We start from the raw sequence: 70,258 nt of genomic DNA, 5'->3' as shown, positions 1-70,258 counted from the left end.
TAAAGTCACGTAGAAGGGAAGTATAAAATAATAAAAATAAAACATAATAAAATAATTCTCACGACGTTTCGGCCACAACGCAAGCACCTGAGAACGGCTGCTTGCGTTGTGGCCGAAACGTCGTGAGAATTATTTTATTATGTTTTATTTTTATTATTTTATTACTTCCCTTCTACGTGACTTTACCGAAAGAACCAAGAAGATGAATCCCTGCAGTCACGAAAGCTTTTAATCGAAAAATCCCTCGATCTTGTTCAATTCCGAGCAAGCTTCTTCAGAGCACTATGCGGATCCGATTCCTGCACATTGTTAAGCAGCAAGTTGTCAAATTGTCATTGCCTCTTTCCCAACATCATTTCCTGTAACTCTGAGAATGTGCTCAATCTTTATATTTTACCTTCTGGATATCTCATTAAGGCTCTCGCTTCCTCAATACGTCTTAGAACGTAATCATTATTTCACTGCATCGAATCCGATTTTTTCCATTCGACGCCATACTCATTTCACGAGACTTTCCAGCCTTCTTACGTCTTGACTTTTTCGGGAACTTGATTCTACAACAGTGATATTAATGACAATATTAAGCAACACTCAAGGGACATATCGTGTCAGTTGGTTGACATGTACCAGTGGCTACTCGCAGCTCTATGAAGAGAGTTCCAATTGCGGTGGCGGGCACCGGAGGTGGGTACGTGTTGACTTGGACACCTAGAAACGCTCGTTCGTCCGTCCGAAGCAATCTGCACTCCAGCAGCAGCCTAACAGACAAACAAAAAACGTTGCTTATACTTTTGTTGCAGACGCAAATGTTTATTGGCGACAAGCGTAATTTATAACAAACTCACATTCATTGGATAAAGTGTTGCCATGCTGCCCCCCCCACCCGCTGCCCCACTTAGGGGGTTAATCATGGACACTCAGAGCATGCATGGCAGGGCTGCCAAAATATTTTTTAGAGGCCCCCCCAAGGCAAAATGCCAGATGAGACCCTCCTCTGACCCTTTCTCGGATCCGAGACTCAGAGAAGCCTACCCCCCCACCCCCTCCAGACCCCCTCTACAGCTCTGCATGGTGTGTGTGTGTGCATGCAGCGTGGCAATGGCAGTGTAGGCTACTTGAAGGTTGAAGATTTGGTGATCGCGACGTCCCCGTCGACGCAGAGTTCATGCTCCGCGGTCACCAGAGCTCCGTACACAAGCTCCACCTCGTTCCACTGCGCACACACACACGCACACACACACGCACGCACGCACACACACGGGCAGTGACGTGCGCTTCACAGACAGCGTGGCCAGACAATTACAATAATTCCGCTCGTAGCAAACAGAGGGGACGTGCCCGGGAGGATGTTCGCTGCACAGATGCAACGGATGGTTTTGTAGCATCAACGTACATTTGGGTTATACCGGCGGACATCTCGGGCAATCTGAAGAGCCAACTGGCTGAAACGTCACTCCAAATTGTTTTTTTTTTGCTCATGGAGCACCTGCTCCCTCATTTAGTTTTGACTTTTCTTTACCCCTTCGTGTTCGTGTTGTTCTTATGAAGCCATCAACCTGCTGCTGCTATCCCCCCCCCCCCCCCCTCGGTGTATTTACACGCGTTGGTGCACATCAAGAGTGGACCCTGTAACGAAGTTTTTAAATAATTTTTTTACCGTGCATTTTGTCGTCATTGCCTTTAGACGTCCCCGTCTCTCTATCGAAATCGGCTCTAGCTTCGCGTAAATCACGTTACGTCGTGCGTGTGGCCACCCAAACGCAAAATTCCTCCGATCTCCCCGCCGCCCCCCTCTGGGAAACAGACGCTGCGCTTTCGCCGTGCGCCAGCGCCGAGAATCCCCAACACGCAGCGCCTCTTCCTTCCCATCCTCGTCTTTCCTGATCCTCTTGCTCCTATGTTTCCCATTCCTATCCATCCTTTCCCTCCAATTTCCCTTGCTTTGTCTCTTCTCTATTCTCTTCCCTTCCACATTTCCCGTGCATTGACAGCCTTGATTCTAGACAGATCTCACTTGTTTAGAGCTGCTTTTTGTGTTTAGTTGTTTTTCCTCCCCCCGCACCTCCAATTATTACGGTTGGCTACATAAGGCGCGCGAAAGACGTTCAACATCCATTGCCCTGCCCGTGATGTGCCACGAGTAAAAACAATTGCCAATAAATGTATATTTTTGGTATACATATATGTTGGCAGTATACAACCGAATTAGGCGAGGAGCTTGCAAACCACTGGCATGTGGAGTTGCGAAAAACGTGGTGGTTCCGTACCCTCGTCGTCACGCCACAGGAGTTCACGGAGAAGTCAAAGACCACGTGGTCTGGAGACAGCACCACGGGTCCACAGCCCAGCAGATCGCCGCTCAGGTGCACGGTGCTCAGGTTTAGTGGCGGCCAAGTAAGATTGCGGGAAACGGTGATGACAAATCGGCCATCCGTGGTGCACGCTGACGGTGAAGAGCAAAATACAAAAAGTTATAAACGCTCGAAAAGTTACTTTTTTTCACATGGGAAGATAATCACAGCCGTGCCCCCAATCTCGCAAGCTAATCGGTGTCAAGCTTGAATAGTGCCCGGCTGGGTGACCACCATGTGTGGTGTATCGTGATTTACGGTCAAATATTTGCCACAATCCACAGTGTGGGGGAAGCCCTAATCCAGCAATGAATTGGCAAAAAGGCTGTGCGTGTACACATTGTACACGTGCATGACACCAAATGTGCCATTGAGAAAACTAACCATAAGCGCAACCCAACATTCCTACCAGCTCCCTCCGCAGGAATGTGTTATTAATCATGTTGTATTACTGGTATTGTAAATTAATGTTTCGTCACCAGTTTGAGAAACACTGCTCCGAGTAAAGCACGATTTCATTGTTCTGGCATCGTTAATGAGCTTCGTTACCGCGCTCTAAGACAGCGTGGGGCTTGGCCTCGTAGTCACGGCACTCACCTGCTTCTCCGTAGAGGCACACCTGTCGGATGGGGTCGTAGCAGCATCCTTTGCGCGAGCACGCGTCCCTGTCCGAGCGAGCAGAGGCATCACCGCAGCGCACGTGTGGGAGCGTGGACGCGCAGGCCGAAGACTCTGAAGCGTCCACACGTTGCGGAGAAAACCGCGAACCCCGTCGCCTTAAAACGCGACCCTTGTTCAACAGCTTAATGCGCAAACCGCAGCCCAATTGCGCGCTTTCAGTTGGCGCTTGATGTTCGGTGGACTGCGACCCTCAGAAGGAAAGGTCGCTCCCCCCTCCCCGTAATACGTGGATCAAACAATTTACTCGAGACACCGGTGAACGGCAGCAAGAGCAGTTTGCGCTAAAGCCGTCGCAAGGTGTCACACCTTTTTGGCGAAACGGTCCTTCGCCGACTATGCGTGATGAATTTAAATGAACAACCGAATGAAACTTTGAATGATCGTGCACGCCATTAATATTGGGCATTTAACAATTCAACTCCACCATTCACACCCTCCACCCCTCCACCCCTCCCCCCCCCCCAGTAATTTTCTTATTTATCGTCTCATTTTTCAGACTTCTGAAGTTCTTCCATCATTTCCTGGAGTTCATCACCGTTATTTGTGATGATGACTGTCATCAGCGTAAAGGAGATGGCAAACACTTTAAAACGCGTTAACATTTTTTGGCGTGTATGTCACCAAACCTAATTGTCACAAGCATCTTGCTGCCGCGAATATCCAGTAAATAATAGTGAAGAGCCAGTGGAAACTTTGCGCAGTCATTCAAACTTTGTAGAGAAATAGAATGTTAGTTTTTTTGATGAACGTGAAATAGATGCACCGAGATGGCTTACATGGAGCAACAAGATATCGATCAGAAGAGGAGATGGGTTATAAGACACCCTCACAAAGGCTACTTGCATACACATTGACATAATTCGTAAAGAATCAATAACCGCATGCACAAGTTTAGTTGTGTAGTGCGAATGTAACAATTGTAGCGGATGAATCGACGCATCGTTACTTGGCGAATACAGACGTGAAAGATGTTCGTCGTTAGGTACCGCCGATTCTGAGCGACCTCAGGTTGAGTGGACAGTCAAGGGTGAACCTCCACGCTTGCGTTGTCTGCCCATCCACAGCTTCCTCAAGATGAATATTCACAGTCCTCTTTCCGTTCTTAGAGGAGGAAAAACACCATCACTCACACACACACACACAGCCCGACAAGTGACCGATTAAAACGTTGTGGTTCGCTAATCGTTTGTCGAGATTGCAATTACAGACCACGCCATTCCAATGAAATTGCAAAGTAAAGCCTACCTTGGTGTGAACGCAGCAAGCGTCGTTGTTAACCTTGAACTCCACCCCACGAGCGTCATCTTCGATCTTGTAGCCGCATTCGTTTGGCAGAGTCTCAATATTTGTGGCTATGTTGCTATTCTCTGTTGGACGAAGGCCAAAACGTCACTACAATGCCCACAAACGATATGCCAACTCATCCTAAATAAAATCGATTCTCCACTTGGCTCAAGCGCTGTGCTTTAGGACACTAAAGATGACCGCATGTAGTGTATCAAGTTGATATACTTTGCCTGGTCATCAATGGCTACGCAATAAATCTCAACTTAAAATTTGGCCAAGCACTCAAATGTGGCTAAATTCCAACGCCGATGATCAAGACGTCAGCGTGACCGCCACGTGATGAGCACCACTCTCGTTTGACGGTGGGTGGGAGAGGGCTGCGCTCGACGATGCCGACAGGATTTCACATAGAGATATCCATGTACGTTTAACTTCTTTCGCACCGTACGCAAGCCAACCGCGCTAAACGGAGGAGCTTGGCTACATCGCCACTTCTGTGAACGGCTTCTCTGCCGTGAAGGTGCGCGCTTCTCTCCGACAGAACCGAAAGGATTCTCCGTCATATCATGAGCTAACGACACCAACATCACAATCGGGTTAAATTGGGGGACGACGACAATAAGATATCATCACAAGTTGTTTTTCTCCAGATTCACCACGTTTCTTCCAATGTACCGGGTACACAATACCGCCAAGTGGCAAGTAATCGTTAACGTCGTTATGCCTGTACTCGGAAATTAAAACACGTGGTTTGCTCGCATATTACAGCAACTGCTGTAAACATCTATTTGTAACAGTGAAGCAACATAGGGCGGTGAGAAAGCCTTACCCAGGACTCTGATCGTGAACCTCTGGGCAGAGCCACTCTTCGGGATGAAGAATCCCAGTGATGTGGAAAGGCATCGCGTCTCGAGATCTGGTCACGCGAGGGCATTCGCGAGCAATATTAACGTTATACAGCGATGCCGATCTGAATTTGGGTAGCTATGCAGTAGCTGGTCAAGTTTCTCCATGATCATTCACCATTGCGATATCGGTGACATTTGAAAGATAATTTGTCATTAGTGTGCAGACTGGTGGGTAGGTATGTTGATCACGGTTAGACTTCTGAATGTGTTTGATCAGATAAGACATCAAGAGACTAGGATCGTCTAATTTGCAGAAGAGTGGCCTGCAGCATTATAGTCTGCCATTAGAGTGATGATTGCCCCTGGTATTAACCCAATTAAGCAATTTTCCCATTTGGCACATTTTTGGACCCCGATGCCAGCACACAATAGCCCACACATGTGATCTTTAACGTCGACTGCGAGGCATGTGGTGCCTTACCACGGTTATCATAGCGAATACATCCACAGTAATAATAATCATGGTGGCCAGCTGGTCTCGAACCGTGAACCTCCACAACGTGCGGCGAACGTGCAACCGCAAGGCCGTGGCACTCCGTCCACGTTACAGGAGGCGTGGATGAGCGGCGTGGATGAGCGGCGCTGATGAAAGGGTGGGGGGGGGCTCAGTGCGGCAGCAGAGGGCGGCGAGGGAAGTGTCAGACGCGGGCGAGGAGGCTGCACTCACCTCGTGGAGCGTCTTGGAAGCCCACGCGTTTCCACAGGTTCGCGACGCGTGCGTGACACGTGCACGTGCACAGCACGCTGCGCGCCAGGGGGGGAGGGGGTGGCAGCGGCACGAGGGCACAGATTGCCCATCAGCGTGGACGCGTCCTCTTGGTTACAGCTTGTCACAGTCTCCCGACGTTAACAGGCGCAACTGCGGCGTGACTCCCCCATGCGACGATTGCGCCGTACGCCAAATTTGATCGCCACTGCACCATTAAACTCTTAAGACTGATGGACCAAAATAAAGTAGAGTTTTTTTTTTTACGTTTGCAGATAGACTCTTTGTCTGCACTGTATTTACGCGGACCTGTATTGGATACCCAGGGGGAGCAAAGGTGGGCGCGTTTCGTGCACATCTGTAAATCTTCCAACCCCGCCGGGTTATGAGTTTTGCCAGGAGGATGGCGGTACAGCAAAAGCGGGTTCGTCAACATATTCGTGCGGACATTTGAGCGTTCACGTTTCCAAACATCCCATCTAGGACCCTCCTGAAAAGGTCTCAACACTAAACGAAAAGTTTTGCTTGGTAAACAAAGGGCCATTTATCTCGTATAAATTGAAAACCAAATGGTCTCTACCCGAACGAGCAATACGATAGCACTCATCTCAGTTGGATGTCCCGAGCCGGTGCGATTTCCACGGCGAGAGCAAAGCAACTCAAGACGACCACTACCGTTTACATACACGCACAGCAAGACCGTACAACATTCAGTGCTGCATACTTATACTGGTAGGAACCTCCTGGTTACACCAGCCCACAGGGGATTATTGTGTCCGTCCGTCCGTCCATCGTGCATCCAAAAATGGGAGGGGTGGAGCTGGGTGGAGAGGAGAGGGTGGGGATGGTGGGGCTGGTCACCCCGTGGTGCCCTTATAAAACTCAACGTTTAACCTACTCACGCCGGCTTGTGCCCGTCCTCACAGTCGGCCATATTTGCAGAAGACACCACGCCGCCGTTGACCCTGGCCATTGGCCGAGCAACCCAACGTTCCTACCAGCTCCCTCCCGCGGGAATGTGTTTGCATACTGAACATGTGCTCTCCATCTCTATGGACGACACGTCACGTGCTTTCTCATTAGTTAGCTTCTCTCTTCCCTTTGGCCGTTTCCCTCTTTCTGGACATCATATCCTCGAATCCATTCGACCTCCCTTCGGTGTGCCACCTTTCTTAACTGGGATCCTGTAATGGAGGCTCACGTAATCACCTGGCATGACAACTTCGTGCGACCAGATCGGGTGTGTTCGTGCTACTTTATCGGAGGCTCAGCATCACCCAGTTAGTTTTGCACACTTCATCACATTTCGGCAAATACGTGAACACCAACAACCGTACGAGGGAAAGGTCCAACGCCAACTTGGATTCTCGCTTTCCTTTGCAAGGGGTGGGGGGGGGGAGTAATTGTGTAGAGACGACACCACCCAACTTATATGGACTGCATCCTCTTTTATGGTCAATGCACGCCCAAGAGGGCTGGTGAAGTATGTGCAAACAACCTCCACGAACGCAAACTCGCGCCTACCTTAACAGCAAAATGCGAACCATCTCCCAGTACAGCACCTCCACTCCACACCACCGAATGCGCTGGGAGCATCTCGCCCATTTATAGAATTGCGTGCACTCCGAGGCGGAGTCAGGGGGGTGTAATTGGAAAGGTAACAACCGTGCAGGTGTGGGACTCCCATTATATTTCTCTGTCGTACACAGATTTGTAGCTCTGACATAATCGTGCTCTTTCCGTACCACGCGCGTGTTTATTCTTGCTGTTGAAATGGCCCTTCGAACAGAGCAAGGTTTTCTCAAAACGTCAACCCTTCTCTCTACGTTTGCCAGTCTTCTCCGTTAAAATAAAAATGTATTACTTAAAAACGCTTGCACGCGATTAAGGATTGCCAATAAGTGGCACCCCGCGACGATTTAAAGAGTTGATTTCAGTGACGATAGGGACATCCCGTGCATGCGACGTGCGTGTACGCGCGTGTCACACGTGACCTATACGGACCGATTCAAATTAACCACCTGGACCTCGTTTCGCAATCATCAGGCGCGTGTCGCCTGTAACCACTTTGCGTTTGGACGGAGGCACATTGGTACACCGTTGCTTGTTGGTCTTGCGGACATGAGTTCCCGTGCAGAGCTGGAGAAAGCTTGATCGTTGTGTGACTTTCTTGTAACCACCCTTTGCCGCATCTCGTGCTGCTATACGGTCATGTATGAATCAATTTGTCATAATCGTTTTGAAGCCCTGTGGATGAGTGCCACACGTGCTCTCAATTCGGCCTGACCGCCTCATTGAGTGCAATGGAGAAATGGCGAGGGGGGGGGGGGAATTCTAATGCCATGAATTAGATCCGTGATAATTATTCGTCTCATCCACCGATCCTCCTCCCAATTTAAATAATCGTCACGATTCAAGGTCGCGATCCGATTTCAGAATGTTCAGTTTTTTTTTAATATCGTGGTGAATGTTGCGGCATCTCGCGGCTGCAGATGGGGTGGGGGTCATATTTACCCATTATTTAGAACATGTACGGATCGATAACAAGCGTCGGTACTTAGACGCGCGATTAAAACGTCGGTCGTAAGAATCGGCGTCTAGGAATCGATGTTAACCGGCGCATAATTACACCCCTAATTGATATAAATGCGTGAACACGGAAGAAGAGATGCGCAATTTTTATTGCATTTTTTTCTATAGCGCGCGCTCGCTCTCTCTCGCTCTCTCTCCTTCCACCTCCCATGGCGGCAGAGCAGTGAGCGCTTCTTCGTCAGGAGTGAACGATGGGGAGTTTGTCCCTGGCAGGAGTCCTGCTCAGGGTGGCGGTCTGGAGGTGGGGACCCAGCAGCAGCGCGTTCTCTCCTCCCCCTCCTCCTCCTTGTCGCTCTCCGCGTGCTGGCAAAACGAGGGCAGCTAAGACGCTGGTCCACTGGCCGCAGTCGAGTAACTTGAACCGGACGTGCGACTCGGTTTTGTGTTCGTTCATTGCATGCGTCCACGCGTAAGACAATTGCGTAATTTGTGCTTAATTAAGTGTGATTAGTTAAATGTATAGAAGTAAAATGCGTGGTTCGTTTTCCTTCGGCATCTTTGTTTTATGGGTTTTGTTTACCCCGGAGGGAACGGTGGTGCAGTAGTTGGCGAACTAATTTCACTACGATCTAGGATAATTATTCAATTCGTTTTCTGGCCACCGCTTCATTTTTGGTGAGATCCCGAGCCCTCCATTGAATAATCCGCTCCGACCACCAGTGGTGAAGTATGGTCAAACAACCCCCATGACCGGCACTGCGTGGGGGAGCATGGCTTCAGCAGTGGATTGATAAAGTACTGTAAATTATTGATACTTACGTATTATCATTTTCAATTAATTGTCTGCAAACGGACTGAACACGTATCGCATCGCTTGCTGTGTATACAACTGCATTTCACATCCTAAAGAACCGATAAGAACTATAGCAAACGTTGGGAACAAAGTTAAATCGTAATTTCGCTTTTGGCTTGATCTCGACTTTCAACTTCCGTTCCCGGCGAGTTCTACAACCAAGTAAAACCAACATCTTTCACTTCTTTTCCTGAACAAAAATTCGCAGTTACAAGAACACCGGCGTGACGTCCCCCCCCCCATCATATCCCTCTTGATCTCACCGCAGCCTCGTGGGAAAATTACTCAGCCACGCAAAATCTCCAAGTTCATCCGCCAGGGCTCTGCTAACGGGGGCGCCAAAGAGTACGTATACGCTCACTTTGTTTGTTACAGTACTCCGCTTAGTTTATCGACCCCGGGAGAATGATGGGCCGAGTCGATCCCCCAACCAGGATTTAGATTTACAGCGTTAATATTTTTGGCCGGGCTGCTCGCTTAACTGCTGAGCCAACAAACTGCGCGTGTTTCTGTTTATCTGATGGTGATCAACCAGGGCGGGGAGCGGTCGTGCAGCGGTTAGCACCGCTGCGATACTAACCTGGTGACCCTCGTTCCGCTCACGGCCAAACACCACGGATAATTGTGACTCGATCCTGGGCCTCCCCTAGGTCGACTCGGCCTTATGAGTACCTGGTGCGGTGTGTAAAGATTGGCACTGGGGAAACGAAAGTGGCCGGGCGTGGTGCTGCTGGCCACCCACCCCATCGTGTGCTGTGCCGGCCGTCATAGGTGCTCGCTAACATAACTTGCCCCCAGTCTAGATTTGAAGCTTTCGTGACTGCAAGGATTCATACTCTTAGTTTTTTTCGGTAAAGTCACGTAGGTAAAAAAATGAAATAAAAATTTATAAAAATAAAATAATAATTTTTATTATTTTTTAAATTAATTTTAATAATAATTTTATTATTTTATTTGTATTTATTTTAATTTCATTTTTTTTACCTACGTGACTTTACCGAAAAAACTAAGAGTATTGCCCCCAGTCTGTTAATGCTATACGGGGGATCTTTGTCTTTGATGGACCATCTAATGCTACAATCGCAACCACAATCGATCGCTTCTATTACAGATCTGGAAGTCATGTGCCACCCGACAACGGTGGGATTTTTCTTTTGGCAGGGTGGAGGGTCCGGAACGTCTTACAGAGTTCTGCTTCTCGGTAAGTCCTCACGATTTTGACCGTCTTGATCACGTGGAAATCTGGTGTAACGCTACAAAAATAAATGCTGTTCTTTACTCCGTACAAGTATTGACCCACGTGTGTAAGATACTTTTTTTAATAATTCGTAGAATGTATGTACAGGGATCCAGTCACTAGCGGGTGCGATATTGAAAATGAAATGGAAGAATCGACACCCAGAATTGAAAAATGAATTAATAGATGTGGTGGACACAGTTGCACGTCTTGTAAACACGAGTTAAAACCGTGCTTGCGACGCGTCATCATGATACCGTCTCCTAATTGTTGTTGTTGTTGTTGCTGTTGTTTGTTTAAACAGATGCGCAGAATGCCGACGTTCCCGCCGAGTCCTTGGCGGAGGAATGTGGATATCGTCTCGAGAGACATCCAGGCTGCATGCAATTCACAGCGCCCAACAGCGCATGCAACGTGAAGACGAAGGTGATGGTCTCTGTATAAAACACAGGGTGTCTCGATCTCCATCCTGATCCACCAGCCCCTCCCTCGTCCTCCGTCCAAATACATTTTAAGTTGGTTTATATGCTGCACGCGACTGATTGAAGGCATCAACGTGCCATGTGATGCGGGCATGCGCTTCTGAAATGGTAAACTATGCTGCGTACATCAACGTGGAAATACGCATTTATGATGCGCGCACGTGTGCACAATTGCGCTCTTCAATTGACTACAAGATCTCGATACATTTCTATTGGTGTGTCTCTCACGTGGACGTTTACCAATCATCTGGTTTGCGCGGCATGTGAATTTGTGTTGTATATGAATTGAGTAAATGTTGCGACACGTGGAAATGGCGTGCTGTGGGGTTGGTTGTGTAAGGACTGTAGTTTATGAAACTTACCTTAAGAGGAAGCAGAGTAGTAGACGGGATCTGACAATCGTAATTTAATGCCTGCGATCCAGATCTTTAGGCGAAAGGATTGGTAGATCGTGTAAGAAGCAGCACGCTATCAAGCCTTTTGGGTTGAGATATGGGCAAAGAAGGTGGCAGTACAGCAAGTGGGCTCGCGATCCCATCTGCGCATACCATTTGAGTACTCTGCTGTCCGTATGTGTGTGTTTTCTCCAGTTACTCCAGTTTCCTTCATGCGTCAAACGATCATTGTAGAGGTGGAATTGTCCAAAACATTACCGATGTTGTCGGAACCTCCGAAAAAATAAATGACTCGCCCGAGGCCTTCCTGGGCATATGCAGGGCATAGTCATTATTATTTTTTGTTACGCTTGTAATTTAATGTATAAAATCGTAACAATGTTTGCCATTTAATCGCCCATTACGCGTGTGTATTTCCTCTTACAGCATGAGCAGAGAATGTTGACTATTAAGCTGGAGGAGAACTGGCTGGGTCAAAAGCAGAGGGACTGGACATTCACCGTGAGATGTCCGATGCACATGAGATCTTTGCGTGCTGGAGGCAAGTGACCAGCGCCTGTTTTTTTGCAGTGTCACTCTTGGCTTATTGATTATCATCTCTTTAAAACATTGCTCCGAATCACATTTTATTCGGGTAGACCCCCCCCCCCGCACGCGGACTGCAAAAGCCACAGAGAAACATATGTTTTTGCAGTCGAGCCCTCTGCGCACGCAATTGCGCCGAGTCAACTCCACCCACGTTGCTTACGACTCGCCGCACATCCGTGGTCATTTTGTGTTTCTATTCGACAGCGGGAAGGGCTGCTGCTGCTGCTGCCACGTGCACGCCTGAGAACGGAATGCTCCTCTGCGGATTCGCTCCGGCGACTCGAGACGAATGTGTGCAGAGGGGCTGCTGTTACGACCCCGTGCAGCAGGCGTGCTTTTATGGGGAACCAGGTGAGCTGCCTCAAACTTGCATACGAGTGCTGCGCTAATAGTTATGTAATAATTTGCAGAAAATGTTTTTACATGTTTCTACATGCATGAATATACATAAAATAGCAACGGCGGCTACTAATAATTCTGTAATAATTTGCAGAAAATGTTTTTTTACATGCATGAATATACATAAAATAGTAACGGCGGCTACTAATAATTCTGTAATAATTTGCAGAAAATGTGTTTTTACATGCATGAAGATGCATACAATAGTAACGGCGGATACTAATAATTCGCAGCCCATTGCTATTTTGCTGCGGGCAGGGTCCCCTCCCCGTGCTGTACCTGTGGTTTAAGGGGTTGTTTGTCTGCATGTTGAACTTCTTTCGCGCCGCACGTAGCCAAGCCGTGCTAATTGGAGGTGCGGGGGTTTTGGTGCAGGTTGGCACAGTGGGGGTCGGATGTCACTCGTCACTGACGATGGCCCCTGGCCGAGAGTTCAGCTCACCGGGTTTCCAAGTCGTGATTGCCACGATCTTCCACCTGCCCTTTCTCTCTTACGTTTTGCATTCATTGACCAGCCGCGTAGCCCTCCCTAAATGCGAGTTGCGACGATGTTTGTTTCTTTGCCGTGGGGTGGGGGACCCCCAGTTTGTACGAGTGACGGGCGCTTCGTAATCGCCGTCTCTCGGCACGTGACCTCGCCGCCGCTGAACCTGAGCACCGTGCACCTGCCTGGCGATCGCCAAAGCTGCGGAGCCGTGGTGACGTCCACCGACTTTGTCGTCTTCAACTTCTCCATGAGTTCGTGTGGAGCAACAGCTCGGGTATAGGTCGCTATGGTTACTACGACCGTCATTGTCGTCATTGTTATAAGGAAAATAATGCTGAAGTATTTTTTTTTGTATTGGTTCTTTCGGTAAAGTCACGTAGAAGGGAAATAATAAAATTACAACTTAATACAATTATTGTTTTATTTTTATTATTTTATTATTTCCCATCTACGTGACTTTACCGAAAGAACCAAGAAGATGAATCCCTGCAGTCACGAAAGCTTTAAATCGAAAAGTAAATTTTACGAATCGATTGTTTTTCGTTTTTCATACGTTCATTATTAAACAAAAATTCAGAGCCTTTTATGCAATTGTATGTTTGGGAGATGCAGGGAGTGAGAGATGTACTACCCACCACTACATGTATCACGGGTTCCTTCTGCTATGCGGTTAAAAAATTTCACTCCCACCACGGCGTTCTGGCACGTTGCAGTCCATGTCTACCAATGGAGATGACGGTGGTGACCACCATCTCTGTAAGAGGAAGAGACGTTTAAAGGATGGAGATGTTAACACTGAGGATGGATTTCAACAAACCTCTGAACGATTATGGGAAAACGTTAAAATAAATCGGGGAAAAAAAATGTGTTTTAGACCATACAATATGATTGTCTTGTTTTTTATAGCATTCTGTTAACTCGTGTGCCCTCTTGCTTCTTCTCGCCAAGTGGGTTGGGGAGGAGCTCGTCTATGAAACGCAGCTGATCGCCGACCACGAGCTGTGCGTGGATGGAAATATCGCCATCACAAACTCCGCGACATACAAGTAACTAAGATCTTATCTTCTTGGTTCTTTCGGTAAAGTCGCGTGGATAGAAAATAAAAAAGAAGAAAATAAAAATAATGAAAGCAAAAACACCCCACGACGTTTCGATCGCAACACAAGCGGTCTTCATCAATAAGTGGTCTTCATCTAGACGGCTTGTTTTGTGATCGAAACGTTGTGGATTTTTTTGCTTTGATTATTTTCAATTTATTATTTTAATTTGTATTTCATTTTTTATCTACGTGACTTTACCGAAACAACTAAGAATATTAATTCCTGCAGTCACGAAAGTTTTAAATAATTGAATTAAGATCTGCATGGTGTCACTGTTTTTTTTTCTCTTCACCGTGTCAATCCCCTACTGCTTGATGAAGGCATTCCGTAACCGTCACCATCCCTCAGGTCTGCGATGTAATGGAATGTGGTGGTGTTCGAAATGTGTGTAAGCAGTTTAATTGACCGAGACGTTATTTACACTTCTGGTGGTTCAATTCATTGTGGTGTTTGTCTCGTAACAGTATCCCAAGGTGATCTTGTGGGCTGTGTGCAACCACGTCCAGGTTGGTGCTGCAGTGCCGATTCCATGGGAAGGACGACCTACAATTGGGAGTCGCTGTGGCCACGCTTCCTCCTCCCCGCCCGGTGACCGGGGCAGGCCCTCTTTACCTGGAGCTACGGATTGCACGGGGTACTCACCGCTTTGGGGCTGATTTTATAAATGCCCATAGATCCTCAGTCTGGTCTCTTGGCATCAGGACTTTTTTTTTCATACCTCCAGACTAGCACGGTTGTCTACGTATGGTGTTAAATGAGTTCAACATACACTGGTTCCTATGCTCGTATCAGATTTTTAAAATTGTAAATATCATCGTGCAATAGGATCAACAAGGACAAGGATCCCCTGTGTAGCATACACACTGTTGGGGCAAGTGCTGTTAGCGAGCACCTAATGTAGGCCGACACTGCAGCACCACGCACTGCCTGCCGCCTTGGTCTCCCTCGTGGTGATATTTACACACCGCATCGGGTACTCATTTGAGGCCAAGACAACCTAGGTGTGAGATCCGGTTCCGATAACCGGCACTGCTGTTTGCTGTGAGCTCGACACACTAACTATTACTCTACAGCTCCCAACAATAGTATCAATGATATTCTTGGTTCTTTCGGTATCAACGATGTGTACTCGACATACATTTTCAGTTTTTCGGTCAAGTTTGGATTGACTTTAATCATGTGTCATTTGCTGGCGAAATTATTTCATGGTTTAAATTGTGTTTTTACAGATGGAAGGTACCTGGACTACTACTCGCAGTTCCCAGTCGTCAAGTTCTTGAGGGACCCCATCTTCCTGGAGGTTCGGCTCCTGCACCACCCGGACCCGAGCCTCGTGTTGGTGCTGCAGGACTGCTGGGCCACGCCGACACTGGACCCCTTCAACAGCGTCCAGTGGAGAGTCCTGGACAACCAGTATGAATTTTTCGATTTAAAGCTTTCGTGACTGCAGGGATTCATCTTCTTGGCTCTTTAGGTAAAGTCACGTAGAATGGAAATAATAAAATAAAACATTATAAAATCTCACGACGTTTCGGCCACAACGCAAGCAGCCGTCCTCAGGTGAAGACCAGGTCTGTCGGGGAGACAGCGTCTGAATGAAACGGCACCATGCTTGGAGTGTATATTTAAGCTGGGTTGGAAGGGGGGGGAAGGGCACCTTGACAAATAATTTGCATATCAAAATGAATTTAGCATATTTATGGGAAATGCAGGTATGTGATTTGTACTACTTATGCCCGTGCATTATGCTAAATTCCTCTTGATATGCAAATTCTTTAGTCAAGGCGCCCTTCCCCCCCCCCCCCTTCCAACCCAGCTTAAATATACGCTCCAAGCATGGTGCTGTTTAAGTCAGACGCTGTCTCCCCGACAGACCTGGTCTTCACCTGAGGATGGCTGCTTGCATTGTAGCCGAAACGTCGTGAAAATAATTTTATTATGTTTTATTTTATTATTTCCATTCTACGTGACTTTACCGAAAGAACCAAGAAGATGAACCAGTATGAATCTTAGACAATTGTTTTATTCAACAAAATGCGCTTCTGCGCATTGCACAGTGAACCTGATGGCCCGAGTTTGTTTTCTGGCCACATTTTTAACATCGTTGGAGCATAATATCTGAACTGATCCTGCCCCCCCCCCATACCACCTCCAGATCTATTCCCTAAAATTTCAGAAGTAGTTCTGTGACGTCATGTTCCTCCAGGGTCGTATGCTAGCTGCCGAGTGCCCATTGAACTTTGCTTAACCTGCATGACACTTGTGCCAATGGCAAAATTGGAATGTAATTTTGATGGGCAAAACAATCTAAAATATCTAATGCCATTTATTTTAGAAACTTTCGTTTTCACAAGTGCCCTTTGGGGCTGTGCTAAATGGCAATTGTGGTTCTTTTTTGCAGCTGCCCATTTTCCGGAGACGACTACCAGACCGTGTTGCACCCAATGGGCGAGTTTCCCGGCGTACTCCTCTCTTCTCGCTACAAGCGCTTTGAAGTCAAAACATTCGTCTTCACTGGGCCACAAGATGCCATGGTGCCCTATGGAGAGGTGGGGTGCCGTCTTTATCATTCAACGTAAAATTCTCTCCTTACTGGTAACGTTAACTTTGAATGTATTTTCTCTTTGACCGCAGCTGGGCTTGTTGGGATAAATAAATTGGAGAGGGGAAAAGTGTTTTTGAAATGGTGTCCGAACACATTGGGGTACAGCAGCAGGGTTCATGTGCACATCGCCCAAGGTTGATGTACATCTAGACATATAATTTACTCCACCCCCTCGCAAACGTGCTTTCTTGGAAGCGATTCAATGTTTCTTTATTTTGAAATGACAATTCAAGAATCTTTTACTTGTGTTTTCACTTATTTTCTGTCTCCGTTGCATTAGCCCAAGGGCACAATTAGCATCGTAACTTGCAAATGATTTGCATTAACATGAAATCACTGACGAGTGTATTGTGAGCGTAATAATATGTTTGTATTGGTGTTAATCGTTTCGTGATTTTTTTTTATGCAGCTCTACTTTCACTGCAGTGCTTACGTGTGCAAGGGGGATGAATCCTCCTGTGTCCCCGGATGTTCCTCCAAGTTTAAACGTGAGTGCGCTGACAAGGGCGACGTCCTGAAAATTGACCTTCATCTTCCATGAATTTTGGGCAAAAACGTTCTGATGTCTGCATTTGGCAGGAACAATGGGGCGACTCTGCCTGGCCGATGCAGTTTGGCTGTTTATTCGACCGTGTGACTCTCAAAAACCCTACACAGTCGACGAGCACGGTTGGTTACGTACGGTGCCAACCGTGCTAATCGGAGTCCCTTCTTGGTGGACAGGCGGTGCCTGTACATGTGTAATGACGACTTAAAACACTTCTCTTGCTGGCACTTTATTGAAAACACGTTCACTTGACATCGGGCGGAGACCCCAGTCTCCCGCGCATCTCTCGTGTATATCAACACGAGGCCACGGCCCCCTTCTCGATCATTCTCGCCGACTCTGGACGCTCACTCTACTGGCAGACTCTACCGTCCTCTTCCGTCACCTGACCGTGCTCCTTTCTCGAACATTCCCGTAGCCACCAGTCCCTTCGCACTCACAACTTGTACCCCTGGCATTACCTCCCGTGGTCACTAGTCGCCTAACACCGCATGCAGACTCTTGTCATCACACATGTGGTGTGACTTAACTCGGAGACGGTAAGACTTGGAGGCACTTCTTTATTAAATAAGCACCATCGGGATAACACACAACACCCTACGTGGGTGCACACTATTATTATTAAGACTGTCTATTGTCAGCGGCACTACTTAAAACAGTTGTTAGGCTGTCTGACTAGCAGCGCCCCGGGATGGTGAAGGCGGAGACGACAAGGAGATGGTGACGACGATGGACTTGAGCAGCACGACGGGGATCCCACTTCCAGCAACAGCCACGAGGTCCCGCACAGGGGGAGGGGGGGCCTCTTGTACTCCCAACGTGGCCTCGCTCCGCCCTGGCCACGCCCCCCCTTCTGGAACCTACTAGCGGATTCCTGGGGCTTCCCGATGGGCCCCATCTGACCTTTCCCCGAGATGTCCCCCTCTGGTAGACATCATAGCCTGCTGATGTTAGTGCTGACTTGAGTTGAGTACTGCCATACACCGCAGTTCCCCTTTTTCGTCAGCAGCCAACGCTATGCCACTACACATGTACAAACCTGTGTTAATCCACTGCTGGATGAGGGCACCCACACATCATTTTGGGTGGGGGGGGGGGGGTTATGTGCTGTAGGAAGCGTAGAAGTATAGTACAATGATTAGTTTTGTTGTACTGCCCATTGCATAGCCCTGCAACCTATAACAGTTTTTTAAAGTTGCCTTCAAAACAACATCCAGGTTAAATTCTGCTTAGCTTCCGAGATCTGATGGTATCGGGCACGTTCCAGGCGACGGTCATTGGATTTGCTGAAATTCTTTCACATTTCACGTTCCATTGGATAAGTGCTTTGTCCTCTGCACAGGCCACTTGACTACAAAGGATGGAGACGTCGACCTGTCGCTAGTGACTGCTCATGAACCGGTCCTGATTGTGCAGGAGGAAAAGAGTTCTCAACATCTCACACGTAAGTTGCTGCGTCCTTCTGTTCATCTCCTGTTTGTTAATTTCACGCACGCATGATTTTGAACACTCGTGCATATAACCGTTGACTTGCGCGAGGTTATTCTCTGATCCTGCCAATTATTTAATCCTTTTGTAGGCTAACGTTTGCCAAATACAGTACAGGCACACATCAAAGAATGAATATCTAACACTGTTTCTCCTAACTCGAGTCCTCACAACCTCCAACACTAGAGCTTTTTGTGCGTGTCAGTCTTTTTCATTAGTACGTAATTTAAACTGCCACCGCACTGCACACACCCGATAGTCATGAATCGCAGTAAGCTACCCTGTTGCTGGGTGGGGGAAGGGGTCATCTAGACTGGAGGGTTGGGAAAACTGCATTATCGCTCTGTAGACCAGACCTGGATTGTATTGTGGTGTGTCTTTGCAGATGAGAGCGTTGGCAACCACGGGTCCACCCTGGCCAACGCTGCCATCACGGTGTTCTTTGGCAGTGTCGTCATCGCTGGTGTGATGTACTACCGCCGTCGCTGTACTCAGCGGGGGCTTTTTGTGCCGAAGAGACCATCTCCAATGTTGTCACTGGTTAATACAGAACAACAGTGGTGCGGTTCCGAATACTGACTTGAACTTGATAGTAACTTTAAACTTTGGTATGAATGTATTTAAAAAGAAAATTTAAAGATGATTTTTCTACGTTGGAAAAGCCTTTAACTTAAAATTCATTTGAAACGGATCACATGAGGCATTGTACTAAAGTAATACTGTGTACTGTGCGAGATAAGATGTGTGGTATGGCAGGCATAACTAAAAATATTGCCACATTAAAGCTGCTTCATAATGGCTAAATATAGGCTAATGTTTTGGGCACGGGGCCCTGTTTTGAATAATGCTTGAAAGGGGTCGATGAGACCCTGGAAAATATCCAATGTGCATTATCCATAATTGGCTGCACTGACGTGGTGCATTGCTCATGGCACCCCTGGTGGCTTGCTGAAGTTGGCCTTTTTGCATTAGTGTTAACCTATCTGCTGGAGATTGTATGCTTGTGCAATTCGTATATCGAACGGGTTGCTGCAAAGGTAAGCCTATATAACTATGCTGTTGTCGATATGGGTAGGTGACTTTTGTTTCAAAAATAGCTGAATCTATAAACACGAACAGGATTCTGCAGGCTATATTCCCCAACTAGATTTCGCTTAGTATGGCATTTCTCATTGCCATATCAGACAAACCTATAAACAACTTGTGTAATGGTCTTAATGCCGGGTCCCCAAAACTCCCAATCATTGGGCCTTGCCAAAGTGTCAGGTTTACCAATCGTTTTTTAAATATAGATCGAAGTGTTACTGTGTGGGTCCGATTGCTCAACACGCCCCACAACGTATTGGTCACCGGTGCAAATCAAAATAACGTAGCCATATGCACCACCTGACCTAAAATCACTCCTTCAAATGTAGTTTGATGCATTGGCGGTGCTCCTTTCCTCGTTCGCAGGCATGAGCCATTGAATTGTGTGGATTTAGTCCCCCCCCCCCCCCCGTTCTTGCATGAGTTTTTCCGGTTTTTCTGTGCGAAGCTTGTATGTTCTCTCCCCCCCCCCCACTTCTGCATGGGTTTCTTCCAGGTTTTATGGTTTCCTCCCACAGGAACCCACCCCCCCCATTTTTAAATGCAATCGCTATTGGCCAAAGATACCTATTACCTGCCATTTCCTCGGTTGGGATGACGTGCATCAACATCGCTGTCTACTGCTCGGGCTCTCCTGACCATGAGGCTTGAGACCTGGATATGATTTTGTGGGGAAATGAGCCAAACATAAAATGATGAACAGTACTGTACTGATAAAAAACGACTAATTCAGTCTCAATAGGCGGCTAGCAAACGATTACAACCAGACAGACGATCGCGACTTTATTGCTCCATTTGAGTCGCAGCTTCAAGTACATGGTGGAAAACGCGTGCTAATTGTTCGGACTTTGCTCCTTGCACAACTGGTTGGTTTTGTCACAAGCAATATGAGAAAACATTTTCAATAAACCATCAGCCGTGTAAAACGTGCAGACGCATAGCCCATTTTTTGTCTCTAGCATGCTGGATGAGGGCCCCTGCCGGTCGTTTGGGTTCTTTGACCATACTTCACCAAGCTAGTAATTAAGAACCCCTAGACATTTGTCAAATGCTACCAAAAAAGGAAATGTATAACGGGTAAGGTTTTGGGCAATGGCCCTTCATGTCACAGAAAAACACTGCCTTCAAAGGAAACTGACGTTTCTGGAAATAACCAGACAATTTTCTGAAACGTCATCTTATACAGTTTTCCTTTGAGGCAGTGTTCTTGACGAATTGGGTTATCTATACAGCACTGCCAACACGGCATTATAGCCACATGGGCACGATTTGTGTGGATCTCAATCGCGTTCGCGGCCACGGCTTGGAGTCGCGCAAGGCCATTATTGTACTCCCGCACGTGGCCTTCAACGATGCAACTTCAAATCTTCTGTTTGCCAAGCCGAATGGATTTCGCAAGAGGGCACAACCACCTCGTAAAAAAGACCCGACTACGCAGAAATTTCCTTCCGGGTAGTTTATGGGCAGCAACCCGAAACCGCAACCGCACAAAGCATGGCATCGGCGGATACAGTATTTGATGGTCAGCATCCAGAAGAGACCATGAGAACATTCACAAACGCCAAGGGGGAGGAATCGCAGCAGTGATGCGTCACTCCAATACTCCTGACGTAATCCTCTGGCTCTACCACCTCAATGTAAAATTAGAGCCGTTGCTCCACATCGACGTACGGTGTGAAAGACGTTCAACATATCCACAACATCGGCGAAATTGAGACCTGTAAAGGTTCACACAGAGACCCATACACTCGGACCAATAGACAGATCGATACGGAGGCATAGCGACGCCACACCGCTACCCCTGATGCAATCATCTGTACATATGTTGTTGAACTTGTACTGGTAGGAACCGTCAGGTTACACCAGCCCACACGGGATTATTGTGTCCGTTGTGCAGGGAGGGGATGGGTGGGGGTGGAAGGGTTGGGGCTGGTTGGGGAGGGGCTGGTCACCCCGTGGTGCCCTTATAAAACTGAACGTTTAACCTACTCACGCCGGCTTATGCCTGCCTTCAAAGTCTGGCATATTTGCGGAATACACCACGCCGCCGTTGACCCTGGCCATTGACCGAGCATCCCGACTTTCCTACCAGCTCCCTCCGCAGGAATCTGTTTTTGCACCGTACGTAGCCCACCGTGCTAATTAGAGGGTTGCGGCATATGGCTACTGGACATCTGTGAGAACGAGCTTCATCGCGCATTGGATTCCTCCAGTGTGAATAAATATTCTGTTTCTGGCTCAACGACCTCGATATCAAATTGCAGCTCTTGCTCCGCATCAACATCATCCACACGATAAGGCGGAGGCAACTGTGGCTTTGAATTCTTTATCATTATCACCACGATCCATGGGGGCAGATGGTTTGTAGGTAACCGATGCACATTTCGTCATTTGTTCCCACTTTGTCTCGTGCCAATTTGCTCCAAATAACCATGGCCTGGTTGTGAATTACCGTTGACCAAAATTTTATTGACCCATATCGTTCAACCCCTTGTCGGTGCTTCCCTTATTACAGGCCAATTCGCACCTTATTGGTTATTTTGTGCCCTTATAAATCATCTCAACGTTCATCCTACAAAGTCCCATCACGAGGGAGAATCGCAAACAAATAGACGTGTTTTGTTGCCCGGACTGAAGCGGCTGTACGCCTGCGTGGACCTGAAAACTCAATTTCCCTGAACAAGAACACGACGGACTAAACCGTACGGGTTGACGCGATTCTGTTCACCGGTGACCAGAAAAATCGCTTTGGGGCCGTCCATAAATGACGTCACGCACCTAGGGAGGGGGGTCAGACATTTGTGACGATGTGTGACGAGGGAGGGGGGGTGAGAAATGTGACGTCACATCAAAATGTGCAACTTTAAATAAATATAGAATTCTTCTTGGTTCTTTCGGTAAAGTCACGTAAAATGGAAATAATAAAATAATAAAAATAAAACATAATAAAATATGATTTTATTTCCATTCTACGTGACATTACCGAAAGAACCAAGAAGATGAATCCCTGCAGTCACGAAAGCTTTAAATCGAAATTTAAATATAGAATTGTTATAACACTGTGGGTACGCTGTGAGGGACGTTGGGGGGGCCGCTGTGGGGGGCGCTGGGGGGCGCTGTGCGGTGACCGCGACACCGCCCACCCCGCCCCCCGGAGCCCCACGTGACTTGCCCGACGCTTCCCCCGCCCCCCCCGTGCGGCCGACGACACGTGACGCGCGGCGCGTCAGCTGATGGTGTCAGCTGATCGCCGCCAGCCTCTGAGCGGCGAGCGGAAGTGGCGACGCGCGGCGCGGGTTTGCTGCAGGGGGCGGGGTGGGGGCGGGGTGGGGGCGGGGCGAGGGCGGGTGGGGGCGGCGCGAGGGTAGGTGGGGGCGGGGCGAGGGCAAATGGGGGCGGGGCGAAGGCGGGTGGGGGCGGGGCGAGGGAGGATGGGGGCGGGGCGAGGGAGGATGGGGGCGGGGCGAGGGAGGATGGGGGCGGGGTGAGGGCGGGTCACACCGCTCGCTTCGCCTGCTGCTGTGTCGGTGTGTTTCGGTGCGCGCTGTTATCGCGCACAGAGGGTATGGTGATACACACACACACCGAGATAGTTATCGTTGTATAGTCGGGTGTTCGTAGGGGGTGGGTTGGTGAGTATAAGGTTTGATTGTCCCAGTAAAGCTGCCTGTTAGAATGCCGCTGTTGACGATGTTGGCTTGGTAGATGTCGATGCAAGTGGAACGTGCGATCGGGGGGGAGGGGGTAGAACGGCACCGTGTGGGGTTGTGGGGCTAAGCGGATTGTGAAGTCTGCTGCGGCCTCCCAAAGCGAAACTAGCAGCCGGACGGAGCAGCCTAGGCCACGGAGGGATCGTCAACAACATCATCATCAACAACATTAACATCATCATCAGCAGCAGCGAGAAGAAGAAGGCGATTTGTTACGATATCGTAGCCAAGAGGGACCATGGACGAAGCCGGTGATGGCAGCGTGGAGCGGGAACCGTCGCTCGACAAAGACCACGGCTGGGATGAAAGACTTTTTTCTAAGGACGATCGTGACCATCTACAACAGCCACATGGTAATGAACAACAACACGATGGACAACAACAACAACACGATCACCAGCAGCAGCAACAACAACCAGATCGTCAACAACAACAACCATACGACCAGCAGCAACTCCAAGATCATCAAACACACCAGGGCGATCATCCGACAGAGCATCACGACCATCAACAACATCATCAACAACAACATCAACCTGAACAACAACAACAACAACATCATCACCAGCAGAAACACGAGTACGATGAACTCCACGGTCACAGCCACGACGACCACCACGACCAAGACGACGAAGACGACGTCCACTTCCAACCAGATCACGACAACGACGACCACTTTCACCACCACCACCACCACCCGCCGGGATTCCCCGTGCGTCTCGTCGTCGACCCCGACTGTGGTGCCGACGGGGAGCGGCAGCCGCTGCTGTCGCCCCAACGCCGCCTCAACGTGTTCCCGCACGACGCCGACTTCACCACAGTGATGCGCGACGTGCAGGCGGCCGTGGACGCCGGCGTCTACCCCGAGAGGATCCTGCAGGGCTCCAGCGGCAGCTACTTCGTCAAGGACATCAGTGGGGTGAGGGTGGGGTGTGTGTGTGTCGTGGTCAACATCGCCACTGGGGAGACAAAGGCGGCCAGGCGTGGGGCTGTAGCCACCCACCCCCCTTCGTGCTGGCCTTCATAGGTGCTTGCTAACAGCACTTGCCCCAAAAGTCTTGTTACAGGCTACCCGGGGGATCTTTGTTATTGTGTCATACCTGGTGTAGAGGTGTGTGGTCAACATCGCCACTGGGGAGACAAAGGCGGCCGGGCGTGGGGCTGTGGGCCACCCACCCCCCCCCCTCGTGCCGGCCTTCATAGGTGCTCGCTAACAGCACTTGCCCCGAAAGTCTTGTTACAGGTTACACGGGGATCTTTGTTTTTGTGTCGACTCAGCCTCAAATGAGTAGCTGGTGTAGAGGTGTGTGGTTAACATCGCCACTGGGGAGACAAAGGCGGCCGGGCGTGGGGCTGTGGGCCACCCCCACCCCCCTCGTGCCGGCCTTCATAGGTGCTGGCTAACAGCACTTGCCCCAAACAGTCTTGTTACAGGCTGTATGCTGGGTTTGCCATATGTGCAGTGTATGGCCTGTTTGTGTCGTACTGTGCCACAGTATGTATGGCACGTATAGACGTGTGGGTCAGTGGAGTGCGTCATTTGATCCAAGTATGTGGTGTTTGTCGTGTTGTGCGGTGAGTTACGTAGTGTGTGTGGTCATGTGTGAGTGTTGGGTTTGTGTGTGATGTGTGTTGTCACATGTTCAATCGTGGGAATGGTTCGTGTGTCGTGTTTAGTGTCGTGTGTGTGTGTGGTATTTGTCACGTACGTGTCGTCTTCGTTGTCTGTGTGCTGTGCCACGTGAGATGTGTGCAATGTGTGTGTCATGTGTATGGTGCTTTAGTGTACGTGATGCGTAGTATCATGCCATGTGTCACGTTACACGACGTGGCTTGTGAAGATGTCGATCTGGATATGAGCAACGCGACAGTTGTGGCGTTAACCCATTTGTCAAAGCATTCAAGACCAATTTCGGCCCAATTATTTTGTCCCCCGCCTGAGAGAGGTCGCAAACTCGAATAGAGATCACAGTGATTGATGGGTTGACTAATTATCACCAAGGGTAGAAGCTAAGGTTGAATGGAAAGTTGCGGTTAAGTGTACATATAGGGCATCTGAGGAAAACAACATGTTAGCCACGTACCCAGTAAACATGCAATGTTGGCCCAAAGTTCCTTGTTTACCGAGTGGGTATTATAGGCTGCTGTGGAACCTCGCTGTGGCCAGGAACGAGGCAGTGGGAAACAGCCAATTATTGTACTGTACCATGTCCCCGCGACCTATGTTCACCGCCTTCACCAAACTCGCATTGAACATCCTGGTAAGGACGAACACGGATCTCATCCAGCAGTGGATTGACGAAAGGGCCGTGTGTGTCATGTGAGCGTGGTGTCATGCATTGGTGTATGTACGATGCCGTGTCTGCGATTGTGTACACTTTGTGGTGCCATGTGTATTTGTATATGTCACATGTTGTCTTGTGCTGTGGGTGTTGTGGTGTAGTTTGTGAGAAAAAAACATGAGGAATGTACAACGGCAGACAAGTTATATATTGTATCAGCCCCTTCTGTCCATGTACGTGTGTCTGTAGCCCAACTTTGGTGATGACATTGGGTCCAAAGTTTGATCAACTGAGAGTTTATGTAATCATTTTTTTTTATGGCGAGGCAAATGGAGGTCTGTTTATTTTATGACTCAATGCCCCCCGAGAAGGCAACATCAGTTTCCATACACTTGCTGATATTGCTTTTTGTGTAGATGGAGTGCTGCCGTGAATACATCCGAACAACCCAGCAGTTACAGTACGGTGAATTGTTAAACAAGGCTGTCTCAGCACTTGTTTTGACACTTTGGGTGTCATCAGCAGAGTTAGCATGTTTAGATAAATGCCGAATAATATTGGTCTGGAAAGTCCATCATGGGCCGATGGAATACACTATTTCATGTAAAGAGATGAATGAGACAATATTGTTTTTGTTAAAGATTACCCACAATGCTCCACAACTAATGCACAATGAGCATTCCAACATTAATGATGAAGTACAGCACATTAACTTACTTGCCGATTTGTACTTTTGACTTGTGCAATGCAGAAATAAAAATTAGTTAATAATTCAGAAAACTTGAGCAATAAAGCTACAAAATCGTGCTGTAAAATGAATATTGGTCAAAGAGTAAGGCGTGGAGAATTGCTTTAAAACATCAAGAGAATTGCATCTGTAGGCTTGCACGGGTTACACACAGTCCTGACTAGCTGATGTGGGAATCTGGGCTGAGTGGATGCAAGCGACTTAAAGTGAAGGAGGGTTGTGCAGCTTCTCAAGGCCTAAAGCAATGTCACCACATCAATCTGGCACAGAGATACATCGAGCCAGAGTTAATACACCCCAGCGAATCAATGGCAGGAACCGGTGCTAAGTATGCTATCATGAGGCATGGCAGCAACCATACATGCACCTTCACAATCACACATGAACAGTCTGCCTCAGCAGCAGACCATGCTTTCCCACTTGATGATGGACGCTTGTGTTGCGCCCGAAACGTGATTTATTTTATTTTATACCTACTTGACTTTACCGAAAGAACCAAAGAGTATGGACGTTTTGTTTATTAATTTATTATAATTCTTTATATTAGTCTTGTTAGAAATGTGGCCGGATTTAAGTCTCATCAGCAGTATATTCTGTGGTTGTGGGATAATTCTTGAAACTTGGTTGTTTAAGGTGTTTATAAGATGCCCTCGAGCACAGATGTTTATATGCTGCAGTGGGTGCAGTCAGATCCACTGCACTGTATTTTACAAATGATTGCAGATAGATGTTTTGGTACGATGCAATGGGGATTTACATTTAAGAGTGTTAGAACTCCGTGGTTTGTGAATTATTCACGACACATTTGGTTGTAGTACGTTTATCCTGTGAAGCAATGCTGGTTTATATCTCAAAGAAATGTGATTATTGATATGCGTGCACAATACTGCCACAACCCACTTCTGCATTAAACAAAACATTAAGGAACTGCGTTGGAATTGGTGGACAACAATAAACCTAGAGAACTGAACACATTCATCATTAACACTGCCTTGTACAACAACAAAATGTATACAGTACTGAAACTATTTTGGTCAATGTTCCTACTTCAGAGCAGAGAGAGGGCAGCAGAGCAGTTGACTGACTTCCATTTAGAGATCATACCTTACACTCGAGGGTCCTGAGAAAACTGTTTGGAGAGCAAAGCAACAACATTTACAATCTTGTAAATGTTGTGGATTTGCTTCCAACACACTGGTGTGCTGTACTAGTAATGAATTGGCATGTTCTGTTTACGTGACAAACCTTATGAATTGGCTCTGTCGGTTGGTGGCGCATTTAACAACATCTTTATATTTACGCGATCTAACCCACAAAACCTATATTATGGATGATATTGGTCGCGAAAGACTCCATGTTAAACTGTCTCTGAAAAGCACTCATGCAAACCTAGAATTTCTAGTTTTTCCTGATTGTAGAATGGACTTGAAACTCAACACAGTTCGAGCAAAGTATGTCAATAACAGAAAGGCCACCTTTCAATAAAGCAGGATGAAAGTGTGCAATCTTTATGAACGAAGATGATATGCATCCTCACTTGCGTACCTAATGTGTGTGCTGCAAGCTCGATGTAATTCTACATATATATTCGTAATTTGTAAATGTTTAAGCTGTCCAAGCACAGTGTTTTTTTCTTGACTCAGTGTGAATGGCGAAAGTGTAGTTCTACAGTAGTCGAAGTTGATGACGCAGAGAATGATTCAGGTACCCGGTCATCTTTTAACCTTGGCGATAACCAACTCAAGCCGCTTTAATGGCGTTTACAAATATGTTTTGTCTGGTTACAAGTGTCAGAGTGTACAAATCCATTTTGTTCCATTTACTTAATGCCAGTACATTTGTACTTGGATAGAATCAGTCTATCTGCTAAGCTTCGTGATGGCCGATAGATGCTGGATTGCAAGCGATGCTCACATCCACTGGAATTTAAAGTTGTTTTGTCACAGAAATAGAACTGGAACGATAATAAATTAACAGTTGGTGCAAACGTGAGTGTACAGTACAGATAGATATGTATTGTAAAAATAAATACGTTTTTATAAAGCGTCATTCATGCAAACTACATCTCACACCACTACACAATCCGCAACACAAAGATGTGCATGTATATTCATGTTTTCAGCCAAACTTAGCATGTGAACATTTACGCCGATTCAAGTCACAATCATGATTTGACATTGGTATTGCGTCCTGTGTGGCGAGACATCTTAGAGTGATGTACGTCGCATCTTATTTCAACACATTTTAAAGGACACCCCCAGCGGCAGCTTGCCCCTGTGCCGGCGTTAACAAATAGCACCTGGCCAGCAATCGGGCATTAGTCTGGCAGTAGGGGGGCGATGATTGCTATGTATGATCTCATTTTGAGTGACTTCTACGGCCAAACAAATATAAACACTAAACCATTGCAGAATACTGTGCTTTTATATATATATGAAGCTATTTTTTGCATGAACAATTTTAACGGTAGCTTGTGATAGCCTCAAGGCAGCCACAGATTTAGGATGCTCTCCGTGCAAACCACTGTGATGAATGTGCTCCATATATAGGCAGAATGTCTAAATAAATTAATTGAAAGTGTACAATAAATAAATATTTCAATTGGATGGTTTTAAACAAAGCTGAAGACTCATTTCATTGTCAAATTATGAAAAAGTAAATTTCAGTATCTTGATACAGTGGTTTACGAAATATAACATGTACAGCTTTGTCACCTAATTATGTGCAATTGTAAACACTGTAGGGTAACGATCACTTTACATTTTAATATTTGTGTACTATGAAGAAGAGCCATTGCCCGAAATGTCACCTATTACTCTTTTGTTTCTTTTAAGGCAGTGTTATTGACGAATAATTTGAGGTTTTTTCTACTCGTTTATGGAACTCTTAAACATGTTTTACTGAAGGAAATGTATGTGAAAGCATTGATAACTAAATGTGCAAAAACCGTTCTAAAGTTAATAGATTTTTGTGGAAAAATGTGTGGACATGGAATGTGGTGCCATGCAGTGAAAAGCCACACTTCATTTTTACAATTAAACCAGGCATGTCTGATGGCTTTTCCAAGTCGCGCATCTATAATAAAAACACACCAAGGCTCGTGCCTTTATTCAACATGAGATATCAAGTTTATTCTTCAGGCGAATCTCATTTGCCATTTGTGGATTGTATGTATGTATGTATGTTGAACTTCTTTTGCATCGTGCGTAGCCAACTGTGCTAATCTGAGGGTTGTGTCCTGTGCATCACCAGAAAGTGGTTGGGGTGTTCAAGCCTAAGGATGAGGAACCGTACGGACACCTGAACCCCAAGTGGACCAAGTGGGTTCACAAAAACTGCTGCCCATGCTGCTTTGGCCGTGGCTGCCTGGTGCCCAACCACGGCTACCTCTCCGAGGCTGGCGCCAGCCTCCTGGACCAGAAGCTTGACCTGAACGTGGTCCCCAAAACCAAGGTAGAGTTGGTTAAGTCCAGGAATTCCTCCTGAAAAGGGAGTCTTAAGACTCAATGAGACTGTTATGGATAAATTAGTTAGGTTATAAATTAAATGACTTTGTACATTACTGACTGTTACGGACAAAATATACACCTCTGATATTCTATAATTGACGAAGGGCTCGCGTGTTATTTCGGAGTGACTTGGACATTAACGATCGTTCCTTCTTTGGCTGTCCAGTGTTGCACGCGCATTGAATACAAAACACGTCGCACACCGTGCCGGCGCTTGATGTTGCCCCACAGGTGGTGCACCTGGCGTGCAAGACGTTTTACTACGGGCCAATCGACCGCTGCAAGTCTCAGGGAAAGAAGTTCACCATGGAGAAGATGCCATCCGTCGGGCGCATGTTTCGGAGGGTGGGATTGCCGCCCAAGGTAAACGCATTTAGGCAGACGGCTGCCTGTGTTAATGACCGGGAAAGAGTTGCTGCTGGCATGTCACACATTAGAAAATTCATCATCAGCAGCAGCAGCAATGATCTCCACGACTCGACAAAGGCCTCCTCATGTCACCATCATTGATTGATGGCCTTGTGATGCCAAAATCCATCTTGCTCCTGCACATCTCGTCACTCCACCTTGCCAGTGGTTGACCTCTTGGACATGTTCTGCATTTCTTCACCAGTCTCATACAACTTAAATCCAAGAAAGCAATTGCTTTTTGTTGCTGTATGAAGCCACTGTGGTTTGGAAGCCAGCAGTCAAATTTGATAAATTACTCACAATTTACTTAATTGGGAAAAACCATGCAACAAAATGTTCCCACCTACTGGCAGACTAAGGGTTCAACTTTGCAGGCTGGTGCTGTATTTACCTTACACAGAGGCAGCTCCCACCCGGGGATCGGGTGGGGTCCCCTTAGCTAGAACTGCCACAACGACGATGCCGATGCTGTTGTAATGTAAGGATTCGCTTGGGGACACTGCACACGGCAGGTGGGCTCGCTTCAGCTGTTCGTGGAAGGCTATAAGGACGCCGACTTCTGGCTGCGGAGGTTCGAGACGGAGCCACTGCCTGAGAACACGCGCAAGCAATTCCAGCTGCAGTTCGAAAGGCTCGTGGTCCTCGACTACATCATACGCAACACAGGTGCGCGAACGTGGCCGCTCACGGCGCCGATCCGGAGAGCGTTGCTTACCGCATCATGGCCGCGTTGGTGTTTTTCATCAACCAGTCGCTCCGCACGGAGGGCGGATAGCAACCCTTTTGTTCGTGACTGGGAAAAGTTGCGGGTGGCACGTCACACGTAAGAGTAAAGTTAATTATTATCAGCCATTACCTGGTCACCGAGTCACTCCACTCTTGCATGATCATTTTGTTCCTGTATTCGAGTTCAATTCAGTGTTGTATGTATTATGTTGAACTTCTTTCGCGCCTTACATAGCCAACCGTGCTGATCGGAGGTGTGAAATGGGAGTGTTGATTGGCATCCACCCGATGTAAATGGGAAGCGACAATATTTATGGTTCGTGTACAGCCCTTTTGTCAGTCCACTGCTGTATGAGTGCAACCCCACTCAATGACAATCGTTGGGGTTATGTGACTGTACTTCATCCACTTCATTTACTGTGGATTGCTGAAAGCAAAGGAGTGTAGAATAAAGTACTTTATTCTCAGAGGCAAGGTGTTATAGACTTGGGCTGTTTATAACAATGATGTATTTCATCGATCTGTCCCCTCATATAGAGTGGGTTTTCTCCAGGTACTCCAGTTTCCTCAAACATGCTTAACAATTGTTTAACAGAATTTGTTAAATATCCTAATGGAGCACCCTCCTGTAAAATACATCTGAGACTCAGTGAAGCTTTCCTATGTTAACAAAGGGCTTTACTATTATCTCCAGCTGTAGTAAAAAAAGTAATTTTTGCAATGTATTTAAACTGCCGTCTGATTCTCTTTTTTCCAGACAGAGGCAACGACAACTGGCTCATTAAGTACGACTGCCCCGTCTCTGACAACCGCGTGAGTGGCCACGGCACTGGACCATCATCTACAACATTGCCAGCACATGTCACACACACTGTACCAGTAGCGTGGTTCGCACATCTATTGAATTTTAGGGTCATATTACAGAGGATTGCATTTTCTATTGGACTGTGAGATATTCAATGGGAGGTGGGTGGTATGATTCACTGATAATGGTGATCTTAATGTAGAATTGTAGACTGATCCTGCCCCATGAGTGAACCCAATCAACCCTCCGGGCCTATGTGTGTGCCAAATTTCAGCACTCTAGCACTTAAAAAATCGTCACACATCATAATCACTCAGTCCATCAGAATTGTCTACACGGATGTCATGTTGCTAATATTGGCCTTTATTGTGGAAGATCCCTAGGCTTAACTCATTTGCACCCTGAATTTTGCAGCGGCAACATAACTAATTGTCTTAAAGAATTGTCTCATCTGCACATCCTTGATCGATGAGTTGGTAGTAGTTGGTTCCTAGCTCTGCCTGTCTCATTACAGGACTCGGACTGGCTGATGGTGAAGGAGCCTGTAATAAAGATCGCTGCTATTGACAATGGCTTGGCATTCCCTTTCAAGCACCCGGACTCGTGGAGAGCTTGTGAGTACGGGCATTCGCGCTTAGCCCCTGACAGGCTGCACTTCAGCTGCTGTTGCTTCTCGTGTCGCAAACTAGGCATGTAGCAATGCATTGACGCTAACATTAAAATGTGTTGTTGCATTCACTATCATCGGCCACGATTTATCCACTGCTAGATGGAGCCACCTGCCCTACCCATCCCCCGCAAGTTGTCACAATCGATAACAGTCCTGCAATGTAGCGGTCCCACCTGTCCTTTGCACGTGAATTTATTTCATTGCTTCACCTCTTTCGTGGACCTCCTCTCGGATACGTTCCCTGTTTAATGCTGCACTGACCAGCGGTGGTGATTTAAGGTTAAATGACTCACACGACCGACACGGTGTGAGGAAGCCCTCACCCAGCAGTGGATTGCCAACAAAGAGCCCACGTAGTGTTGTTGATGGTGTCTGTTATCGCCGCAGATCCGTTTTACTGGGCTTGGCTGCCCCAGGCCAAGGTGCAGTTCTCACAAGAGATCCGAGACCTGGTGCTGCCAAAGCTGGAGGACACGAGCTTTGTGCAGGACCTCTGCCACGATCTCTTTGACCTGTGCAAGGTTGGTTATGGAAAGGCTGTACGTGTCTCAGGCAACATAGACAATCACGACGGACTGATGTAAATGCTTGCGATGTTTTATAAGGGCTATGAAGCCAGCAATGGTGCTAGTTAGGCCAAGATCTTCTATTACGCTATCAAATGTCTGGTCATAAAAAAATATGATTGTGGCTTACTGAGTGTCTGACATGAAGTATAATAATATTTTAGTTGGCTAAAAAGCTGATATTTGGTACAAATATAGTCACACCTATACTTATAATCTGAAAAATCTATTAACGAAATAATTGGAGCCTCTTGAAATATTAAGGCTTTACTCAGAACAGGGCCAGTATAAAGTGCTACAATGCTTTACTCTCATGCGGAACACTTAAAACTCTAAGATTCCCATCATCAGTGTCCAAATAATTTGCTTCTCAATGGGTATGGCCCGAAAGCTGAAATTAAAACAGTTAAAGCTTGCTACCAGTTAGCGATGTGATTGCAAGACAAAAGCAGGGGTATTAGGTGCGGTGAAGAAAAGGTGTAATTTGTAAACAACAACCTGCTGCATGTGAACATTTAGAAACTCTAAAAGCTCAACAGGTGCTCGCTAACAGCACTTGCCCCAACAGTCTTTCAAGGCTATATGGGGGATCTTCCTATTTGTCTTTGTTTTTGTCCCGTGCTGTGATTCCTCTGCCATGGAAGTTACCGTAGACTTAAACATGCACATGTGACGTTACATTTGTTGTAATTTTTTTCAAAAAGTATCTGAGATTAAATAGCGTAAAATATCGTGCGCATTTTTGTTTTATCGGTCTCATGAAATTTCAAATTCCTGCAATTACAGCTTTAAATGATGTTGTTAAAAGGCAACCTCTACGCAAGTTCCGTTTGTTATGATCTAACCACAGACTTGTTCATTTTGCAGGATGACAAAGGCTTTGATAAACACACCTTCGATAAGCAGATGTCAGTCATGAGAGGCCAGGTAGGTGCTGTTCATGAATCGTTTTGTAATCTCTCAAAGTAGCAATAATAATATTTAGTTTTTCGTAGCATAATGCATGCAACTGCATCACACACTACGCTCTGCCATCCGCAAACACACAGGCGCATATATTAACGTGTTTTCAGCCAATTATTGAGTGTTTAACATGCGGGAGAACACCTGAGCACCTGGCGAAAACTCACACGTGCAAGGGTGCAATACTCTATCCTGTATAGATTGGACAGATATTAGTCGTACCACTTTCTCGAATTCAATGTGTAAGAATCGATGCTTTGTATGTCTTGTGTGTTTTGGGTTTACTTCACCAATGCCGCCACTAGTGTACACTACATTCACCAGTATGTAAAAAAAAAAACAAGCTCTGTGGTGCGCATATCGTTTATATAGGGATGTGATGTTGCATAACGAGTAGTCTAGTGTCCACGCTACAACAACATTACATTTTTAGAGCAAAACCATTGATAATATAATCAGACATAACACTCCCAATACTCATATCGCAATAGTATCGATTTTCAATGATCATTGTATTCACAAACGCATTGTCGCCTTGCGCATGCAACAGATCATGAACCTGGAGCGAGCGCTGCATGAAGGCAAGACGCCCCTGGACCTTGTCAACATGCCACACATTGTCGTGGAGTCGGCCTCTCGCTCACGAAGCACCAGCTTCATCCAGATCATCCGCAGCAAGCCCTTCTTCTCATCCTGGTGACCGCAGCCGTCCCATCACGACGCACGTTATCTGCCACCACTGCTCCTCCATGCCCTCTCCTTCTGCCCTCCCCCCCCCCCCAACTAATGGCACGGATGCCACAGAAGCATCATCCTTCTTGCCTATGCATTCCCAACGCAAGCTAAAGTGCCGTGTGGCGCGCACGACTGCACCTTGCCAGGCGGCATCGTTATTAGGTGGAGCCCGTTAGTGGAGGGATGCCCCCGCTCTCCGGGTAAATTTGTCCTGGAGAATGATCGCGCCAGGTTTAATTCTCGTGCGTGCGGAAAGAGCGTGGGTCATCCTGAGGACCGCACAGTTGTGGCACCAATCCCGGTGGATACGAGCGCTTAGCAGCAGCTGGTGCAGGGCTGGGGTATCCAGGTTTTGTTAATGATGAGGATAAATAGTCTGAAATCCTTACAGCAATTCAGTCGGATACTGATGCAATTTGGATCTATCGAGCATCTAAATATGACTGCATGTCAAGATGCCGTGCAAAGTAGAGGTCATTCACATCACGGGGACCACCAGAAATGAAGATTTATGTTTAAGGTCAGCAGCAATCGCAATAACTTGGTAAAGAGAGGCAGTCAGTCCTAGAGGAGAAGCTGAAGGTCGTGAGTCTGGACTCGGCAACAGGGAGTTTGGGTGGCAGGGTGGTACAGTGTGCCTCACAGCGCGAAGGGCCTGGGTTCGTTTCTTGACTTGTGCACCTTTGTATGTTGAGTTTTTTTTATGTTCTCCCCCTGTTCTGCATGGCTCTCGTCTGGGTTCTCTGATTTTCCTCCAGTGGCTAAAATACTACACAATGGAACTGGTATTGGTCAAACATGCCAAAGCTGAAAATTACATGTACAATAACTCAATTAGTATCACACAGCAGCAACACAGCCCACGACTGCGAAAGCTTGGCAGGACCCTCCTGAAAACAATTGAGACTCGGTGAGTCTTTTCTGGGTAAACTAGCAGCACACATGGCCATAGGGAAATCCTCCCACTTTCTGTCTCTGTTGGCTTTGTCAGACAATCGGCTTCACTTTTTTCTTTACCAAATGTATACCTTAAAATAACATTCATGTGGTCACCACGCATATGGATTTGGCGAGTGTAGCATGGACGGTTAGTATTGAGAAGTGTTTGAAAATGTAAAAAATTACGTTTTTGCAATTCCTACTGAATAATCAGTTGTGCCACCTGCATCTGTCATTGGCACTTTCGCGACAGCACCACTTATTGATTTATAGTTACTCTTAAATGCACATGTTTCTTTGGAGTCCTTGAATATTACACTTCGGTGGCCTGCAGTTTTGCCAGTGAAAAGACATTTTCTTTGCTGTTCACCGATTGGCAGACCTATAGAATGTATGCCAGGCTATCCGGCCTTCGGCAAGACAAAAGACAAATAGTTTTGTATTGCACTTGATTTTAAACAATGTTGAATACAGACCCCCAGTATGTGTGCCTGGTACTAGTATTGTTTTTTGTTTCCGCAAGTTTTTGTTTGATTCAATGCAAATATTTAAATTATTTAGTCATAATAATATAAATGTGTGTCAAGGGTGATTCATTTAAAAGGTCCACGTGCGATAGAATTCTGGGTTTGTGCCACTGCACTGATTGGACGTCCAGCACAGTCCACATTTGCAGGACAACCAAAAGCATCTTAGAGCGTGATAACGCTCGGCGAGAAATGTAGAAGTGTAAGGCTTGAGCTGTGTGTTGGGAATGTTATCGTCTGTAACTGTCCTGCACTCGTCAACCTCATCAGTCGAGTTGCTGTATCCCTTGATTCCATCATGCATTTCAAGTTCTATTCTCCAAAATCCCCCTGCTGAAATGTGAGAAGAACGGCATGCAGCTGATACTGCTCTCAAGAGGATTGTCCCAGCGCGTGTGAAATGTCATTGGAATGCGTGAACAAACTTATCATTTCGATTTAAAGCTTCTTTCGTGACTGCAGGGATTCATCTTCTTGGTTCTTTCGGTAAAGTCACGTAGAAGGGAAGTAATAATTGTTTTATTATGTTTTATTTTTATTATTTTATTACTTCCCTTCTACGTGACTTTACCGAAAGAACCAAGAAGATAAACTTATCATTGGCAACGGGATGAGAGCCTGCGCCGCTGTAACGATTCATAACAAATTATTGATAGGTGTCGACAGATTCTTCTTGTGGACACTTGAGATTGGCCATTGGGAGGTGAGCTTATTTTGTAACAAGACAAGTTAATTTAACATTTTACCAAGTCTAAGTTTGCCGCACACGCCGTTTCTCAGTGTGGCCTTGTATTTGCAATTAGCATTACTGATTACATGTTTACATGTATGCACAGTCAACATTTATTATAAACTTATTTTGTTTGCCTGTATTGCATCGTTGAGGGCTGGTTAAAACAAAATCTGTACAAGTGTGGCAAATGTGAGCTACAGTTTTGAGTTCCTCTTATCGGCCATGTTCAACACAGGCGCTGCTATATTGAGTTCAAGTACATGTCCCCTTGTGTGCGTTTTAAGAAACAGCCCTGCTTCGAGATGTTATGTTATTAATCGCAAGGACATTCAAACGTTCAAACAAAAAACTGAAAAACATTTGTGATTCGTGTTTTTTTTCTTTTTTATGTTTTTGGAAATGACGGTAGAAAAAAATATTGGTTGCCGCAGTGTTTTAGTCACGCAGGAAGGATGTTCAAAGATATTTGGTAATGAGACACAATTTCATCATGTTACACTAAGCCATAGGTTCTCGGCCTATGGCATGACAGCCTCCCCCCCCCCCGATCAAGAACACTGGTTTCCCCAACGTCCCCACAATTATTTTGTGTTGCTCAGTATTATGTAGTCTGCAATGCGGGGCTGACGTTCCCCAGAGGTTCCGTTTGCGCAACTGAAATGATTCCAGCCCCGTATCCATGCCGCAGCCTGCACAACACCCCACACTGAGAGGCGTTCATGCCCCACTGGGGGCTGGGGGAGGGTGTTGACTCACGGGTTGGAGAACCTCTGCACTCAGCAAATCGTGATTAGACCCATGCGTCAGAGTCAATTACCAATCGTTCTAATTACATACAAATTATGTGCTAATGTTCAATGCAGGCTGATGGTGAGCGGGGGGGGGGGGACGTGAAAATGGAACGAAAAAGCAGAAACAAATCATGGTATGGCAAAAAACGTGACCAAAAAAACCCCCAATCAACTTTTGAATAAAACAGCAGCCTTGAATTGTAACCACTCATTTATTAATTAAAAACCTTTGGCCATTGGGTAGGGCAGCTAAATAATAAAATGAAGTTAGGGCAGAAACATTTCAGCTTTAAATATCTTAACATTCAAGAGATGTGAAAATGTAACTTCAAATGTGCCGACAATATGGCATTTGTTCCTCTAAAGATATTGCTTGAATTGTATTTTTTTTTGCATCCGTTGAGTTAGGCAAATGAACGCTTATGGCACCGAGTCCTCTGCTTACGTGAATGGTGTACGACCTTTGCTTAGGATTACCTTTTTTTGCTGTTGTCTTCTTTATTATTACTACTACTGTGTTGTCCGAAAGAGCTCGGTTAATTAGTGACTGCAGTTTACGAGGGTTTTGTTTTAACGATGAGCCACGTCGCACCGTGGTTCAATGTGGCGATGGAATACCCCATCGAATGCACTTGAATATCCGCGTTGTGAATGACGCGAGCTGACCCTTGCCTGGCTGCCTCCCACCACCCCGCACGGGCCGCGGAACGCGTGGTCGAGATTCGAGCTGCCCTTGATGACCCACCGCCGTCGTCGTCGTGTGTTGCGCGCTTCCATAGCGTCTGTCAATAAAAACGTGACAGCTGAGCTGGCCTCACTTAACGCACGCGCTGAGCTGCATTGCCTTCTGGTTGCCGAACGAATACATGAAAAGGTCGCACTCATTACACACAAAGTGCTTGCCATAAATGAGCAATAATACACTGCTGATGTCAAAGAACATAAACGATCACGTGAACTCCGGTCATTCTCACAGCAGCGGATTTTGGCGAACCGTCGAACAAAGACGCTCACTGCATCGCGCGCTTTCAGATGCCCTTATACGGCCGTCTGGAATGCTCTTCCGATTTGAGAAAGCCACTGGAGCGATGCACTTTTAAACCTCGACTGAAAACTAGTTTCTTTATAACTACTTTTTGTGTTTAGTTTGTCCTTCCCCCACACATCCGATTTGCATGGGTTGGATACGTACGTTGCAAAAGAAGTTCAACATAGAGTGAATTGACCCCGTAGAGTTGCATTCTATACGAGTGAGGAAGCTTTTCCTTCATGGCGGCTGAATAGGACTTTTAGTTGTCAAAGTTTTATCACACCAGGACTGTACACTGATGGAAAAGAATACATTTAAACTTGTAAAGCGCACAATATTCGCTCATTTGTAGAGAAAACATAATTCGGAGGAATTGCAGGCAAGTGGGAAGGCAGCCACGCAATGGTCCAGTGCTAACCATTGCGCAAGCTATGGTCCTCCATATATTAAATAATTATGGGCCATTTAATCAGTGTTTGCATGTGTATTTCGTACAGATGAAACCGGTTGTGTGCACATTTTGCTCTACCACCTCTGCTGGCAAGCCAGGGAATGGCACACTCAATACTCGGGGAGTTTTTGTTTGTGTGATATGCCAACCCTCGCCTTTACAGTGTTGGATTACAGGCTCTCTACTAGTGATGTACTGCCATCTGCTGCGCACAATGTACCCTGTGCGCTTTAGCAGAGCATATACGAACGATACAATAATAAAAGCGATTTGATGACAATCTGGAGTCTGTGAGAGGGAACTAGGAACTCATTTTATATTAGAAAGTCAGGCCCACTGAGCTATGTAGCTCTTTTTCAGAAGCGACCCGGCCACAAATGATAGCTCAACGAAGTAGCTTATGTGAAAATGTATAGCAGCCAAATGATTCTAAATGTGGAGGGGAAAACCGGAGGACCCGGAAAAAAATCCACGCGACCATGGGGAGAACTCCAAATATACAGCCGTCAAGGTTGGGATCTAAACTCATTCCAGGGCGAAGAAGTTAACATCTCGCCACCGTGGAGAAAACTCGTGGTGAGAGATGCGTCAATCCGCTGTCCACACCAGATTTCCCCGAGTGAGGAGAGTGTTTCTGTGGAGAGTGCTTCAACGGGTGTCAGGAAACTCTTCGGCACCAGGTTCACTCCCGTGGCAGCTTCGTGGTCAGGAGACCCACACCGAATCCCCACTTCTCGATAGCCGAGTGGAGGGCACGTGGGGCTGCGAGTCAGAGTAAGGGATTCAAATTCAGCTTTTTTATTCATGCATTATATTTTTTACAAGTCAAAGCCATCACAAGTATTAAAGTGAAATTTTTTTTATTTCGTACCAAAAACCCAAATACATTTGAAAAACAGTAACATTGAACAACGCAATAATTTAACAACCAGAGCATGTGTTGCAATCAAACAGGCTATGTGGTGTAGCGGATAGCTTGACTTTCTGTAAAGCATGAAAGACCGGGATTCAAATCCCACGTTTCTTTTTTTGCATTTATTTTAAAAGTGCGTAATGACGTCAACGTGTGTTGTTTACACAGCTACATTCGAACATTGCAGCCTCGACACCACGTTAAGCCCCATGAGTTTGTGATGAGGACAGGGTGGCTCAGAGCAATGAGAGACAACCTCAAGAACCTCAGAGTCTGAAAATGGGATGGTTCAAATCCTGGCAACGGCAAGTGAATGAATATAAACTGTGGACTGGTGACGGGACAAAGTTGCCTAAGCAATGGTCTGCAAAGCAAGAATTGAGACACCCTTGGTTGGTGACCAAAAAAAAGGCACGACGACAAAGAAACCTGGAGGTGTGCAGCCCTGAGTAAAGGAACACAAAGCTGGTAAGAAGTAGTAGAAACAAAACCTTGATTTCTTTATTGCGCAACTCCATCAAATTAAGAAGTAGTAGAAACAAAACCTTGATTTCTTTATTGCGCAACTCCATCAAATTTTGACCACTAGGGAGCACTCTTTCACCACTAGGGGCGCTCTTTCATTGAAACCCCTCGTAATCTAAAAGCAAAGTTTTTCGACAAATAAATTACTTTAAACCAGGTTTTCCACATTGAAGCTGTAAGCAGTGGTTTTAACGCAAAACTGCAACTAAATCCAGCAATAAAAAAGTTTAAGGGAAACCAGTAGCATCCAGCCACCAAGGGTGCTGTTTGGTTCAAAAATGGCATTAAAACTGCAATTTTTAAGTAATAAAATGGTGTTCGTCACCAATTCACGCATTTAAAAAGCAGTTTGTGGGTAAAATTAGATGGACAGACTAAAAAAATGACAGAGAAATCAAATGCCCATCCGACTTACCATCGTGAATACGGACTGCCCCAAAGAGTTACATGAGGAAATACAATTCCTATAGGATTACAGGTTTCTCTCGCTTTATGCTTTCTAAAAAAAGGGAGGAGGGGGGGCACAAAGCGAAACCGCACGAGACAGCTGCCTGCAGAATAGCGCACAGAGTGAATACAATGTTGAATGTGATACTCTCCTCGTATATTGCAATGTAAAGGAGCAACCACGCAGCTTATTGCTCGCGACACGGCTGGCGGAATTGGCCTCCACGAGAACGCGCTACGGAAAGCGCCTACATCGATCAATCAATCCGACACACGAGCAGTGTTCTTCACAAATTTTCAGAGGTGGCCCACTTTCGCCGATAAGACACCATCAGTGTGAGGGCCGCCACACCACTTGCGAGGGGTGTTTTCACGTGTTGTGTCTTGTCGGGGGGGGGGGGGGCGCACATCAAGGGCCGCGCGGCAGGTCACCAGGGGTCACCAGGGGACGCCAGTGGCCCAGAGGCCTTGCGATGAAGAACCCTGATGTCGAGGGGGCTTGGCCGATACCAGGGGTCCGCAAAAACCTGCGGCTCAGGAGCCGCGTGCGCCTCTTTAAGGACCGTTTTGTGACGTTTACTCATTAAGGGGCCCGTCTCGTATTCACCACGTGCATTGCGAGTCTTGAAATGTTGAGTTTGTTTTACCGAATTCGAAAAAAATAAGTCTCGTCTTATGTTGTGTCGATGGCCGATCCTTGGCCGCCTATACAGGGAGCGGTATTATGATTCATAACAGTGGTCAACAAAAAAAACATTTTTTTCTGGCCTGGACTTTTGCAGCTGTTTTAGACTAATTTCAGGGTGCTGATTCCAAATCTGATCTCAGATTTGCTCTATCACATCTCATTTTTATGCTATCGGCATACCCCATTTTCATTGATTTTACCCGAAATTAACTCTGTCACTTATGATTGCAAGTTGTTGCGAGTCAGTGACTGCTTTAGTGTTAAAATATGGTGCTGTATTTTTAGGATAGTGTGTTCATAATATCATTTTATGTAGATATCCACATTTATTTAATATTTTTCTTCTGCAGTTTTTATTGAAAATGCAATATTTCATATCTCAAAAACTTGATGCGATAGACAAAAACTGATGCCAGCTTTGGAATCAGCACCCCAAAATTACCTTAAAACCGTTGGAATACCTTATGCCAGAAAAAGGGTGTTGACCAGTGTATAATTGATTGTTGGGTCAGATCGTGTGAGTAAAATGTGTGCCGTACATTCTGCTTCCTCCACCTGAAACAGCCAATTCATACCGTTGTGACGGGTATAAACAAACGTGCCAATGTATTGCTGCTTCGGAATGCACACCGTACAGCACTATCGCAAGATTTAACAATTGCTTTCCAACGCACCGGTGTGCTGAAACCGTCATATTTTATTAATTGGCTGTGTTGGCTGCAGGAGGGTGTACGACACACATTTAACTATACAGTAATAAAAAATGATGTAAAGGCACTTAGTAAATTGTGCATTGAAAAAGCATCGAGATTGTACATTGCAAATTGCATTGAGATTGTACGTTCTCAATTGAAAAGGCAGTGACCATTGTACATATACAATTGCACAAAGGCATTGACATTCTAAAGTGCACATTGAGAGGGCATTGTGACGTTCTAAATTGGACGTAGCAAAAGGCACCTATATCGTTGTACGTGTACAATTCCACATTTAAAAAGTCATCAAAGGTGGTACATAGCAATACCATACCTGTCAACCCCGTTACCAGAGCCCTACCTTATTACATAGACCAGGGGTCGGCAACCAAAATAACAAGAAGAGCCATTTCTTTCCAATTCGGTACAAAATTCAGTATTTCAAGAGCCGCAATGCATCTATGTACATACTGTACATACGTACATATCGTCAAGAAGCAGCCCGTAAAGAGCCGCATGCGGCTCCGGAGCCGTAGGTTGCCGACCCCTGACATAGACCAATTCAGACCGTATTACTCACACCCCGTGCCCTTATACATGCATCTCAACGTTCAGCCTACAAAGCATTATCATAAGGGAGAAACACAAACAAATATACAATCACCACTACTAGTCACCACTACTACACTCACCACTACATACGTGTCAACCCCTTATCGGTGCCCTACCTTATTACAAACCAATTCAGACCTGATTAGTCACAACTAGGCCTCGGCAAGGTAAGGTAATTTACCCTTTTTACCGGGTAAAAGGGTAAAGGTGTCGACATGCCAAGGGGTAAGGTAAAGGTAGCTCGGAAGAATTACCCGGTAGGGTAAAGGTAGCGCGAAGTATTACCCGGTAAATACGGTACCTTGTTTACCGCTAAAAGCTCCGTGGCGCAGTCCGTGGCCTCCATTTAATAAGTAATATTTTAAAAAACGGTCTTATAAACACGCTTTTATTAACTGTACTAGTAATGGCAGAACTCCACGACTCCAGGAAGTGGCCCCGAAGCTTGCCATAACGTAAGGGACCGTGGCCAATTACAGCCAACGTCAGTTGAGCGTGGACGATTAGACCCAAGCCGAAACATAACATATAAAAAAGGATGTTTAAAAAAATATATATTATGATAGAATATAGTGTTGTCATCAGTATGACATAAGTATACCAAGTTTGCAGTTGATACCACATTAGGAAGTGGGTAAAAATTTAGTTACAAGGGTTGAGGATACAACGACAACAAGGGTGTAAAATTGGAATAATCGAGAGTATTCTATATGCATAAAGCGCTCTACCTATAGCATTTACTGTTATAAACCTTGTTCATGTGTAGTTCCCTAGTAATTACCCTGTAATCGGGTAATTTGTATGGGGTAAGGGTAAAAAGGTAGGTTCGTTGCTTTTTACCTTTTACCTGACCTGCTAAAGGGTAAAAGGTAGGGTAGAGTGATTGTATTGTGGTAAGGTAAAAGGTAGGGTAAAGATAGGCTCGTTGTTTTTACCTTTTAACTTTTACCTTACCTTGCCGAGGCCTAATCACAACCCCCGTGTGCACCTTATACATCTCAACGTTCATCCTACAAAGTACCATCACAAGGGAGAAACACAAATAGACAAAACAAAAACATTTTGACCGCATTGAAACGTCCGTACGCCGCATGGACCTGAACAACTCAATTTACTTGCATAACAAACAATACGGGCTTCACACACACCGCACGGGACGACTTACACCGCAATGCAAAATCGACCGACTGAGCCGGCGCGAGAGAGGGCCGCAAGACGCACATGGTACCCCCACGTGGGCGTTCTCCAACGATGCCGCATGTGGCGGAATCAGCTGATCGCGGGTCACGTGGCTGCGGCAGCGGCGAGTTGGTGCGGGTAGTGAGTTGGTGGTGGTGGTGAGTGCGGACGAGTGAAGGAGCGATGGTGAGAAGGATGTACGGAGGAGTGGAGGGGTGAGTCGACTGTCATTCTCCCTCGGCACGTGTCGCTGTGGGTACAGTGCGTGTGTGTATACAACTCTGGCTGCCACGTTTCACATCGCACGTGTACAGTGTGGAGGTTTACGGTCCCGTATACTCAAAACACTTCTCGCTGGTGGCATTGGTGTGTGTACGTTGAACTTCTTTCGCACCGTACGTAGCCAACCGTGCTAATCGCAGATGCGGTAACTGCGGGGGAAGGACTACAAACTAAACACACCAAAAGAAGTTCTAAAGAAACGCGTTTACACTCTGGACGATTTATAAAAGAGCGTTCCAGATGGCCGCAGTAGCAGCGCGTCTGAGAGCGCAGCGCGATATCATCATCGTTCGATGATAGCCACAATCCGCTGCTGTGATGATGCTGGGTGGTGGGTGGTGGGGGGGTTGTGTGAGTTCGCGTGCTGCGTTATCCTCCTTGACGAGGTCACCGTGGGGTTGATAGTAACAAGCTACGACCATCACATTCATTGACCGGTTCACCCGGAATGTGCCCATGCTCGTCCGTGGTCACGCGTCTCAGCCTGGGCGGTGAGCGATTCGGTGGGCGGAACTCACCACAAACAACATCATATTCTTGGTTCTTTCGGTAAAGTCACGTAGAAGGGAAATAATTAAATACAAATATAAAACAATACAAATTATCACGACGTTTCGACTGCAACACAAGCAATCATCATCAGGTGTGAAATCCACATCAAGAAAATTGAGAAAATTCTTGCTGTGGATTTCACACCTGATGATGATTGCTTGTGTTGCAGTAGAAACGTAGTGATAATTTTAATTGTTTTATATTTGTAAATGTGAAAAAAAAAAATTTTCAGGTGTGAAATCCACAGCAAGAATTTTCTCAATTTTCTTGCTGTGGATTTCACACCTGATGATGATTGCTTGTGTTGCAGTCGAAACGTGAGAATTTTTATTGTTTTATATTTGTATTTTTTTTATTTCCCTTCTCCGTGACTTTGCCGAAAGAACCAAAAATATGAATCCCTGCAGTCACGAAAGCTTTAAATAAATAAAAACTATTTCGTGGAATTAAAACCTGGTTTAATGAATACGAAACTCTGATAGGCTTAGGCTGCTTCATCGTCGGTGCTGCTATCGTACTCGGGGGGCCGTCGGGCACGGGGTAGTCGTAGAATGCGGCGGGCAGGTTGGTCTTGATGAACACGAGCTTCTCCACAATCGTGGGCACCGCCAGTGAGTTCCTTAGCTTGGAATGGATGAAGCCCATCGTTGAGAAGTTGGCGAAGTGCGGTTCTGCAATTAGAACCAATTAAACCGGATTTCTCCCAATCTCAGATGATCGGGTTTAATATAAAAAGACAATTGAACGCGGTTGTAAAACACCCGACTGTGCCACCCTTGACACAAACAACACCGTCAACGACGCACGAGGAGTGGCGAAGTTACACGAACTCTGTAACAGCAGCAGCACCCCTGACATTGGCATTTCACTCCGGAACACGTTGCCCATACGCAAGAATAGAATATGCGGTTTTAGTGGCTTCCCAATATAACATGGGACATTGGGGTCCACAACGGTGTCAAGCGACGTGCCAACAACGTTTGGCCCAGCGGATGTTTTTTTTCTTTCTACCGGGTACCTGGTGGACAGCAAAGCGTAGTGAAGCAAACTCCATTGTACTGTGGCTAGAAAAACCACTGTGTTACACTCCCCACATTCACCAACCCGCACTGATCAGCGTGGTGAAGTTAATGTAAAGATTAAAAAAAACCCTAAAGGCGCAACCCTGCAACCGCTCGCCCCACGTCACTGCCAGCGGAAAGGCCTACCTTGAGACGGGAGCTACATGGGGACCGTCTGGAACGTTCCTGGGCTATCCCGTACTTTTCGAGACGCTGTTCAAGTGTACCCACACTTTGCCACCAACACACGCGACCAGTTGTCCATCGACTATCCGGCGCCCCCCATTCTACACTGCAGCGTGGACAGAGTCGTGGGGGGTGGGGGGGACGTTGCTCATTTGCGTCAACAACCGCGGTAGGATGATCGAACTTGCGACCTCTTTAAGTACGCAAGGCTCGTGCTGCGAACCGGATTTTTTTTTGCCCGCGGAAGCGTCCCCGCGGTGAAGTATGGTCAATAACTCCCCATCACCATCAAGGGGGTTGACATCGATTTGTGTAGCGAGTTGTCAACGTGGTTCAAGGGGTGTGGGGTGGGGAGGGTGGTGCCGGATCAGAAGGTTTTTGCCGTCGATCGCTTTCGGTTCACTTTTTTGCTTTTCGCAAACAAGCGGCATCGTCGTAAGCCTTGCGTCACTTACCCGAAGCGTCGCCCGTGTGACAGTGGGTCAGGGTGTTCCAGGGTGTTCCGCACACGACTGCTAACCTCTGCGGCGGTAAGCTCCCGTCTTGTTAAGTGTCGTGTCCGTCAGTGTCCATGTTTCTGATCCATGTCATAAGCGGGTGATGTGTACATGTGCTTGCTGTGCTGGGCCCTTTGTCAATCCACTGCTCGGCAATGCGGGCGTGGTGGAGGTTGTTTGACCGTACTTCTTCTCGTCGATCGATACGGGTTGGTCAAGGCGGGGAGCATGGACATTGTAGCATAGAAGTATGGTACAATAATGGATTTTGCTGCAGTACTTCATGATAGCAGGTAATATACACCGATTAGAAAATGTATTCTTTAGCTAAATTAGTATGCTGCATTTTTATGTTTATTTATACTTTATGCAAAAACTTAAGAGTATGAAAAGACGCTTGGAATTACAGTGAGTGTAATGTTTTATAGAACATACGCAAGTAAGAGATGTTATATGTACTGGTAAGATAAGTGGACTTTGGCAGGACACGTCATTAGGAGGGATGATGGCCGGTGGTTGCCGGACGACAGCCTAGCGCGAAAGACAAAGCATCCCGAGAATACGTCCAACGTAGAGATAGTGATGAAATGAGCTCATGTACAAGAGCTAGATGGATTCGTTACATCGCAAGGCCTTGGGAGATGGTGATGGCTTGGGAAGGCCTTCATGGCTGATTATGTATGCATGTATGTTGACATTCTTTCGCACCGTACGTAGCCAACCGTGCTAATCGGAGGCACCAATCGTGAAGTGTGATCATTGTAATCACAACGTGTCGTGTATGTGGCGTGACATGCTCTTCTCTGTGTCCGTCTGTATTCTCAGCGGTGGGACGCACTCCAAGGCTGTCATCGTTGCAGAAGACGGAAAAGTTTTGGCAGAGACAGATGGACCATCCACAAATCACTGGGTAAATATAATAATTTGCATTACCAGTTATGTATCTATGACAGCCTCACTTGAGTCTCAAGACACTTTTCAGGATAATATGTTTGGCCAAATCCATTTACGAGTGTTTGGCTTCATACTGAAGGACAATGGGGTACATGGGGAAACCCGATTCATACGAGGGAGTAACACTCCAAGTTCCACAAAGGATCAAATCATTTGTTGTACCGCATTTTGTCAGTCTTGCAGTCCAGCGGATAAGGCAGATTCACAAATCGAAATGTTCAAACAGCCCTTGCTTCCAAAGTGCTCGATCTCAGGCGTGTGCCACCCTGCCACTGCACGAACGTAAGGAGCCTGTGTGTGTGGGATACTGTTGGTAGGATAGAGATGGTGGGTGGCTCAAAGATCAGGGCACTGAGCTGGCACCACAGAGATCCTGGGTTCGAATCCAAGCAACCACCCGTGGTTAAACCGGGTTCACAAGTGCGAGTTAGTTGATGGTCCTAATCAATGAATGGACAAACAACCCTGCGTAGTGCATTTGGTTGTGTATTTAATTTGGCTACTTCCAGCTCCAAGAACAGTTCTGCCCCCTACTACGTGGACCACAACAGTCACTTGAAAGAGTTCTCAGTATGAGTTCTGTGATATCCACTTCTGTTGGCCATTCTCTAACGTGAAGGTTTGAGGTGCTGTGCGAGAGATCCGAGTGGATTTTTTCATCTCAAGACATCATGCCCCCTGGACAATCGGGATCACATGCAGGGAAAAATACATTTAAAAGAAGACTTTGTAGGTCACATGCATGGGTACACCTGAAGTTGTGAAAGGTTCAAGGTGCAAGACAGTAATTCTCTTGCGTCATCAAGCAAACAGATTTAAACATGTAGTCTCGGGACACATCAGCATATACGCCATTCCATGGTTATGGCATTCAAAGAGCAATGTACGAATGTTTGGTTCAGTAACGAAATTCTCTTATGTATATCTTACCAATCCTGCTGTTTTGAGAACATTTTTCAACTATTAAAGCCCAAGGAATTCACATTTCAAGAGAGCTCGTGCTGATATTGACCAGACATTGCGTTTCCCTGATGACTGGGTTATTCGTACAGTGGTATAATCTGAATTCGATGTCCCCATGCCTTTAAGATATCCTTCAATGTGTTGTTCGACCACCAACCTGTGTCACTGTACCCATAATGCAGTGTCCTACAGTTGTCGCCAAATTGTTTTGGGGGTCCTCGTAAAAATGTTAGATGAGGCCCTCTGAAGCCCCTCATCCCAGTGATCACTGTTCTAGCTGCCCCCCACCCACCCCATCACTCCGGTCATCCTCGCAGCAGCTCTTGGCTGGCCATCGAACAAAGACGGCCACTGCATCGCACGCTTTCAGATGCACTTCTGTGGTCGTCTGGAACACTCTTCCGATATTAGGAAGCCACTGGAGCTATGCACTTTTAAATCTAGATTGAAAACGCATTTTTTTAGGCGCTTAATATGTTGTCCTTTCCCCACACCTCCGGTTGGCTAAATACGGTGCTCAAGCAGTTCAACATATATATACACGTACACTCTGCAGCCCTGATGCCCTCCTGCATCTGCGGGTGTGATAACTTGGGGCCCGTGTGTGCCTGTGCTCCCAGCTCGTCGGTGTGGATCAGTGCTTGGAGGCCATCAACACAATGCTTACGGAGGCCAAGGTGAAAGCTGGGATGGGGCCCGGTGACCGACTGCATGCTGTGGTGAGTCACCGCCCCATGGCCGCTCTGCTTGAGCGCACTGTACTCTGAACCCAGCGACCTGAGTTCGATTCCAGGCCACAGCTAACATCAGTGGCGAGTGATATATCTGAATCAGTCCTAGGAACCCGCTACATTAATCAATGCCACTGAGCAGCATGGTGAGGCATGGTAAGGTAACATCCATGACCAATATGGTATTGGGAAACCTTCATCTAGCACTCAATTAGCCAAGAGCAATCACGTATAATGTTATACGCTGTACGTAATTGCGTCGCATGAATTCTGCAACCACGAGAGGTGCTACATTCACGACAGCAGACGTATATTCAATCGTGAAAATTCAGTTATTCAGAGGGAATCATTGTTACAGACCTCATACTGTATTGAGGTGCGTGAGCTCTCTGCATGTTACCTCTGAACGGCAGACTGCACACGCACTCTTGCGAGGTCAAGTTCAACAGTTTGGCTGAGGGCCATTTGAGCTTAGTTGATTACCGTCTAATATTGTGGAAAAGATGCTTTTGTACATCGCATGACCGTAAGAGATGGCAACAGCTTGTGGAGCCCTTTATCCAGCAATGGTCGATGATGATGGTGATAAGTCTGAAGTAGTTAGCACACTACACTGTCAATCTGGTGACCTAAGTTTGATTACGGTCCATGACTAACATCAGTGGCAAGTGATTTCCAAACTGGTCCTGGATGCCCCTCTCCACCAACCCACACGGACCAGCATGGTGTAGTATGGTCCAATAACTCCATTGCCGAAATTGACGGGGGAAACCTGGATTGACAAAGGACTGTCATCATTATTACAGTATTTGTAACTGCTTGGAGGCTGGCATGGTGCTGTAATTGTTTGCGATTGTGCTTCTCGGCCAGGGTCTGTCGCTGAGTGGTGGCGAGCAGCCGGAAGCGAAAGAGAAGATGTTGTTGGAAATAAAGGCGAGGTTTCCGGCACTGAGTGAGAGCTTCATCATCACCACGGACACCCAGGGGGCGATCGCCACAGCCTCTGACAACGGTGAGACACTTGGTGTCCCCTTGTCTCCCGAGTGTCCCAATCTATCCCCATGTACCCCCATCTTACCCAGCATCAGGCGTTCAATTGTTAGAAACAATGTGAAAGTATCAGACATAATACATTCCCAAACGACTCGCCGTTGGGCTGCGAGCTGACCAGCAGATGGCAGCAGAGCAATGTTTCATTTTATTTTTGCGGAGCTTTGAGTGTTCCCACTCTCGTATGCGTGAGACTTCTCCAGGTACTCCCGTTTCCTCCCTCACACAAAACACTCATTCATGGAATTGGCCAAACATCCAAATGTAGTGGCGGCCAAAGGAGGGGAAGTGTCACTGGGTACATCAGGAATGGAGCAACGAAATTAGCTGATGCGCAGGTGCTCGGAAATGGCAACAGCTTGGGGGGGAGGCCTTCATCCAGGAGTGGAGTAGATTCATTATGGCTGATGATGATAATGTCATATGACTGGTGACTTAACAGTGGCAGGATGGTTCACTGCTGTGCCCCGCAGGAGGAGTGGTGCTGATCTCTGGAACGGGCTCCAACTGCACGCTGCTCAACCCGGACGGCTCCTCCCATAACTGCGGCGGCTGGGGTCACATGATGGGCGATGAGGGCTCTGGTGAGCGCCTCCCTTCTCTTCGCCCCCACCGCCACACTCCAGCCCTACCGCTGGGCTAATGAAGGATAATATTTTGACCCCTGTAGAACTCTGATCCAAGGGTTAGAATACCGAAAATTATTTTAACCACCCACCCTTGCTGTGGTAGTTTAGCTCTCTAGCCTAGTTCTCTGATTGTGACCCCCACGGGGTCAGAGTTCTTACCCTAATTCAGACCCAGGGCTGAGAGTCATCGTGCTCAACCCTACGGTCTATAAATAATATGATTGTGACCCCAGGGTCCAAATTCTACGTGAGTAAAATTACTATCACACACCAACAGGGAGCATAGTCTGGGCATTCTGGTCAGGAAAGCCTTTACGTAAACTTCCTAGAACCAGTGTTTCTCAACTCAGGTCCTTGTGACCCCCATATGGTACCAACCATCCAGTGCGTGCAATGTGCAGTGTCCTAATTTGCATGCAAATAGAGAAGATTGGTATAAATGAAGAGGGAAACCTTGTGGGATTCATGATGACTGTATTTAAAAAACATTGCTCGAGACAGTTGTGATATTCCTAAGGACACCTGTTTAGGGGAAGCATATACATTGTTTGACAGCAGATCCTTATCAAAGTGCATGAACCGCTGCATTACAACTCCTGAATTACAAACACACACATACTCCAGTTCTCTGCAGCCTATTCAGACGCAGCTCACTTATACACTCAGCAATATTCCTTGGGCTTTTCAATTGAACGATACCATGCGTAACCCAACTGATAGCCACCGTGGACACACTTGATGCGAGTCGTGCCTGTGCCGTCCCTCTGCGGTAGCGTACTGGATCTCACACCTGGCTATCAAGTCTGTGTTTGACGCCATGGACGGGCTGGTGGAAATGCCTCACGACATCGAGTTCGTCAAGAAGGCAATGTGCGAGTATTTTGAAGTAAGTCAATTCCGCTGCCTAAGCTCTCTCCCGAATAAGAACGTCTTGTAATAATTAAAGCATATGTATGTTTATGATCACCTCGAACAGGGTGCTTTAATTGGAAGTCTTTGGGACACTCAAGGAGTGGCCCGTTGAGTTACGGCCTGCCGAGAGATATGGCTCGAGAAGGCATATAGACACTGATTGGTGAGATGAAAGATAAACGTAGAGATATGCGAGGTGGTAGAGCTGCCCTATGAACCCGATAATCCGCGTTTGGTTCCTGGCCACGACTACTATCAGTGCGCGAGTAATGCCTTACCCAGTCCTGGCCCCCGTTCCCCCACCTCTGAAGTATGGTCAAACAACCCGCATAATATTATTCCCTCGTATGGCTGATGTAAATGCAGAGCAACAACTGCAATTTCACATTCAGTGTATCGCTGCGATGTCTCCTTCATATTTGTGGATCAGGCATTGCATCGTTATATGTTGTATGGTCCCCTGTAATGAAAATGGCTGAGCTCTTTATATCCAACATTGGATTGACAGATGTCTGTAAAGTATTATTACGTAATTTTATGACCAAGAAGAAAGTGCTGTAGACAACACGTACACATTAGCGGTCACGTGAACAGACATCGTGACATCACGATGCTATGATGCTATGACGTGATGTCACATGGTGCCATGGGCCATCGCACCTCCGATAAGCAGTTGGCTACGTACGGTGCAAAAGAAGTTCAACATACATGTGCCCTGCCAACGCACGCTTGTTTTGAGGCCCACTAGAAATGACAGTTGATGAGCCCTGTAGTGTAGAGGCTGCGCCGTGCAGTCGCCGTGCGGATTCAAGAGCCGCATTTGGGCTTCGCTTGCGATTGCCCTCGCAGGTCGAAGGCCGCATGGGCCTCCTCACCCATCTCTACCGAAGCTTCGACAAGTCCAAGTTTGCTGGGTTTTGCAAAAAGCTCTCCGAAGGCAAGTGAGATGCGCATTACTGGTGCCGTTGAAGTGTTTTGTGTGCTTTTTATGAAACCTTAATTGTTGCCTGTTTCAGCATAGAAATGTTATGAGACATCTCCTTTGCCAGTGGCAAAATATAGTAATAGGTTTTTACCCTTTCAACTGGTACAAAAACTGACACCTTTATACAAGGTACGCCTTTTGGCGTCATCTGGTCCAACACCAATGAAGACTAGGCTCTAAGAAAAGCTGTCTCGGGTGTGGACCAATCAACTTCAAGGACAGTGCATATCATTATCAGAGTTGTTTATTTTTGTTTGCATTTTGACTGCTTGTGTTGTGGTTATTGCAAAGATGATGCCTTGTATAAAGGTGTCAGTTTTTGTACCAGTTGAAAGGGTAAAAACCTATTACTACATAGAAATGTTGTTAAAATTTTCATTGATGTGTTGTTTGCAGGACATCTCTAGAGAAATGAATGCAATGTTATACGTATATTTTGAATGTTATTGTTAATATGGAAGTATAAACTTTTGTTTGTAAATTGATATTCAAGAAAATTGAATGTCAACAGTGGTACAATAGCTCAACGTTATCCACATGGCTATTATTTTGGTGTGTGAGTATCACTTTTAATTTATGCCCATCCTTTGATGAGTTTGCTTTCATCTCAACAGACCCGGATTAACTTAGAATCAGAGCCCACAACCCAGAGCTTCTTAATTTGAAGCCTGCCCATTATACACTGCGTTTTAATTGTTTTATGTTTGTTGAACTTCTTTCGCACCGTACGTAGCCAACCGTGCTAATTGGAGGTGCGAAAATTGATTAAATGAAATACTATGGCACTGCGAGAAAGCCTATACTGTACTGTCATTTGGTGATTAACGCCATAGCGTCCCTGTATGTGTTACCAACAGCTACATGCCGAAGTTAAAATAGTTTTATTAGTTCTTACTTTGATTTAGCGTATTAATTCGCATGTAGTAAAACCTCAGATACCTGGACTTTAAGGGGAACGCTGGTCTGATAAGTCGGCCTAGCTGCTTCAACAATTAACCATATAAATCATTAATCTAAATATACTAGCACATAAACAACACCGTAAAGAATTACACACGTGTTAAACGTGTGAAAAATAAATTCTTTATCCACCTGGAGATGTACCTGTATTACAACATGAAGTAATACTGTACAGTGTGTGTGCAGCACTGTACTCACATTTGAGCTGCATGTGGATTCTCCCGGAGATGTAAAACCCAACGATGAACAGGCACACCGAGTGAAATACACCACGAAAGGCAAAAGAAAAACCGAAGTGGTGGTAACACAAAAAAAAAGACGAAAACCGAAAGACAAAAACAATGAGTCAGAACAAAGCAGGAGAGAAAGTGCTACAGGGGCAGAGGTCGCAAACGGGTTTTGATTCCTTACCCGTACCCGGCCGCACCAGGGTCGCAAACGGGTACCCGGCCCTACCCGATACCCGGCTACCCGTACCCGGCCGGGTATCTGGTAGGGTACGCGGGTAGCCGATTGCGACCTCTGGGATGAAGCCATGTTGCAGGCGCGGGTGGGTTGATTCTAGGAACTTGAATTGTCAGAAGAGACAAGACGTTGGGAAATGAGTGACAAACGGTGACTCACCAGTGACTCACGGCCTACCCGTACCCGGCCGCACCAGGGTCGCAAACAGGTACCCGTACCCGGCCGGGTACGGATCTGCAAGTGGAGAGCCATCTGCTGGGCGTGTGGGCCCTGTGCTGTTATTATTATTAATTCCCCCTGGTTCGGTTAAATGTAAAATCCAGCTCGCCAGGGTTTTATTGTTTTTTTTTACCTTAATGGAAACTAAACCAAGAGTGTTTAGCATCGGGCATGGGTGATGGTAAATCAGTCAATGGAAGTGATTATACAAATTGTGGCCCTTCTCAACGATGCTGGCCCTGGGCTCCCGGTCAAACTTAATCTAGCCCTGATCACAAGCTGCTGTTTAGTCTTTGCCCATACCCTTGTGTATGTGTGTGAGTTATATTATATTGGAAGCGGTAGTGCAGTGGTTGGGGAATTGCACTACGAATCTGGTGACCTAAGTTAATTTCCCGCTCACGACCAATAACATTGGTGAATACGTGAACCGGTTCCTGGGCTTCCCCTAGGTCGACTCAAACTTAAATGAGTACCTGGTGCGCATAAACACCACCACTGCGGAGACAAAGGCGGCCCGGCCTGGTGTTGGTCACCCACCCCCTCTTGCGCCGCGCCATGCCGGCCTTCATAGGTGCTCACTAACATCATTTGCCCCATGTCTGTTAAAGGCTAAACAGGGGAGTCTTTGCGCTTCACATGACCGGGGCACGCGGTTACGTGTTTTTAGGAGCCCAGGAGGGAGACCCCTTGTGTCGGCACGTGTTCCGCCAGGCAGGAAGATTGCTGGCTCAGCACATCATTGCTGTTCTGCCCAAGGCATCCGAGGTATGAATACCACACCGCTCCGCGCCAAATGTCACTGAAGTGACTGCTGGTGACAAAGCACGGTACAGTCCCGAAATGAACGTTGGGATTCCAGGGAGCTTTTTTGGCAGCTTCCATGACCTGTAAGAACACACGTGATTATGAATGTGTATTTGTACAGGCAAAGCGCCGTCAGTCCACTGCTGGATGAGGGCCTTCCCACGACATGCAGGTTGTGGGGTAGGGGTTGTTTGACCATACTTAACCGTGCAGATTGAAGGTAGGGGGCATACAAGTCCAGGAGAATGGATTGTTCTGCACTGCCCGTTGCTGCTCAGTGTAGCCCCACAGCCTTCAAGATCTGACAAAATCGTGTGCATTCCATGTGCTTTGGTCAAAGGCAGTATAAGTACGGTACAATGCCAGTTATGAAGTGGTACTATATACCATGGTCTGCGAGTGCAACAGATGCTGATTGAGAAGCTGAATATACTCAAATCATGCACTAACATCGAGCGGTGTACATTCACATTGACACCACATCCAACGGTAATTGCGAGTGGCACAACTGGGCTGCAGTGGTGGTGGTATCGTGCACCTGTCCTCCCCGTCTCTCTGCCTTGCATTCTCTGGAGGGCTTGTTGGAGGATTAATGGCATCACTGTACCAGCCTGATCAGCAACAGGTTGAAGCGCAGTACAATACATAGCCGCACTTTTTATTGCCATTTCTTCCAACGTTTGTGTGCTCTCAGCCCTCAAATATTCTACTCTGTCACTGCTCCAGACAGATCTGCATTATTTATAAATGCCCCAGTTATGAGGATACATCGTGGGATTTACCCCTTTTGAAAAGGTCCTGCTGTAATGGAAAATTGGTTATTAATAGCAGCCTATGTCCCAGTTGTTTATAATCAAACACTACTGTATTATTCTCAAACGCAATACGTTTTAAATGTGTTGATTTAAACATCTGCAAGTGATTACCGTTAGCAGCAGATGCATTTCCAGCAGGCATTTTTTTGGCATATGGATCATGACCGTCACCCTTAAAACAGCAATAACGATGATGCCAGCAGGACAACGTAACTCCAGTCCGCACCCTTTCTGCTCACCAGACTCTACTCACAGGTGACCTGGGTCTGCCTGTCGTGTGTGTGGGCTCCGTGTGGAAAAGCTGGGACTTGATGAAGGAAGGTTCGTCCTTTTTCCACAAGCACCGACCGCATGAATGTTATATTTTTCTAAGTGCTAGCCACCCCTCTCAGCTGTTACACTGACGAATAAATACTACCACCTAGATTTGAAGCTTTCGTGACTGCAAGGATTCATACTCTGTTTTTTCGGTAAAGTCACGTAGGTAAAAATTTGAAATAAAAATTAATAAAAATAAAATAAAATAAATCACGTTTCGGAGGCAACACAAGTAGATGATGGAGACTTGTGTTGCCTCCGAAACGTCGTGATTTATTATTTTATTTTTATTAATTTTTATTTCAAATTTTTACCTACGTAACTTTACCGAAAAAATTAAGAGTATAAATACTACCACCACCACGTTACACTGGCTATTACTATAGCGGTAGAGCATCAGACACAATAGTAAATTAACAAATGGAAAATGTTATTTAGAAAAACACTGAATGCACAGCCAAGGGGAATGTGGCGACCGACTAAGAGACCTGCAAAATTGAGACTTGGTTTTCCTCACCCCACCTTAAAAAATGCTAAATCACAACCAGACCAGCGTGTCGAGAGGCGATTGCGTCCAGACGCTCACGATAGCTCGACTACACCATCATCCACTCAATCGGGATATCAGAAAGAACCCAACAGCACTATCTAAACACAACGGTGCCATGAAAAATCAACTACGAATGGGAGGGATGGCTCTAATTGTGGTGGTATATCAGTATAAGCTTTTGGGGAGACAAGCATGCCAGAAAGTGTTACACTGCACAAACACTGCCATATTCTTGGTTATTTTGATAGTCACGTAGAAGGAAATAATAAACATATAAAACAATACAATTCTCACGTTTCGACTGCAACACAAGCAATTATCATCAGGTGTGAAATCCACAGAAAGAAAATTTGGATTTCACACCTGATGATTGCTTGTGTTGCAGTCGAAACGTCGTGATAATTTTGTTTTATATTTTTATTATTTCCCTTCTACGTGACTTTACCAAAAGAACCAAGAATATGAATCCCTGCAGTCACGAAAGCTTTAAAAAAAAAACACTGCCATATTAGATATTCCTGCCAGTCGATGTGTCAAGACCAAACACTATCCACAGCAGTGGGCATTGCTATCTTAACCATCCTCTATGGACACCTTGGCAACAAGCCTTTAAATACTTTCCAAAAGTACTCGGGGAAGCCCAAGAGGCTAACATGCAGATTTTGGAAATCTAGAGGCTGCTTAGCACCCAATGGTCATGGTCAGTTGTATTCAGTCTTTTCCCCTGTTTACAATATAAATCGGTGATCAAAGGGAAAACAAAAATCATTGTTAGGAATTGTGCACAATTGGCTACAGGAATGAGAACCATCCCTGTTAGAACACATTCCTGCGGAGGGAGCTGGTAGGAACGTTGGGTTGCTCAGTCAATGGCCAGAGTCAACGGCGGCGTGGTGTATTCCACAAACATGGCCGAGGGCACAAGCTGGTGTGAGTAGGTTAAACGTTGAGTTTTATAAGGGCACCACGGGGTGACCAGCCCCTCCCCACCCAGCCCCACCCCTCCCTACCCTGCACGACGGACACAATAATCCCCTGTGGGCTGGTGTAACCAGGAGGTTCCTTCCAGTATTAAACTTGTTCTTAACAAAAGCAATGCACTTAGACTGAAGCGACGATTTTCACCTTTGAAGCAGCTTACTCCGCACACCTGTAGATGTACAGCACAAAGGTAATCAAACTTGTCAGCTCAATTGACCTTTCCTAGGATGCTCGAGACCTGGGACAACTCAACTGCTGCTGCGATAAAGTTACATTTGCGTACAAGTACAGGGTCATCGCAGAGCGGGGGGAAAAAAATAGGCAAAGGCTCCAAGCCACGCCGAGACTTTTATTTAGAAAGGCAATGTGCTGTATACGGCACTCAACGTGTCCTGCCCACTCCAGCAATAGCAACAAAAACTTCAGGTGAAGATGTAGGTGAGACGCCACAAGCAAAGAAGCCCAAACCACACTGCCCACCCTTCATCGATTTTTATTTTTTACCAAATCAGGCTTTTCTATTAGCATTTTTTTTTGTCCGACGCACTCCTGAAAACATAATCGCTCGTGTATTGAGGCGGTGTGTTCATGCAGTATTCCAATGCACTAGTCTTGAATGCCCCAATAGCTTACAAATGCCACATTATGGATGTGGAAATTAAAAATTGTTCCTTCTCCACCGGCTGGCTTCCTTCCGGCATCGTTACCATGCAACGGCAGGTTTCCTGTCAGTCCTGGAGGAAGCGCAGTCCTCCGCTGTCGGCCGACGCCTCAGCCGCATCTCACTGCTCACCCTGATGCGATCGTCAGCTGTGGGAGGTGCACGCCTGGGAGCCCAGCACGCTGGCACAAGCCTCCCTCTCGACTGCGCCACCAACACCAGTGTCTTTTTCACACACACTTTCCAAGGCAGCAGGACCAGCGACCAGTAACAGGCAAAGGGGGTGACTGTGCCCAATCTTCCACTGTCCACCTCACTCAGCCACTCCCCCTTGAGGTTTAGTTAAAAGCAATTGCACCATTGAGACACTACTCACTGACACTTTTAGGTCATGTCTTGGGATTTGGTCACAGGGCTGGGAATCCAAGAGCAGAGTATAGAGCAGCATTATTTTGTACAGTGTCACTTGCACCAATATCTTGCAGCGTCTTAAGGATGTTTTGTAAAATGAAGCACAATTGAAACTTTAATTGAAGAAAATAAAAGCAATTTTCATAGCTTGTAATTTCTGATTTTGTTTACGTGTTTACAATTTACAACAGCTGGTAAGGAGTGTGCATCATGCATTACAATTCATCAGTGGGCATAGCCAAATTGTTTAAAAACTAAATTGGAGGCACGGAGTTCTGCTATGAACATGAAAAACAATATTTGTAAAAGTAGCATTACAAATTTCAAAGGGGGCACGAGTCAACACTCCAGTTGTTTGGTGACGCCACCATTTATTACAAAGCTCAAACATGTTTACAAATTGCCAGAACAAGCAGCCAGATAAGGAGAAGTGTTGCGAGTAAACACTTAATGCTACCCTGGCTCTTTTTTTTTGGGTAGAAAACCTACAGCAACTGAAGTATCCAGCCAACAATTTTATAGTCTGCTGAACAAAAACTAAATTTTGGTTTGCGGGAAAAAGAACTGGTACGTAGACGACGGGAACAAAACTTTGCCAACCGTGCTGCGAGTTGGACACTTTTTTAAATAGTTTTTTTATTTTTACAATTTTAACTTTTTGAAATTTTTTTTGTATTTCGTTTCTTTTTTACACAAAGCCGCAGCAAAATTTTTCTTTGAAAAGTTTTAGTCTTTAAAGAAAAGCAAGGGCTTAAATCAAGAGCAGCAGTTTCCTGTCCTTGCAATTAAAGATATGCAATGGGTTCATATGTTAGTGTTCATTTTTTATTGACTGTTGAAGAATGCATCAGTCTTAAAAAGTAAAGATTGAGCACCACTAGTAGAAAAATTACCATTTCATTGACAGGATGAATGACGAAAAGGTGTCAACACACCTTAGAGCCTGGTTGATTATTTTGTAAATGAGTTCATCTTTCCAAACCTATTTTTAAAAAAGCACCACCATAAAAAAAACTGGAAATGCGTAAAAGAAATGCTTCTACATTCATTTGGCAGTTAGTGCAAAACCAATGCACAAGGGATATATTTTTTTTTATTCCAGACAGGAAGTCAGGAAATACTGACCATGGCTTGAACATGCTTGCAAATACTGTTCCATGAATGCAGACTTAGAAATTGTTCAAAATTAACATTGTAGCTCACTGCTGTTACATTAAAATCTAATCAGATGAGATGAATAGAAACATATCAAACTCCAAGTCGAGCTCTCCTCCCTCACTGTGTTGTATTTAAATGCAAGTGCCAAATGCAAACCAATGTGTTCCTCCTCACAGATCTTGTGCATTTACAGATTATTTAGGCAGATTAGAAAAGAGGGTACGGGTTTGCTGAAGAGTAAATTGACACATTACTCAAAACTTGCTTGGAAAGTAGGAAACCACTGCTTCTTTAGACAAATATTTACAGATGTTTCAACACTGATCCAAGACCAGTTACTGTACAGTTGCCAGTATCAGTACCTTGTTACAGTGTTTGGTTTGGGGGGGAAAAACAAAAGGACAACTCAAACTCGGCAATTTGATGCACTTTTTTTTCTTAATTGCAATCCTATGTCTCATGAAACATCTTAGAAACTTGCTCAAACAAGATTAACTTTGCACTTTTGCTTCAAGGCAAGCCAACGATAAATGTCCTAATTCCAAAATGCTGCACCTTTATGTCGCCAAATCCCGATGGACAAAATCAATCCAGGAGATGCACACCATCACTAAACACTTTTTCATTTTACCTGCAGCTTCACGGTCAAACTTGGGTGCAAAGTCTGACAAGGCCCTGCCCTCCAGCCGAACCCAGTTTTGTCGGTCAAGAGCTTTCTAACATACTGGCCCCACATTCGCAACTGCCTTGAAAGCGTACTAGTACTTCATTCCTGGGACAAACTCCTTGGCATTGGGGTTCAGGCTGCTGGAAACCTGCAACAGGTAGACAGGAGACCGTGTCAGATCACTTGCACACATCTCAATTTAACTGGCTGTAAACAAACTACTTGCGGTAACAAGGTGGGCACTTATACAAGCTATTCAGTTAAACATATGCAAAATGTTTTGAATTTGTGAATGTCATCCAGGAGATCCAGTGATATGGCATTTGGCAGAGGATAAGTTAACATTGCATACAAAAATGTTACAATACCACCATCTGTTTTTCGTTATACATTTAGCAACCTATTGCAGAATATTATATTTTCTTAGGTTTCAAATTCGTTAATTATTTATGTCTAGCCTCTGTTGACCTGCATAAATGTTTGAAAAGCAGCACCTCCATGAACTAATTCTCATCCACAAACGAAAATTCGCCCAAGCAATGACAACTTTTGCAACTTTTAACTGTACCAAATGTAAACAGACGTATCCAAATCACTCTACGCATGCTGTCACTTTAACAGCGTGCAATCACTTCCCTACCAATGACTGCCTCTTTGTGCTCAAATCGACCTTGTAAAAACAAACATCGGCTTGCACATTTCCACAAACCCACACTACAGCTTTGTGGCGAACGTGGCTGTTTGCGGTAGAGATCACAGACAAGCTCACGAGCTGAAAGCAGCAAGGCAATGTCAGATCACACGTGTGCGCGCAGGGCACTGCCACCCTCTCCTCCTTGCCCCCACCACCACCACCCAAGTCCGCATGCTCACCGGTTGCGCGGGGGCAGCAGAGCTGGCTGGCCCATCGCCCAGGCTCAGACCGTTGAGCTGCGCTGCTGCCTCAGCGGCCGCCTGGCGTGGAAGGTCACGTGACGGGATGAACCATTCACTCTCCTCCTCGTCCAGCATCTCCTGGAAGCAACGCTCCAGGAACTCCTCCTCCCACAGCTCCTGCTCTACCTGTGTGCACATGGGGAAAGTATGTTTACCTTCATTCATTCATTGAGTTGTTGCAATCTTCTTGTATATGATTGGATCAATAGGAACCTGTATGTCTAGGTCCAAATTTGTTAGCCAGCAAATGGCTTTAGTTGATATGTCATGGACTGCTTCAATGCCATTGTTGAATTTTTCATAATTAAGTGGTTCACTAGGTGGTAATGGTAATAACTTTTTTGCACTTGTACAATCTTGGAAAAAAAAATTTGCAGAATAATTAACTTAAGGCGTAGAGCTCCTCTGCTGCAGGGAGTTTCATAAAGAAATATCCATCGTGTTTGGACACATATATCAGATGTTTACATCTACAGCCATTTTGTCAATCCACTTACAGCTAAGGGGATATTGGCCATACTTCAACGCTGGTCAGTGTCTGGTTAGTGAAGAGCAGGGGGAGCTCATGATTATAGCTCGTGAAAGTTATTTGAAAAAACTGACGGCCCCTTTCAATTTACACCATTGCATTTGCTTCAGCAGTGAGATTTCAGTCAAGATGCCTTCCTGGGTCTGCGCCTGTTTTTGCGCGCTCTAGGTGCACGTGCAGTACAGAACAGGCCCAAGCACCTGTCTGTTGTAATCCTCCTCGTTTTCCATCCACATGAAGTCGGCGAACGGGTTCTCGTCCCCAGGGCCCCCGCCGCCGTGCTGCTGCGGGTGCTGGAGGTGCATGTGGTGAGATGGTGGGATGTGCTGGAAGTGATGCAGATGCCCCGGGTAATTGTGGGGGTGGTGGTGGTGATGGTGTTGGTGGTGCGGGGGCATCGGCTGAGGCGGCATCTGCATCGGAGGGCCGTTCCTGCTACCGCTGCTGCCATTGTTTGTGGCACCCTGCTGCATGGCCGAACCAGGGACTGAGGGGATGTTGCCCGGCGAAGGGGGGCCAGCGGAGGGGCGGCCGGAACCAGGAGTCTTCATCATCACACGCTCGCCACACCAAGCCTGCGGAGACATTGGAGTGGCAGCGCTCAATCAGTTGCGAGAAGAAATGAAGGTATGGCATTTGCAGTTTTATTTCATGACTAGTGTTTGTACGCATGTGTGTTGAACTTCTTTCACGCCGTACGTAGCCAACCATTCTAAATCGGAAGTGTGATTGTTTTAATTTCAGAACAATATTAAAATAACTACGTTTTTATTTAATATTTTCAAACATCTATTCATTCATAGAATGTTTAATGGAACCTTTGGAGTGATTTTTTTTAGAAAGAGTAATTGTAATTAATTTAATCATGTTAATTTTTACTTTTAATTGAGTTATTCTACCTCATTTTATTTCTTTGTTAAATCTTAATGGAATCTCAATATTCTGCGGACCTGAATTGTAATATTGTACAATACATTTTCCACTTGAATGAGGGCATCCCCACCCTTGTGCAGGTAGTGGGGGATTACTGGACCATACTTCACCACACTGGCAAGTGGAGAGCATATAACTTTAATATAACTCCTACCTACCATGCAAGCCATCCAGAATCCTATGGCAATCTGTTTGTGCATGATGGTCACTCATCCAAGCACTATCCAGGCTCACGCCCGCTAAGTGTCCAATATCTAATGAGATTTGGTGTATTCCAGGTGATTTGGTCATAGACTTTACAGATATAATCTTATCCAATAAAAGTTTAGCTTTGATACTTTTAACTAATGCTTAATATTATACTCACACATTAAATGTAAAAATGGTATATTACACTAGCCCGGTTTAAACAGTATGTTCTAAGTAGACACACTAAGTAGACACACTATTTAAAATCTTGTTTGTGTCGCTATGGCACTGCAGTGCTAAGTGATACCTTAAGATTAAAAAAAAGTTACGTTTGGCTTGAGTTGGCTACGTACGGCTCAAAAGTTCAACATACATAGGCAAACATTAACCATTGCCAAATCAACGACTCTAACAATTATAGTCACCAACACCTACGTTAAAGCAGATGTAGATTTTTTTTTTTTACACAATCATGCCCACCACGTAACCTGCAGTTTAGTTCAGCATGAAATTAATGTACAATAATATCAATAATAAAACATATTCCTCAGCATTGCATACCGACCAGTTCAAATGACCCTCCATATTTTCATTGAGCTGAAGAGTTGCCTTTTATAGTCCCAATGGCATTGAGATCATTTGTTAAAAATACCGCCACCGCCTCTGCTTGCACACCTGCTCCAGACTGCAGCCGCGTGTAAAAATTACCGAGGCAACATACGAACATATACCCCGCCCCCAGCGCGCACGCGCGCTAACAGGCAGCAAAGAGAACAGTTTCACCCTGATAGGCGCGCCACGGTGACAAGATCTGAACTACCTCGCCTGGTGTACAGGAGGTCGTAGGTTCGATCCGGACGCTGACGCTTGTATATTTGGAGTTTGCATGTTCTCCCCCGTGGTTGCGCGGATTTTTCTCCGGCTCCTCCGGTTTTTCCTCTCCACATTTAGAAACATGCGGTTCTGAGTATTTGGCTGCTATAAATGTCCACATAAGCCACTTCTTATTTGAGATATAATTTGTGGCCAGGTCGCTTCTGGAAAAAAAGCTATATAGCACAGTGGGCCTTGTTTGATTTATAGGTGCCACATTTTGTGCCAGGGTGCGGCCTCGTTGAAAACTCTGCCCCCCTTTGGAAAGGAGTTGTTTTGTTAAAAGGTCTCCCAGCATTACATAAACACTACACGTGTATTTATCACTTGATACGTTTCAGCGTAGGGTGGGGGGTAGTGGTTAGTGCACTAAGCGATGAACCCAGGCGACATTAATTTAATGTATGGAGACAGCCAACACCAGCGATGGAGAGTGATATCCGACCCATTCATGGGCACCCGGCCCACCAACCCACACTGACCATCGTGAGCATGGTCAAACTATCATGACTAAAGGTTGTGGGGAGGCCTTCATCCAACATTTGATTGATTACAGGCTGTACATTATACACCATTTACAGCCTAATATTAATCGGCAGCCACTGTTGTTTACACAGCCATATGGCCTGCAGCACATCGTGACCACAACTCCCTCCCTGGTTTCACGCCTGCTCCCCAACATGCTCTTGCTGCCAACCGCTGTGGACACAACCCACGCACGGGTAGGAGCGGCTGGACGTTTTAAACAAGAAATTAGACCCACAAGAAGGAAAAGCATAAACTTTTACCGCTCCAAAAGCCTAACGCTCTCTGCATTGGTAGACTTATGAACAGATTTCGATGTTGATGAAATAACAGATTCGCCGCATTGTGAAGACAACTACAACCATTAAACGTTTTCCAGCGTATAAATCTGGTCCAAAGCGTCTTCAATTATGTTAAGTGCCGGTGTCAGCCAGTAGCAGAAACTCCACATTCCCAAGATGAGGGCACGGTCCCCAGAGGACGAACAATGAATTCGAATGATTTAACTGCCACGTGCAAAGTCTAACATACCTGATAAGTGATTATGGTAATGGACATGCGTTGACAATTATCATTACCACGAATTAGTATAATTATTGTCACACATTACCAATAATTCCTATTTTCGCTTCAATGCATGGCAAACATTAATGGACGGTCTACAAAAACGGCGGGCGCATTTTTTTGCGCGGAAAAAAGAAAGATATCCGAGTCTGGTGGACTTGAACAGAGGCTGAAATCGCCTGCACGGATCAGTTTTGTTTGAATACCCTGTGAGCCAATAAGCTCTTATTGGGCAATGGGATTCCAGACTCTGAGGGCAGCAGAGGAAAATGAGCGACCTCCTACTCATCTCTGGTTGACGGGAGGAGCGATAAAAGTTCATGATTTCGACAGCTACGACTGCGAAAAAGAGCATGCTAGTTGGCGATTAGTGTAAATATTTCAGTCATATTAACAAGTTGTATCAACGGCAGGCGTGGTAAACACGATGTGAGTGTGAACGAGAAAGTCATGCTAATACTCTAAAGCCAAACCGTTCAGACAATTACGCCGAGTGGCAATGCGTATTAGTGATTAACACAGAGAGTGGGCCTAGCGATGTGGGGTTGGCAAGCACGATGGCAACCAGCGAGTCTCACTTTCACCGCGGTCAACCAGTGCCCCCGTGAATGCCGGTGTACGCCAATCGCTGCGACGTTTCGTGCCGACGGCGAGTCGTAAACTCGCGCCAGCATTTCCACAATTGACCCCCCCATCCCGCACGTGCAAAGCCCCGATTTTACAGGCCCCGCCACCTGTCACTCGCTCGCTCGACCTCTCTCGCTCTCTCAACGCTTGTTACCACGCTCTTCACGAGACGGCCACACAGCGCTCGACCCCAACGCGCAACGAACACAACTCGACGAAACAGCAGCAACCAACAAACAAACAAAAAAACCCTTCCAAGTGCTGCAATGCAATGGGGCTCGCCTGACCGAAGCGCTCCCGCAAGGCCGCACCCCACCAACACCCCCCGTTGTTTACACGCTGGCTGGCGGGGGGGGTGGCTCTCGAGCGGCGCGCGGGCCTTCCTACCGATTGCAGAGGGCGGCGAGCGCAGGGCGAGCCCGAGGAGCGAGCGAGCGAGGCGATGTCTGCGTTCCCGAGGCCGAGTGCCGGCGTTGGTCGCGTCTCGGGTGGTGGTGGCGGTGGGTTTGGCTGTGCGTGGCGAGGCCTTTAGGGTCGCTACGGCGCATGCGCGGCTCGCGAGGCGTGACGTCACGCTGGGAGGCTTGTCGAAGGCCGCGCGCTGCGATTGGGTGGAAGCGTGGCACGTGACGGGCACGACGCCCTACCCCCCCCCACACTTCCCACACCACCCCACCCCCACCTCGGCTGGAGACCTTCAGAGGGAGGTTTATCCGTGTTGGGAAATGCAAAAGCGGGGTTGCAAAGTCTCCTTGGGTGGTTTGAGGGGGTGTGGGGAGCGCGGGTTTATCCGTGGTGCGAAATCTAAATGCGAGTGGGAAGTGGTCACGTGGACAGAGGAGCGCGTTCGTTAAGAATCGATTATTATTCATTCTTGCACAGGGGATGGTTATGACTTAAGCTAATTTGTATGTCAGAATCAGGATATGTATTTCTACTGGAGGAATCCGATGATCCGTAAAGCTCTTTGTTCATTGATGTCCAGTAGGAGCGGGTCAGAACGTTACAACAATAAACAGTACAAAAAAACTCAATAGGAGTGCACATTCGCAAATCACTAAAGAAGCGCGCTTGTTTGATACATATATATCCTGTGTTTATAGCTCCAGTTTTCTCATGACGTGTCAAAGACATCTAAGTTACCTTTCTATAATTGTTTATTTATTTATTTGGTACTGTGCGTAATACATTTTATGTGTTGACTATCACGTCGCTGTCAAATAATCCCTTATTTAGAGATACGGAGTGAAGCTCTGGAGATTAACGTGACATTTAAAATACCCAGTGAATCTAAAGTTGTCCACGACGAACTGGGATCGATTTCACGAGTGAAGGAGGTTGGGATTCAGGGTCAACGACTGCAAGGTCACTAGGAAAAAGCGCCTGCGAGTTAAGCACCTCCTTGAATCAGGAGCATTTGTGAGAACATACAGGAATGGTTATGAGCTAAGAGTAAAACTAACGATAACATCTAAATGCCAAGAGCAAATTACTTGAATTGTTGTACACGATAAAAAAAAAATCACGTGCGTAAAATTGTTATATCGATGTGTGTAACACGCGCTATGAATGAATACACATGTGCATTTAACAGTGGAAACAATTTATCATACGTCAGTGCTGTATGCAGAAGCTATGCATTATGCAATATCCCACAAAGTTCGCAATCATGTTCGATTTGCGTTCTCTGTCTGCCATGGCTTTTAAAGAGGGACTATGAGTAACGTCACAATCTGCAGCAGTTGCCCGAACTGCTAAAAAAGAGTGATCGCCGGTCAACTTTGCTTACTCAGCTTGATCGATTTCTGCAGATTTTTTTTTATTCCTCCCCGCACTGAGTTATTTGCACCGAATACATTGGTGGCGGCGGGACGAGCGGTGGCGCAGCGGTTAGCGCAGTGGTCACAACTGCCCTATGAACCCTGCGAGCTCGGTTCGATTCCCGGCCATGGATGACACCATTGTGGTGAGTGTTATCTGAACCGATCCTTTAAAACTAATTTCTTTACAACTGCTTCTGGTTGTGTCTCGTTTGTTGTCCTTCCCACGCACCTCCAATTAGCACAGTTTGCTGTACACGGTGCGAAAGAAGTTCAAGATACATACTATCCGAGGCCACCCATTCACCAACGCGCACTTACCAGCTTTTAATCAAGCATGGTCTAACAACCCCCAAGATCGAAACTCATGGAGATACCTTTATCCAGCAGTGGCTTGACACAAGGCCGGAAAGTATTGATGATTTATCGTGACCCACTTTGGACTTTTACCGGTTCGAAATGTAAACAACATTTAATGTTATTAACTCGTAACTAATGTCCCGTCATAGCAGTGTGGAATTTCCACTGAGTCGTGGCTCGAAATAAGAGATGCCGCTCTCGTTTGAGCAGGAAACCGCATAGTTACTCATCGATAGTGGGGTTTAATAGATACCAATGTGATGATTGCGACTGGACATTGTGAAAAACTGCTGGATATTTGTACAAAAAAAGCTTTATAGCTCATCGGATTCATCCAGAAAAAAATAATTCTGATTCTGTTAGAGCCCGCGATGACACTCACATCCGCCAGGTGGCAGCATTCATCAATTAAATGAACATTAACATGTAAATCTGCGCCGGCTACATCAATATCATAATCAGAATACTGTATGTATTTATACTGCAGGAGGAATCCGATGATCTATAAAGCTCTTTTTCACAGATGTCCAGTAGGGGCGGGTCACAACGTCAGAACAAGGAACAATAAAAAAAAAACGATTGTAGTGCAAAGTATATGAGAGGTATCATCAAAGTGTAGGAAATATCAGCCATGATCTATCCACGGCTCGACGAATGATTCACGTCGCCACCATCTCTCACGGTTCCTGAGATGCAATAGTCCATGGAGCTGCTGTACACGAGCTGACCCCATGGCTCCATCTCCACGATCGACGTGCTCTCTGGTGAGTTCCCTCATTTGGCTGCCGCTCCGCCGTGCATCTCTACCACCGACCATCAGATTTGACCGTGTGGCGTCTCCTACCCAAGGCTACTTTTCTTACCCGCAATGAATACTGTATAAACCCCGTGGTCTTAAATTTCGATTTAAAGCTTTCGTGACTGCAGGGATTCATCTTCTTGGTTCTTTCGGTAAAGTCACGTAGAAGGGAGATAATAAAATAATAAAAATAAAATATAATAAAATAATACAATTCTCACGACGTTTCGGCCACAACGCAAGCAGCCGTCCTCAGGTGAAAAACAAACAGGTCTGTCGAATAGACAGCGTCATTCAGACGCTGTCTTTCCGACAGACCTGTTCTTCACCCGTGATCTTCATTGCAAGGCCCACGGGCGACTGGCGGCCGCTGGTGGCCTTTTGTGCGCCTCCTGACGCCCCCCCCCTCCACCCTCCAATACACAAATGTGGAAACACCCCATCATGTTGTCAAACCCAATGGTGTCAAATGTGTGGCGGCCCTCACACTGGTGATGTCTTATCGGCGAAAGTGGCCCCCCTCTGAAAATGTGTGAATAACACTGGTGTAAGCAGTCGCAAAATAATTGGCAAATGTATTTCCCAAGCCTCAAGCATCTTTGTGAATGATCAATTATGTTTTCTTTTTCTCAGTTAATACATACTTTGTATATTGTTTCATGTGCTCCTTTTGCTGATTTTTCCCCCTTCTTTTTTCATCAGTTACTAACGGCAAAAAAGATGACATGAATAAAATAATCAGGCATCACCACCAATTAAACCAACCGCAGTAAAAATGTGTCGAATATGCAGGTGTATTGAAGACAAACGATCCGTTTGCAAGAGTGTTAAAAGCTGTAAAAGTGTTGCGAACGAGCACCCACCCATAAAACCATTGAGAGAATAACTGAATAAAAGAAAAC

General features: G+C 46.2%; 5 protein-coding genes across 8 annotated transcripts in view; 3 read left to right on the top strand and 2 right to left on the bottom strand.

The window, feature by feature from the left end:
- LOC144721643 (zona pellucida sperm-binding protein 4-like) overlaps positions 1–7,507 on the bottom strand; it is a 13,176-nt gene extending 5,669 nt beyond the window's left edge. The window contains exons 1-9 of the mRNA XM_078599450.1: positions 7,458–7,507; positions 5,895–5,971; positions 5,149–5,235; positions 4,278–4,399; positions 4,019–4,133; positions 2,949–3,083; positions 2,268–2,443; positions 1,116–1,213; positions 628–758 (exon numbers count right to left, since the gene is read on the bottom strand). Of these exons, the coding sequence (XP_078455576.1) occupies positions 628–758; positions 1,116–1,213; positions 2,268–2,443; positions 2,949–3,083; positions 4,019–4,133; positions 4,278–4,399; positions 5,149–5,235; positions 5,895–5,971; positions 7,458–7,480 (964 nt within the window). The 5' untranslated portion in view covers positions 7,481–7,507. The remainder of the gene's footprint in view (positions 1–627; positions 759–1,115; positions 1,214–2,267; positions 2,444–2,948; positions 3,084–4,018; positions 4,134–4,277; positions 4,400–5,148; positions 5,236–5,894; positions 5,972–7,457) is intronic.
- A 1,088-nt stretch (positions 7,508–8,595) lies between these two features.
- Positions 8,596–20,662, top strand: LOC144721641 (zona pellucida sperm-binding protein 4-like). Of its 2 annotated transcripts, XM_078599447.1 has the most exons (14): positions 8,596–8,766; positions 9,587–9,663; positions 10,430–10,519; positions 10,860–10,981; positions 11,859–11,973; positions 12,225–12,371; positions 13,005–13,180; positions 13,855–13,952; positions 14,513–14,640; positions 15,236–15,419; positions 16,408–16,555; positions 17,021–17,099; positions 18,501–18,602; positions 19,032–20,662. In XM_078599447.1, exons 1-14 carry the CDS (start codon positions 8,717–8,719, stop codon positions 19,223–19,225), a joined length of 1,710 nt encoding a protein of 569 aa, XP_078455573.1. In that variant the 5' UTR covers positions 8,596–8,716; the 3' UTR covers positions 19,226–20,662. The 2 variants fall into 2 exon arrangements, with proteins under 2 accessions (XP_078455573.1, XP_078455574.1); XM_078599448.1 differs by lacking the exon at positions 8,596–8,766 and having other exon boundaries at positions 9,581–9,663; positions 10,480–10,519.
- A 2,564-nt stretch (positions 20,663–23,226) lies between these two features.
- LOC144721638 (phosphatidylinositol 4-kinase type 2-alpha-like) lies at positions 23,227–38,669 on the top strand. Its single transcript, XM_078599441.1, has 9 exons — positions 23,227–24,361; positions 29,725–29,925; positions 30,213–30,344; positions 30,905–31,058; positions 31,876–31,931; positions 32,438–32,537; positions 32,981–33,114; positions 34,027–34,086; positions 34,673–38,669. Exons 1-9 carry the CDS (start codon positions 23,681–23,683, stop codon positions 34,820–34,822), a joined length of 1,668 nt encoding a protein of 555 aa, XP_078455567.1. The 5' UTR covers positions 23,227–23,680; the 3' UTR covers positions 34,823–38,669.
- A 5,788-nt stretch (positions 38,670–44,457) lies between these two features.
- On the top strand, positions 44,458–66,602 carry NAGK (N-acetylglucosamine kinase). Of its 3 annotated transcripts, XM_078599444.1 has the most exons (12): positions 44,458–44,602; positions 47,791–47,875; positions 49,503–49,601; positions 50,484–50,625; positions 51,137–51,247; positions 52,066–52,178; positions 53,054–53,141; positions 55,504–55,601; positions 56,698–56,776; positions 59,025–62,282; positions 62,932–63,293; positions 65,279–66,602. In XM_078599444.1, the coding sequence occupies exons 1-10, from the start codon at positions 44,571–44,573 to the stop codon at positions 59,234–59,236; spliced, it is 1,059 nt and encodes a 352-aa protein (XP_078455570.1). In that variant the 5' UTR covers positions 44,458–44,570; the 3' UTR covers positions 59,237–62,282; positions 62,932–63,293; positions 65,279–66,602. The 3 variants fall into 3 exon arrangements, with proteins under 3 accessions (XP_078455570.1, XP_078455568.1, XP_078455571.1); XM_078599442.1 differs by having other exon boundaries at positions 62,932–66,602; XM_078599445.1 differs by lacking the exon at positions 44,458–44,602 and adding an exon at positions 46,891–46,998 and having other exon boundaries at positions 62,932–66,602.
- On the bottom strand, positions 59,723–66,983 carry LOC144721640 (uncharacterized). The gene is made up of 4 exons (XM_078599446.1): positions 66,765–66,983; positions 62,867–63,241; positions 62,075–62,263; positions 59,723–61,349 (listed from the first exon to the last, which is right to left on the bottom strand). The coding sequence occupies exons 2-4, from the start codon at positions 63,218–63,220 to the stop codon at positions 61,293–61,295; spliced, it is 600 nt and encodes a 199-aa protein (XP_078455572.1). The 5' UTR covers positions 63,221–63,241; positions 66,765–66,983; the 3' UTR covers positions 59,723–61,292.
- Positions 66,984–70,258: the final 3,275 nt, after the last annotated feature.

Source organism: Lampetra planeri, chromosome 12 (genome assembly GCF_965212315.1).
Source record: "Lampetra planeri chromosome 12, kcLamPlan1.2.h2, whole genome shotgun sequence".
NCBI lineage: Eukaryota > Metazoa > Chordata > Hyperoartia > Petromyzontiformes > Petromyzontidae > Lampetra > Lampetra planeri.
This window is presented reverse-complemented; position numbering and strand designations above follow the sequence as displayed.

Bases quoted from the DNA above. Each gene is read 5' to 3' on its own strand.
- LOC144721640 (XM_078599446.1), bottom strand. From the start codon at position 63,220: ATGATGAAGACTCCTGGTTCCGGCCGCCCCTCCGCTGGCCCCCCTTCG. The intron at 62,264-62,866 runs GTGCTTGGGCCT...ATGTGCACACAG, and splicing joins AGGAGGATTACAACAGACAG to GTAGAGCAGGAGCTGTGGGA. The intron at 61,350-62,074 runs GTGAGCATGCGG...TACCTGTTGCAG, and splicing joins CTGCTGCCCCCGCGCAACCG to GTTTCCAGCAGCCTGAACCC.
- LOC144721641 (XM_078599447.1), top strand. From the start codon at position 8,717: ATGGGGAGTTTGTCCCTGGCAGGAGTCCTGCTCAGGGTGGCGGTCTGG. The intron at 10,520-10,859 runs GTAAGTCCTCAC...TTGTTTAAACAG, and splicing joins TTACAGAGTTCTGCTTCTCG to ATGCGCAGAATGCCGACGTT. The intron at 18,603-19,031 runs GTAAGTTGCTGC...GTGTCTTTGCAG, and splicing joins GAGTTCTCAACATCTCACAC to ATGAGAGCGTTGGCAACCAC.
- NAGK (XM_078599444.1), top strand. From the start codon at position 44,571: ATGGTGAGAAGGATGTACGGAGGAGTGGAGGG. The intron at 50,626-51,136 runs GTGAGACACTTG...TGTGCCCCGCAG, and splicing joins CGCCACAGCCTCTGACAACG to GAGGAGTGGTGCTGATCTCT. The intron at 56,777-59,024 runs GTTCGTCCTTTT...ATGCAACGGCAG, and splicing joins CTGGGACTTGATGAAGGAAG to GTTTCCTGTCAGTCCTGGAG.
- LOC144721638 (XM_078599441.1), top strand. From the start codon at position 23,681: ATGGACGAAGCCGGTGATGGCAGCGTGGAGCGGGAACCGTCGCTCGAC. The intron at 31,932-32,437 runs GTGAGTGGCCAC...GTCTCATTACAG, and splicing joins GCCCCGTCTCTGACAACCGC to GACTCGGACTGGCTGATGGT. The intron at 34,087-34,672 runs GTAGGTGCTGTT...CGCATGCAACAG, and splicing joins TGTCAGTCATGAGAGGCCAG to ATCATGAACCTGGAGCGAGC.